The sequence below is a fragment of the Pezoporus occidentalis genome, unplaced genomic scaffold (assembly GCF_034315485.1).
Source record: "Pezoporus occidentalis ecotype Australia unplaced genomic scaffold, CSIRO_AGI_Poc_V1 ctg141, whole genome shotgun sequence".
Taxonomy (NCBI): domain Eukaryota; kingdom Metazoa; phylum Chordata; class Aves; order Psittaciformes; family Psittacidae; genus Pezoporus; species Pezoporus occidentalis.
The window spans coordinates 190,172-261,903 of NW_026913220.1; the positions used below are offsets into that span (position 1 = coordinate 190,172).

The 71,732-nt window shown below is 41.0% G+C and overlaps 2 protein-coding genes and 1 long non-coding RNA gene across 6 annotated transcripts in view; 1 reads left to right on the plus strand and 2 right to left on the minus strand.

Moving 5' to 3' along the window:
* Positions 1-18,335: 18,335 nt before the first annotated feature.
* Positions 18,336-32,415, minus strand: HINT1 (histidine triad nucleotide binding protein 1). Of its 2 annotated transcripts, XM_062609816.1 has the most exons (4): positions 32,254-32,410; positions 29,401-29,505; positions 28,196-28,587; positions 18,336-18,556 (listed from the first exon to the last, which is right to left on the minus strand). In XM_062609816.1, exons 1-3 carry the CDS (start codon positions 32,362-32,364, stop codon positions 28,423-28,425), a joined length of 381 nt encoding a protein of 126 aa, XP_062465800.1. In that variant the 5' UTR covers positions 32,365-32,410; the 3' UTR covers positions 18,336-18,556; positions 28,196-28,422. The 2 variants fall into 2 exon arrangements, with proteins under 2 accessions (XP_062465800.1, XP_062465802.1); XM_062609818.1 differs by lacking the exon at positions 28,196-28,587 and having other exon boundaries at positions 32,254-32,415.
* A 3,408-nt stretch (positions 32,416-35,823) lies between these two features.
* On the plus strand, positions 35,824-49,062 carry LYRM7 (LYR motif containing 7). 3 transcript variants are annotated; one of them, XM_062609815.1, is made up of 5 exons: positions 35,824-35,918; positions 38,861-38,933; positions 39,609-39,679; positions 42,131-42,212; positions 48,888-49,062. In XM_062609815.1, the coding sequence occupies exons 1-5, from the start codon at positions 35,901-35,903 to the stop codon at positions 48,962-48,964; spliced, it is 321 nt and encodes a 106-aa protein (XP_062465799.1). In that variant the 5' UTR covers positions 35,824-35,900; the 3' UTR covers positions 48,965-49,062. The 3 variants fall into 3 exon arrangements, with proteins under 3 accessions (XP_062465799.1, XP_062465798.1, XP_062465797.1); XM_062609814.1 differs by lacking the exon at positions 48,888-49,062 and adding an exon at positions 44,642-47,535; XM_062609813.1 differs by lacking the exons at positions 35,824-35,918; positions 48,888-49,062 and adding exons at positions 35,971-36,076; positions 44,642-47,535.
* Positions 49,063-66,754: 17,692 nt separating this feature from the next.
* Positions 66,755-71,732, minus strand: part of LOC134159156 (uncharacterized) — an 11,364-nt gene continuing 6,386 nt past the window's right edge. Inside the window, exon 3 of the long non-coding RNA XR_009963054.1 lies at positions 66,755-67,211. This is a non-coding gene — a long non-coding RNA (uncharacterized LOC134159156). The remainder of the gene's footprint in view (positions 67,212-71,732) is intronic.

The following is a 71,732-nucleotide window of genomic DNA, read 5'->3' on the forward strand; positions in this document are numbered from 1 at the left end:
ACTGAACATGAGCAGCTTGTGCCCAGGCAGCCAAGAAGGCCAATGGCATCCTGGCCTGTATCAGCAATAGTGTGGGCAGCAGGGCGCGGGCAGTGATCATCACCCTGTACTGGGCACTGATAAGGCTGCACCTCAAATCCTGTGCTCAGTTCTGGGCCCCTCACTACAAGAGAGACATTGAGTCTTATTTTCCTGCTCATATGTCATGGCTTTTTCTACCTTGAAATCGCTGCCTGCTATCAGTTATACATTCACTTATGGAAATCAAATGATTCTCAGAGACACTGCAGGTAAGACATCCAGCATACATGCAAAATATAATCTTCTAGAAGTCCTCTTTAGGGACTTGAAGAATACATAATACATAATACATAATAATGTATTATTATGAAATACATTGAAATACCAGACAAAAGGAACACTCTACTACAGCAACAGGTTAACTTACTGGAGTAGGTGCTGTCTGTTCTGATTACTATACAACAATTAAAGAGTCATACAAATATAGTAACACAACAAGACTGTGACAAGGCAGTGTTCGGTGCTCAAGAAGGAGCAAAGGAGAAAAAACTTTCTTCCTGGAGTCCACCCCGTTTCTAGCTGCCTCAAATGTTGAAAATGCATAAGCAGAAGGGAAGCAACCCTTTTCCCACAGTAAAATGAGGCAGAGAACATGTTGTACTCTTTGTGACATACAGAATTGCTTCCTGTGATCCCCACACAAGAACTCATGTTTGATTTGGAGCTCTTCCTGCTGCAATATCTTACCATTTCCAAGTCTCATATACCTGATAGTGCCTAGAAAACAAAGTAATCTCTTAAGAAACAAGAATCCATGCAGCTCTATAATGTATTAACAACTTGAGAAGATAGGTGGGTTTTGACCAAAACCACACATGAGAACAGCCACAGGATCTGCAGTTCTGATGCAGATCAAAGACACTGCTGACCTCTGCAGAAGCAGGAGAAATTTACCTATTAAAAAAAAAAAAAAAAAAAAAGACAAAACAATAAGAAAGTTGTTGCTGTAGCACAGGATGCATATAAACTTCTGTTACTAAGAAAAAGAACTACTAACTGTTCTTACATTTACACTTCAGCTGCTGAGATTCGTGTATTGATCCAGAGGAACCTCCAAACTTGCAGCCTCATAGTAGGCTTCATAGACAGTAGTAGGTAACTCACTGCCACTCAGAAGTGAGAAGAGCAAATACAAAATCATAGAATCATAGAATGATAGAACAGTTAGGGCTGGAAAGGACCTTAAGATCATTTTAGTTCCAACCCTCCTGCCATGAGCAGGGATACCCCACGCAAGATGATGTCACCGAAGACTCTGTCCAACCTGGCTTTAAATACTGCCAGGGATGGAAAAATAGCAGTTTTAAATAATTTCACATTTTGTTTAATGTTATTTTTAAAGACATTTTGGTTTATTACCTCATTTGGCATTCACCATCAGCAACTGGGGCTTGATTTAATCCATCACTTCTGAGAAACCAATATCAAGGCTTCCCCAATTCAACATAAAACCACTCCCTCATAGAGGTTATCACAAACGATTTAGCTCACTGACATCAAAGTCAATGAAAGTTTTGACATCAAAGTTGTTGGATGCATATATAATTATATGCTAATATCACTGTATTCATTACATAATGGATTCAGGGAGGACTTCCTGCCTTGCAGATGGTAATCCTAAACATTCAGTAGTATATAGACCATAGGAGAGACAGAGTTTAGAGGTAAAACGCAACTGGAAACTGTATTAGAACATATTTCTTATTGGCTACAATGATGTCGAGTATCAATGAGAGCAAATACAGCCTAAAAAAAAGTCTTTCTTCATGTGACATTACATCTACAGAGCAGTGTCAAAATGTAAAGCCATTCAACAGAGTATTATTTTATCCACTATACACACTTTTGCAGCACACTTAGATACCTTAGAAAGGACAACTAGTCTATTTTATAGAGACCACTCAGTGTACTTGAAAGAGTATTGTTCTTTAGTGTTTTGCAATTGTTCTAGTCCCCAGATGCTTTTACAGTGAATCCCAGAGACAGCCACATGTGTCTAAGGCACAAGCATGCTGGCAACTACCTCCTTCCATATGCCCAAACAAAAGAGAATTACTTTTCTGACAGAAAGAAATCCATCTTTGGAAGACCAGATTGCACAGCATTTCCTAAAGCTCTTTAAAAGATTTCTAATCTATAGGAAGGTCAATCCAACAGTAAAGCAAACTCCACAGTTCATGGGTTTCTCATACTGTCATGCTTTAGACCCAGATGGTAACTCAGTATACCACACAGCCGCTTGCTTACCCTCACCTTCCCCACTCCAGGCAGGATGGGGAGAAGAATCAAAAGAAGGTAAACCCCACAGGTTGAGATAAGAACAGTCCAGTAACTAAAGTATAATATAAAACTAATAATAATGATGATATGGGAAATGAGGGGAGAGAATATAAAACTAAAAGAGAAAGGTAAAAAAAACAATAAGCACAAGTGATGCACAATACAATTGCTCACCATCCGCTGACCAATACCTAGACTGAACGGAGCACTGGTCTGGCCCTTCCAGGTGACACCCCCCAGTTTACATACTGGACATGATGTGCTGTGTTACAGAATACCTCTTTGGCTAGTTTGGGTCAGGTGTCCTGTCTCTGCTTCCTCATGGCTTCCCATGCCCCTCCTCACTGACAGAGCATGAGACTGGAAAGTCCTTGATCAGGGTAAGTGTTACTTAGAAACAACTAAAATATCAGTGTGTTATCAGCTTTGTTCTCACACTAAAGCTAAAACCAGCATTGAATCAGGTACTAGTAAGGAGCAAAATTACTGTTACAGCTGAACCAAGTCATTTACATTATACCTAGCTCCTGCAGAAAATGTTGTGATCATTTTCTCCAGTATAAGCACATTTTCTTTTAAGACAAGGGGACTAGGCAAACATGCACCTGTTAAGCACAGTAAAAAATTAGTAAAGCTTTACATAATTGTAGAGTTTTAAAGTATACAGCTGCTTGTTTACAATTAGAATATATTTTAAGATCATTAAAAAGCAAGTCCCTCTGCAGCAGGCCAGTATCTTCTTTCCAGTTGTAAAAAGTAAAAACCACATAAAACAGAGAAAATGAAACCAATCTATAACAACCTATAAATAGATTTATTTCTGTCTGTAAAATTGGTTTTGAGATATTTAGATCCCTGTTTGAAAATTTTAAAATTGTCTTTAAACCTCCACAGATGATTCAGATTCAAATGTGAACACTGCAAAGTTATCAGTTGAAACCCATGTTGTATAAGAACATTAACTCTAGACATTAGAAATGTTGATGCACTTGGGAACTTCCAGGAATCTCTGTGCTACATTTAGTGCTTCCAGGTGTGCAGATCTTCTCATGGCCCTTTTTTAAAGTTTCCACTTCCGTTAAGAATTAAAATTTCTACATCACTGTGAATGTACATGGGGATTTATAAAACACAGGAGAACACAGGCTCCACACCAAAGTCCTAACATTTAACAAAACAAAATTGAACACAGAATTATAGCATCTACTTTCAGTATTATGGGTGCTGGGTCCTACTAAGTAAATTTCATCCACACAGAATAAGAAGAAATTAAATTAGAAAAAACCAGCAGCTTATCTAACTGCTTTTTCTGTTTCCACACTACCCATACAGCAACAGAAAGTATGTCCAACACAGAACTGACCTAAAGCCAATCTCAGTAGCAAATGCAGGACTGGACCACCACCTCTGCAGGAGGGAAGAAAAATTTAGCAGCTTGCATGCACACTGTTCTTGCTTTCTGTAGTAACAGCTTGCATGTATAAAGGTTTGCAGCAGGACGGTCCTTGTTCACTGGCAATTCTTCATTTCTGCAGCAGTAGCTGCAGCACTGGAACATGTTAAAACCTGCAGTGGTTGTGTGTAAATTGGCCTAGCTTCTGCCTAAAGGTGGTGCATCACATTAACCCCTGCTGAAAAGGATTTTGTGCAGCTAAGCATGTTTTACATTTTCTAACCAGTTATGATTATTTTTCAGCTGCAGATTGCTACTTTATAAATTCACAGTTGGAAGGTCTAAAAGCAAATGAGTCAATGGAAAAACTATGACTCATCCCAAGCAGTGAAATGGATGGATAAAGCATACAAAGGTCAAACTAAAAACGAACAACTTTGGGATATAGTTTAGATGCTAGTGGTAATGTGCCCAGGGATAAGATCTGGGAATTTTACAAAATCATTCAATTGAGTATTTAACTTCTTTCAGTTAGGGGAGGAAAATGTGATCTCAAACAAATGCAGCTGGCTTCAGGACCTTTCCTAAAGCTGCTTCAATTTGAATACGGCATTTGAATGTTTGCAAAGCCTTACTTAACTGTTGTTTTAGTCTTCTGCAATTCTTGAATGCAGAAGTCTATGCGATTGCAAGTAGTGCCGTTGAACCTCTACCAAAGTCAAGATACAAAGATATAGGTCTGTTAAGTAGGTGGCAAAATACCTTTAGTAAACAACTAAAAACCCTTTTAAAATCTGACAATGTATAGTTCAAGTTGATGCCCTTGTTGTATTGTGTTGTACTATGTGGAATAGTTAATATTCACCTTTATTATGGTAGCTCATGATTTTACTCACCTCTCTCTTATTCCCTCAGCTTTTTAATTTCTTCTTGTACAGGAGCAAGCCTGTGCCTTTGTTCATCATTGTTGACTCTGTTTTCTTAAACTGTTGTTCAGGTGTTCCTTTTTGACTGAGCTGCACACAGCATTCATTATACAGACTCATGAAATTACACACCAATATAGTGGGTTTTGTGGAGAAGTAATATTCTATTTTATCTATTTTAAATACCACTAAAAAAACCCCTGACATCTCCAATACAGAGCACGAGAGAATATCAATTCAGAAAAAAATCATCACTTGGCAAATAATAGGAAAACAGGGTTGGGGAAATAAATGCCTTGCTTAATATAAGTGGAATTATGAAGATCTACTATATCTCTGAACAGACATTAAATTCTGTAAGCCAAAATGACTTAATTCAAATTTATAAACTGCATTTGTAAGTGGAATTTAGGCATTGTAACACCCAGCTCATAGATGGCTCCTGCCCAGTCTCTTTTATGTTCCTTTTATGTCATAAACGGAGAATTCATAGCTTAAAAAATTAGCTTTATGGGAATCAATACATTGATTCAATCTGCTGCTTAGGTATGTTGGGAGGTAGTGTCAGGAAAGGAATGAGTTTCTAATCCCATTCAGAAAGAAACATCGAAGGTCTAACCATAGACTAAGGAGGAGTAGTATCTTCTGTTTGGATTCACGGCTGCAAACCTATGCATCTGTGACAAGTTGGATGATCCCTCTCTTCTCCAAGTAATTTACTGCTGCAAAATGTTGTGAATAACAAAGGCATATTAAAATTCAAAAAGAAATTGGACAAATACATTGGTAAAAATTGAAAATGTTTAAATAGAGTCAAAAAGCCTCAAACTACACTACTTCTAGACCAGAAAGTCCTTCAGCCTCAGACTGCTTGAAAAGTCTTTTGACTGTGGTGATACTTAAGGAAGTATCACCACAATCCTCCCTGCCTTTCTTAATGTTCTCATGAGCATACACAACCTTCTGGAACAGACTATAAAGACAGCTAAATAACAGCCTATTCCAATATTTGAAACTATGAATGTATATTTAAAGGTTTTACAGTCTTCTAGACTGAAGATGTGGCACTAGAAAAGAAAAATCTCAAGAAGGATGGAAGAAAGATGACCTTACTTACACTGGGCTCCTAAGTTCATTTAGGATACCTAGACAGCTTGTTTAAAAAAGGCTAATTAATGGAGCATCCAAGAAACTTGGGCAAGATGGTCAGACAAAAGACATTCTGAAGTGATGCTGAAATAGTCAAAGAAAATATTTATAGGATTAGGCAACAGAAAATTGTCAATAAGATCACAATATCATCTATTTGAAAATAAAGCAAGAGGCTCAGAGGACTGAGTTGGTTGTATTGTTGGTTTTATTTGTATCTTTTCATACTCATACAAATCTGTACTTGTGAAGCATGAAAAACAGGAACAACAGACACGTATCAGAACAGTTAACTTTTTCTGTCACTGTTCTTTGCTGTTTAATGCCTGCTAGACTTTCTACTTAGATTCAGTCCTCTGCAAGACTTCATTAGTTTTTTATTGAGCATCTGGAATTAACACTTACTTATTGCAACACCTGCAGAAGTTACATCCTATTAGCTACCTAAGAGCATTGAATGTCGTAGCATTGAGCAGTAGCTGAGATGGGTTTGTAAGTGCCATCATGCCAATTAACATCAGAACTTGGTAATGACAGGGTTGTAATCATCCCATGTACTTGTTTTACTACCCAAAATTTCTGAATAGGGAACCTCAGACCAGGGCAAGACTTAAACTTCACTTCTAACTTGAAGTGCATTCCAGGGTGACTTGCTGGATGCTGACCAGTTAGTATGTACACAGGACATCAGCAAGGGGGATGGAGGGCACACCAACCTAAGTTACAAGCCAGCATCACCCTACAGACATGTCCAGAGAAAGAAACCTCAGATCATCTATCCCCCATAAAATCAGCACCCTTTTTTTCTGCCCACAGATGCTTGCCAGTTCCATGAGGGGAGAGAGAAGAGGTAACACACTCCAATTGACTGGAGGATCAAAGACCAGAGGTAGGCTCATTGAACAGATGTTGAAGATTAACACAAAAAGTGATTCCTAAAGTGATTGTGCCATAAGAATTCATTTCTGCCTCTGTGAAAAGGTGCTGGATATTAAAGATGCACCCTGAAATCTCACTGACTAGAACTAGGTTAACATTAAGAAGAATCATCCCTCAACACAATTATCCAACATCCCTTACATTCTTCTGCATAATTATCTTGCTTAAAAGACCCTCATTTAAATTTTGTGTTAACTGGATATCATGCAATTTTTCATTGAACATCAAATTTTCCTAAACTGGAAAAAAGTGGAAGTTTGCAAAAAAGATTCATTTTTTTTTTTTATTCTAAACTCATATTTAGAATTTAGTTTATGCATAAGTACGAGACACATTCAAATCTTAGTAAGATATACTATTATTTACACCCATTTTAGAGTGTTCTATGTTAAAAGGATTTCAAACAATTTGTGTCACCCTGTGTTGGATCACTAAATGGTATTAAAAAATAGTAGCAGCAGCCAAAATCAGAAAATACTTCTGGATTTTCTCTCCTAATGGACAGCAAAAAGATTGCGTTCATATAAGTAGAAGTGTGAAAAACATAATGAAGGTAAAATCATATTTATAAGAACAATGAACTGAAAAGAAGATCTGACAGTTCTGACAGGTGAGTGATGGTAACATTTAGCCCCTTGGCAAGATGCTTATGTAACCCAATTAAACTCAACCTATCCTAACCACTTGTTCCCATTTTACAAATACTCAGTTTAAGGCACAACTAATTATAGAACTCTGTTTAAGGTTATCTCTTGTCTGGAAAAGATGCAAAATTCTCCTTAGAGGAAAGCTAGCAGGGAAGCTGAAATCACCTTCTGCCATTGGAGGCTGTCTCTATTTCTGGTATTGAGATAACGAAACTCAGCCTTACAAATGGACAATAGATCAGAGTGAACAAAACAGCAGTCAAGGCATCAAATATATTTTCCACAATGAACACTTAAATAGCATGATAGAGGGATGAGTTCAGCTTTTGTTGAATTTCAGTCACATCATGGTAGAAGTATAGTTGAAACACTAATAAACAAATGTTAGTTTCATTCCCATAACACTGAAGGTTGTCTAATTACTTTATTTCCACCCTGGCGATTGCACTATGTATAAGCAATCAGAAATCAGCTGTGCTTCCTGTGTATTAATTATTTTTCAGGAAATACCACAAATTTTCATAACAGAACCACACAGTAAACCTTAGCTTTAGTGTTTCGTTCATCACCTTTTCCTAGAACTTTCACTTGTGTCTGTAGAAAAGTACCAGTCATGGTCTGTCATACAGATTATAAGAAAGAGTATTTCTCTAAATTATGAAATTCCTTCATTTCCACCAGCATAATAAGGGGATAAATTCTTCCTCAGATTAGAAAACATACTTCCCATTAGTCTTAATGGAAGAAGCTCACACACAGTCTCTTTCATATCACTCAGCTTCATTTACAGAAACTTGCTATCAGAAAGTTGCTGTCAAAACAAGTGGCAATAACACAGGCAGATACAGAGTGGACTTAGAAACTGAGAAGGATACACTGCAGCTCCTCTATTAAGCACAATGCAGAATGAGCTGCCCCAAAGCAACAAATACCCTAGGAAAAGAAGTTAAAATTACTTGAGAGCATTATGCAACTTTCTGATTCTCTCCTATTCTCCAGGGACTAACAAGGACTTTTCATAAATTAGACAGTCCCTGTTGTTCTCAAAACCACAGCAGCACTCCCAAGCTGTTCTAACTGCAGGTTGTCAAATCAGAGCAGGGCCTGCTTTTGATACACTTTCCCAGCTCCCAACCTCACCTCTAGGTCACACTAAATACCGCTAGACTAGGTCCCCACGTAAACTGCCTTACAAGGGCATCTGACAGCCTGACACAGGCTCTTTCATGCCAGCCCTCTGATCAGCACATTCAAGCTCAGAGGAATTTACTCTTCTTTATGTACTTCTCTAGCAACCACATCCTTGAAAAGAAGGCCAAAAATAGTTCACCTATGTCAAACAGATTAACAAATTTTATCACTGACACTACATTGCCAGTGGTGGCAGACAGATCAAGAAGTGATCATTCATTAACTATTCAGTCTAATGTACAGGTATAACCCCCAATTTTAAAAAGGGAATAAAGGAAGACCTAGGGAACTACAGGCTGATCAGTCTCAATCCCAGGCACAAATACAGGCTGGCCAGAGAAGTGATTCAGAGAAGTCTTGAGGAGGACATGGAGATGTTGGTTGACGAAAAGCTGAACATGAGCCAGATTCAGTGTGCTCTTGCAGCCCAGAAACCAGCTGTGTGCTGGGCTGCACCAAAAGAAGCGTGGCCAGCAGGTTGAAGGAGGCAATTATCCTCCTCTGTTCTTCTCTTGTGGGAACCCACCTGGAGTACTGCATCCAGCTGTGGGGCTCTTAACACAAGAAGGGTGTTGGAGGAAGTCCACAGGAGTGCCATGAAGATGATCAGAGGACTGGAGCACCTCGCCTATAGAGACAGGCTGAGAGAGTTGGGCTTGTTCAGCCTGGAGAAGAGAAGGCTCCAGGGAGATGTTATAGCAGCCTTCCAGTACTTAAAGGGAGCCTACAAGAAAGCTGCAGAGTGACTTTCTAAAAGAGCATGTAGTGACAGGACAAGAGGAAATGGTTTTAAACTGAAAGAGGAGAGATTTGGATTAGGTATTAGGATAAATTTCTTTCCTGTGAGAGTGGTGAGACACTAGCACAGGTTGCCCGGAGAATTGTGGCTGCCCCAATCCTGGAACTGTCCAATGCCAGGCTGGATGAGGCTGAGCAACCTGGTCTCATGGAAGGTGTCCCTGCTTATGGCACGGGGTTGGAACTAGATGAGCTTTAAGGCCCCTTCCAATCCAAACCATTCTATTATTCTATAATTTTATATTGGGAAGCAGTGTAGGGAAGCCTTCTTTACATATAGCTAACCAAAACCTTTCAGTAGACTCAGCATTCTGGCCAGGAACTTTGAAATACCCCAAACTAATTCCAGTTACATAAACAGAAATCAGCAGTGAAGCACCAACTGAATTAAATCACACATATAGCTTGCAGAGTAATACTGTAGATCACTGCCCACATTAAAAAGCAGCATGAAAATATATAGATAATAATCCATAGTTTTCATATGTGTGTAAGAGTCCTATCATCTGCTGTTTTCTGAAAAAAGCAGCAATAGATGTAATATGTGAAATGCTCTTAGCCCTGCTAACAGCCTTTTTATTGCAAATGTTCTAACTTCCACTGAAAAGCAAGACAAAGCTCTTAGGAAGGTAACTTTCTGTCTGCTTTCTGATCTTGAGTGGTGCTCTGCTCATTTCCCTACCAGGATCTGGTCTTAATAGGGGTGCTGGTTATTTGCGTTTATTAGCAGAGCTGTGTTTTGAGTATCTTAGAAAGAATTCTTGTAAGCTCAAACCTGTTCTTACCTACCTGTAAGTGCACATCTTTTGACACTCCTACAAATGTAGCCTCATAAAAGCTGGCAACAGGATACAGAGGAAGAATGAATCCTGTTTTCCCACAGGGGCACTTGGCTGTATCCGACAAAACTTCTGAATCAGCTAATACCTTAGTATCAAAATTACCTCAAGTGAGGATAAGAAAAAGTATTGCATATGTTAAAAGACAAACTGAATGCAAAGACTACACAAAAGCTGCCTAGTGAAAAACTGATTCCTGAATTTCTCAATCAGCAATAAAAGCTCACCAAAAATACCTCCACTATAGAATAATTCTAGTGAGCTCGGCTACTCCAAAATCCATTTCCTGTAAGAGTAAGGCTTGGTACAGTCCAAGTTTCTGTTTAATTCATAGCACACCTAAAAGAACAGCAAGCAGTGGAAACAGTCTGGCCCAGGTCCACATCACTGGGGGAAGAAAAGGGAGTCTAGTGTCTTTAAGTATGTAGATACGAACACTTGAAAGCACTGTAGCACAGTCAGTGATTTTTGAGACAGAAATAAGCAACAATGTGTAAACTCACACCTTCTGGAAAGATGTGAAACACAGCTGTGGCTTTCTGTCTGAATTTTTCATGGCAGAGAAGCCAGAAGTTTGAGCAATCCTTCTTCAGGTCAGCATACAGAGGTACTGCACCACGCAACTCCCCTCTTTCCTGGATTGCCAAGCATCTCAAGGCTGCGCTGTATTTCCCTAGGGCTCCAGTGCCTTCATAATGTATTTAGAAATTCTAGATAAATGAAAAGTGACTGCTCCCAAATTAATTTTCTGCTCTCATCTGTATGTTTTCTCTCTGAAAACATGAAAATAAACTTTGCTGGAGCTGAACACGAATTTTCCCTATTACAGTGGTCAAAATAGTCAAAGCTAAAACAGTCGGGATTTTGTTCTGCAGCTTGCATTTAATCAGTCTAAAGTAGACACCTTAAGAAGAAAATCCAACCATTTTATATTTGCACTTCATTAAACAGCTTATTACAAATTATGTCCTTCAGTCACAGCCACAGAAAGTACTTAAAATACATTCACGTCCTGCTAGAGCTATTACGAAGCTGAGAAAACCTCAGAGTTTACTGTTTCACCTAGGCAATTGGAGCCCAGATGTCCTGAGCAAAATGGTAGGAATATGTCTGTGTTAACATTTTTGCTAATTCTGACTTATGTTCTATTCTGTCATGTTTAGTTTTCAATATATGAATTCAAGGATTAAACTTCACTTCCATAAATGCTCATAGAAGGCAAATCTTTGGTGTATGGGAGAGAGAAAATCAAGTAAGCATCTAACTTAACCCATGAAAAGGTGCACTTGTCTACTTGAAGCCCAGCCATCAGCTTGCAAATTCCAAACAGAAAAAGCAAGCACAATACTGTACCTTTTAGGTCAGCCAGTCACAAGGTACAGGTAGGAAACCAGAGTTGCTCCCACAGACTTGTAGAATGAGTTGCATTAGAAGGGACCTTAAGAGACCATTTAGTTCAATCTCTCTGCCACGGGCAGGGACATTTTTCACTAGATCAGGTTGCTCAAAGCCCCATCCAGCTTGGCCTTGGACACTTCCAGGGATGGGGCAACTCCTCTGGGCAACCTCTTCCAGTTACCTCACCAACTTCATTGAAAAAAATTTCTTACTTATACCCAGTCTAAATCTATTCTCTTTGAGTTTCAGGAAGTCTTTCTCTGTCTTTCTGGTAAGTTGCCTTTATACATTGAAAGGCCAAAATAAGGTCTCCCCAGAGCCTTCTCTTCTCCAGGCTGAACAAGCCCAACTCTCTCAGGCTGTCTTCATAGGAGAGATCCTCCAGCGCTCAGAGCATCTTCATGGCCTCCTCTGGACCTGCTCCACCTTCCACGAGACCAGGTTGCTCAAAGCCTCATCCAGCCTGGCATTGGACAGTTCCAGGATTGGGGCAGCCACAATTCTCCGGGCAACCTGTGCTAGTGTCTCACCACTCTCACAGGAAAGAAATTTATCCTAATACCTAATCCAAATCTCTCCTCTTTCAGTTTAAAACCATTTCCTCTTGTCCTGTCACTACATGCTCTTTTAGAAAGTCACTCTGCAGCTTTCTTGTAGGCTCCCTTTAAGTACTGGAAGGCTGCTATAACATCTCCCTGGAGCCTTCTCTTCTCCAGGCTGAACTACTCTCTCAGCCTGTCTCTATAGGCGAGGTGCTCCAGTCCTCTGATCATCTTCATGGCACTCCTGTGGACTTCCTCCAACACCCTTCTTGTGTTAAGAGCCCCACAGCTGGATGCAGTACTCCAGGTGGGTTCCCACAAGAGAAGAACAGAGGAGGATAATTGCCTCCTTCAACCTGCTGGCCATGTTCTTTTTGGTGCAGCCCAGGATACAATTAACTCCCTGGGGTGCAAGTGCAATCACTAATTTACACTTTTCATCTACCAATATCCACAACTCCTCCTGGGCACAGCTGCTCTCAATCCCTTCATCCCCAGAGTGGGCTGATACTGGGGTTGCCCTCACCCAGCTGCAGGACCTTGCAATTGGCCTTGCTGAACTTCCTGAGGTTCACGTAGGCCCACTCCTCCTTATACACAATGATCATATCCCCCTTGAGCTTTCTCTTCTCTATGATGAACAGACTCAGCTCCCTCAGCCTTTGCTCATAGGAGGGGTGCTCCAGACTCTTAATCATTCCAGTAGCCCTTCACTGGACTTACTCCAGGAGCTAAATGTCTCTCCAGTCTGGGGAGCTCAGAACCGGACACAGTGAGGTCTCACTGGGATGGAGTAAAGAAGGAGTATCACCTACCTCACTGTCAATGTTTTTCCTAATGCAGCCCAAGGTACTATTGGCCTTCTTGGCCACAAAACCACAAAAGTCATTTCTGATTTTGCAAAGCCAAACTGTACCTATTAGGTTTCACTACATTATTTTCTGCCTTTTTTTTTTTTTTTTAATAACATAACCTTTAAAACAATGCACATATTGAATGGGTATTTTGAATTGAACATTAAGATTCTCTACAACAATTTACACCTTGAAAGTATTCTTCCCAAGGAATTTTGAATTGAGTGCTAAGATTCAGAAAATATGCTATTCTCTACTTCATTTTACCTTTTCAGATCACTGGCATCCTAAACCCAAAAATGAAATACACATTGTGTCAGAAGTCTCATCCAGTTTATGAATCCATCAGTAAGTCTTACGTTGTTTGATTCCTGCTTCAGTAAGGTTCCGAGGCAGGCATGGCACCACCCACAGCTTAAATAAAAACACATGTAAGAAGCTAGTGAATCAGATACAAGAAACTCATTTATGGAAGGGGGAAGAGGAGGAAATAAAGAATTAAAGGAGCCAGTGAGATTCACAATAAACTTGGCAACATGTGACATTCAGTCCTTCATTTTACACTTTAAAGCTCGTCCTGATGGAAATGCAACACTCCATCTAAAGAGTGGTTTGAAAAAGCTTGCTCATTGTTAAACTACTGACAGCGCTACTTAGTGGGCGCTTTTATAATATTTCTGAAAGATTATATTGATACATAATTACAGTTCAGCAGAAAACTACAGCTAGGTGGTTGTTAGTCTCCTAATTATTACTCAGAGACTTTTTTTATGACCCTTTTCCTCTGAATGTTCTGAACACAGCCCTCGAAAGGTAATGATACACTGCAATAATCCAGCACTTGTCTAAACAATGAGACAGCAACAGCAAGATTTCTATGGGAAAGTGCTACATAGCCACCTATGTTTCGTGCGACTGCAGTGAAAACATATGCAATGTGAAGGTAAGCTTTTACACATTACACCTTCAAAATATGAAAGTAAGTATAATTCTGGTAGCGCTTGCATTGATAATTCTTGGAAAGGGCCCTCAGGTAGGCACCGAGTTCATATGAACACAAGTGTATGCGACAAATTCTCAAGAACAAGCAGCACATGACGCATAAGGACATCAGCAAGATTTTTTCTGAACTATCACATAGCAGCTCTTAAGATTGTATCAAACTAATTAAAAGCTAAAACTCTGAAAAAGGCTATGTAACCATGCCGAACTGATGCACACTGTTCTGCAAACAAGAAGCATCAGAGAAGAAGCCATTTAAAGAGCTGAATCACTTATTTTTACAACTTTTGACCTTACCTTTCACATTTTGCGACAACCAAGAGAAAATCCATGACACGCAATGCCCCCACTGGAACCAGAGGCTGAATCTAACAACAGTCTTACGCTGCCCTCAAGTGGTCCGGCCTAGGAAGTGCATTGGGGAAAAAAAAATTTATCTGCCGTTTTAGGGACGATTCTTTCTCCAAAAAGACAACAGGCTGGCTTCTGCGGATACATGGGTGTGGCATTTTTCATTGTAGCCGCTTACAGAGTGCACATTATAGAACACGAGAATCAGGATGTCTCTACCACAGGCCAGACAGGACATAAGGAATTTTCAGAAGTGCTCAGGGAGGGCTGAATGTGTTTCCCACTGAAACCAGTGTAAGTTTCAAAGGCAAAAATTTGCTAAGAGCATTTGAAAAATGCTTCAATAAAATATGCAGAAGAATTATACTTACTGCAATACTCCAACATCTGGACAGGATGTCAACATCAGTATGCTGTATTTAATCTCTTCTCTCTCAGTCTCAATTTCCCACCATCCAGATACGTCTTGAAATTCACCTTCTTCCTTTTCATTACACTACATAATTATGTGATTTGTGATTGTCCTAGTCTTTCTTAGTCTATTTTGTTCAGTTATACATCGTTCCATTCACAATGTTTGGGGTTCTTTTTTTAATCTTAAGGTAAAATTTAACTTTGAAACACACCAGGCACAGTTCATTTTGTAAGTTTTAGCAGCTCAAGATAAACAGCTAATAAAATACTTCCTGTGAAAGACTTATTAAAAGTTACTTTGTTTTTTAAATTTATCCCAATGTTTTTCAAAATAGGAACTGCAAGAAAGTTCAGGCTGATCACAGTAAGTTGAAAATATACCCACCAAATTCGGTCATTTTTCAATTCTTTAACCCAGGTAAACTACACGGCCTCCTGGATTGAAGTTTGAAAGACAGAAAAACATGCAGGTGACAGAGAAAATTATTATTTTTCTTGTTTGATGACATCACAGGATCAACTAACCAAATTAACTTTGCAAATTTTTGCAGCACAATTTACAATACTGGCAAGTATATTTACATCACCTGTACACCTTTGTTTCCACTTTTTCCTAAACATAAGCAAAACAGCAGCTAGCTTTTCTAAGTATTCTAGATACCAGAAAAAAAAAAAAGATTAAGATTTAATCTGAAGTTTGGGTGTTGGAGTTTCCAGCCTCCATCTCAGTGGCCTACCCCTAGACTCTCCAGTATACCACAAAAATTATCAGAGGGCTAAAGCGTCTCTTCTATAAGGAAGAGCTGATAGAGCTGGGATTGTTCAGCCCAGAGAAGGCAAGGCTCTAGGGAAACCTCATTGCAGCTTTCAGTTCTTAAAAGGGGCATATAAGAAAGATAGGGAGAGACTTTTCAGCAGGGCCTGTTGCAATAGGATGACGGGTAGTTTTAAACTAAAACAGGGGAGATTCAGGCTGAACATAAGGAAAAGATTCTTTACAAAGAGGGTGGTAAAACACTGTCACATGTTGCCCCAAGAAGTGGTGGATGTACCCACCGAAGACATTCAAGGCCTGGCTGGATGTGGTTCTGGGCAACCTGATCTAGTTGAAGATGTCCCTGATCATTGCAGGGAGGTTGGACTAAATGACTTTTGAAGGTCCTTTCCAACCCAAACTATTCTATGACTGCATCTCCCTTGTACTGGTGAGTACAAAACTGCATAGACCACTCCAGATATCACCTCACAAGTGCTGAGTTCAGAGGATTAATGAATTCCTCAAATTAAGCTGCTGCTAATACTTCCCAGGATGGGCTTAGCCTTCACTGCTGCAAAGATATGCTGCCAATTTTTCTTCCACCTGTCCACCAAAATTCCCGGATCCTGCTTTGCATGGCAGCCTTCTATACAGTCAATCTCCAGTGCACCTGTTGCATGAAGCTGGTTCCTTCCAAGCGTAGGTCCCCATCAGTCCACTTCTCCAACCTATTTAGGTCCCTCTGAATATCAGTCCTGACCTCCATCTTACCAGTCGTTCCCCTCCCCAATTTGGTGTCATTTGTGAGCATCCTAAGAGTGTATTCCATCCCATTTTCTAGCTGATGAAGGCATTAAATGTTAGCATCCCTAATATAAACCCCTGAGGAATGCCATGACTAACCAACAATGCCTACTCTTCCAGCCGGTTTGTCCAGACACTTTTCCACTCACCTGATAATTGGCCAATCCAGGGCACGTTTCGCCACCCTGGATACAAAGAGACTGTGTCAAAAGTTTTGGTCTCCTCATTATGACACTGCTACTCACATCATTGTATAAGGCAATCAGGCTGCTCAGGCACAACCTGCCCAGATAAATCGGTGCTTCCTGTTCCCAAACAAATTCTCTTTGATGTGCCTGGGACCACTTCCAGGACACCAGTTCCATGATCTTCCGGGAACTTTGATTAGGCTGCATAGCCTGAATTTCCCCAAACACACCTTATCTTTCTTCATGTTAGCTGTGACACTTACCTTCTTCCAACTACAATATACTTGAACCAGCCATCATGCCTTTTTGAATACCATAGAGGCTTCACAATGACATTGACTAGTTCCCTCAACAGCACTGGATGCATCCCACTAAGTCCCATGAACTCCTGTGTATGTCTAGATTGCTTAGATGTTCCTAACTCAATCTTCCTTTACCATGGCCCCAACATGGCCTCTAGGCACAGATCAAGGACGTCTGGCAGCAGACCATGCCAGTAAAGAGTGAGCATAAAAAGCTGTTGAGTAACTCAGCCTCATCTAATTCCTTTGTCACTAGGCCCACCATCCCATTCTTCAGCAGATCAGCATGTTCCTTAGTCCACTCTTTGCTGCTTAGGCAACAGAAACAGCCCTTCTCATTGCCCTTCTCATTCACCACAAATTTCAGTTCCAGCTGACTTGGCTCTTGTACTCCATCTGAGCCAATGTTTATTTCTTCCACGTAGCCTATTCTCAAATTGTACACTATGTACAAGTGTCTTTTGCTCTTGAGTTCAGACATTCAACTACATGGACATCCTGCACATCCCCTCTGTCTGTGAACTTCAGAATATGCAGTTCCAATGCCTGAAGGTGATTATTCTTGGTATCAAAAAGCTGTCTTGAGCCCTTCTACTCTCCACAGCTGCCTCTCATGAGACCTCATCTATAAGCTCACTCGAGAAGCTGAAGTCCATTCTTCTGAAGATGAGGGTAATTGTTCTGCTGCACACTTCCTCTTTTCCTGCAATAATACATAGGATGAACTCAGGAAATCATTTTCTTAACATACTGATGAAGAAGTGCAGTCTAAACCACAACCTCTTAGAAGGATAAATGTACCCATGTGTAGGTCTCAGTTTCATAAACACATTTCATTTCTCTGCAATAGACAGTACATTCTTCTGATGTCCAAAAAGCCCAGACAGAACAACACCCTTGCCCAGAAGTGCTTAAATGTGCAAGGAATCCATTAGTTTTACCTGGTTATCTCCAGAAACTTCTGTGTTTACCTGTGTTACGTCAAAGAGGGTGAGTGTGGTAAGCCCAGCATACCTTACACACACATGTACACACACAGACACCACACACACAACCCCACCAAGAAGATCAGGACACACAGAATGCAGTCAGAACTTTGTTTTAATTATTTTAATTAAAACTGTCTGAAGGAAAATTATTATTACCCGTGCATCCTGTATTTTGCACTTAAAGTAGATGGCATATCACATGCCATATGCCTTTACTATGGGACAGAGGACTTGAGTTTAAATCACATGAATGTTATTCTACCCTCCTGCTGTTCCCAGCTTCCTCTGCAAAATGGATACATCAGCCTGACCTTCATGCTGGTACTCAACATCTCTTCTGGGACCAGAATGACAGTGTTTCCCACGATCCTCTAAGTAAGCTTCACTGGCTATAAATAAGTGCCCTAACCACTGGACTACAGTCATAATGCATCTTGTTTGGCTGTGAAGCTGAAATTTCATCTGTTTGAGCAGAAATAACACATGAGGCCTTAGGCTAGCTTATGACTTACTGATAACTGCAGTCTCCAGGGAGACCAAAACACAATCCAGAGAGGTGTCTTAGAGCGAAAAGTGAACCATGCTTCCCACTTACTTCATATCTTTTGATTCAACACGTGAATGTTTGTATGTCACAGCTGGAAAAGCAAACGCATGCTGTTTGCTCTGCTGTGAATAAAAGCGGAAGCAATTTTGTGGACATTGCTGAGCTCTGAAATGGTAAGAGAGACATAAATATTAAAAATCAAATTAATTTTTTCTAACTACAAAAAAGGCAGCAACAAGGTGATTAGTTCCATCAACCATAAAACCATGTGTGCTCTCACTAAGCTGAGATCCAGATGTAATTTATGGGGCAAAGTTTCTGGACTAAAAATTAACTCAAGTTAAATTCTTTTGCAGAAATTATTGCAAAGAATAAAGAACAAACACAATCAATAAGACGCAGTGTAATTTGCAGCTTTATCATTGAATTCATTCCAATCAACAGCTTACAGAAGACCTATGTAAATCCTGTGATTTTAGATTTGTCACCACAGCTCACTGGAACCTCCCCTCTGTGCAAGGGTATAGAACTGTTACAGACAGGTGGATGAGCTCTGATTCAAACCTAGGCACTGAGCCTCCCTTGCCTTGCACCGGTTATTTGACAGAGCCAGACTCCTAGCACAGAAATGAATCAAAGAGGAGCAACAACTCTCTGTAGCTACACAACTTCACCTCCAGATTTCTACACCCATGCACCGAGCAAAGCACCCAGAGAGAACACCACTGCCTCATGAGAAAGCAGAAAAAACCCTTCATGAGAATATCCTCCTTCGTGCCGTAACACAACATAAACAGGCACAAATTCTTACTGCAGCATCACCCCATCCAATCACCACATCCAGTTTACACTGGTGTTTCAACTCACCTCTCCCTTTACTTTCCCCATGGACATTTCCCTCCTGAAATGAAGCTCCTGGAATCGTTATTCCACCCACACCACACTAGTCTAGATCTTACTATACCAATAAAACAGAGGCACAGGGATAAATAGCATTATCTAAACTCTGCAGGGTAAATGACCTTGTAAGAGACTAAAACACTATGGCTCCGATCAGCTGCTTCAGTAAGTGCTAGTTGCTGTGGTCTCAAACACGGATCATAGGTCCTTGTTTATGTAAATCAGCATTTAGAGAGACTTTTGGAGGAGGAAAAAAAAAATCATACCTGCAGCACAGGTGTATATTTTATGAATTAATTGACAGAATTGTTCCTGTTTTCCATTATGATAACTCCAAGGCCCCTGAGAGTTTTAAACAAAATATAAGCCACAAGCATGGCAGAACACCCTCCGCCCCACTATGAGATAGTAGCAGGGCTTTTCCACATGTAGTTTTCACCTTTCAAACAACACACACTATTACATGTTTAATCAAGTTTCTAGAACATTTGCTATCTTCTGCATAGCAACAGAATTTTTACATTCACAAATATGACAGAAGCACAGCTACCACAACAACAAAATAAATATACCTGATTGTTTTGCAGTATAGTTATTCTCAGCTGTGAGTCTTCTCTGGTACTGAAATCTGTTATGAAAGACTGAGTGAGACTTCACCTTCAGCCAAATTAACAGTACAAATCCTGAGGGTGCTAGTAACTGCAGCTCTAGCCCCACTTGTCCATTTACCCTTCACATCCTCAGGGCATTGCCTCCTGTAAGACTGTGTTTTGACCAAGTTTAGCAAGGTCAAGCTAAATAATCTCACATCTACTCAGTAACAGCTTTATAGCTGCTCCTGGGTTTCCAACCCACAGAACAGGCTGACACTTATGTTTTTTTAACCTTAACTTGCAGGACTGGCAGTTCTTTTTTTACTTTTACCACAAGTTGAGAAGAGGTAACCTCTTTCTTCTGGAACCTTTAGATGCTTTTTCTCTCAAGATCCTTCTGTTTCCCAGGGGAAAAAAAAAAAACAAAACAAAACAAACAAACAAAGAAAAAAACAAAAACAAAAACAAAACAAAAAAGAAAACACAACAAAAAAGAAAAAAACACAAACAAAAAGCACCCAACAACAAAACAAAAACCATTTGCCATCTTGAAGCTTCCCCCTCGAAGATATTTCCTAGTTTCCTGTCTCCAAAGAGTCACGTTGCTACCCCAGTCACTAAAGCAGTGACCTCCCCTGTCCTTAGTTCAGCAGTAGCAGTCAGTTTTCTCCTTCTTAGTAGCTGGTGCAGTGCTGTGGTTTTGACTTTCAGCCTGGGAACAACGCTGATAACACCGATGTTTTTAGCTGCTGCTCAGGGATGTTTACTCTGACCAAGGACTTTCTGAGTCTCATGCTCTGCCAGGGAGGACGGGAAGCCAGGAGGAAGCAGAGACAAGACACCTGACCCAAACTAACCAAAAAGGTATTCCATACCACAGCATGCCATGCCCACGATATAAACTGGGGGCAGTTAGCCGGAAGGGTGAGATCACTGCTTGGGTCGTGCTGGGTATCGGTCGGTGGGTGGTGAGGTGTTGTATTCTCTTCCCTTGTTATTTCCCTTATCATTATTATTATTGGTGGTAGCAGTAGTGATCTGTGTTATACCTTAGTTACTGGACTGTTCTTACCTCAACCCGTGGGAGTTACATTCTTTCGATTCTCCTCCCCATCCCTCTGGAAGCAGGGGGAGGAAGGGGGGGTGAGTGAATGAGTGGCTGTATGGTTCTGGGTTGCCAGCTGGATTTAAATCATGACAGTTCTTTATGGCCCCCAATGTGGGGCACGAAGGGTTGAGATAATGACAGATCTGACTGGAGTGTGTCTAATCGTATTTGTGATAAGCATTCATTGTTTCGGATTAAGAGTCACTCATCACAATACTGATTTATTGGCTCTCAAAGTTGTTGCTCTTGATCTCAGAGTTTCAGCATGTCATACCTTACTTACAGCCAGTATTTGCTGTTTTAGAGTTTATTGGCTGGGGGGCCTAGACTAAGTTTCTTGTTCCACTGTACTTCATGGCAATGACTTGTAATACAATAGACTCATTGATCATGAATCTGGGCTGGTATGTGCTCCCAGTGTGGTCATCACCTCTATACTTTGGGAGGTATATAACAGAAGTGTTTAACAATTACACATCTTTTTTTCCCCTCCTTGGGCGGTCAGCCTATGAAGGAGCTGTCTTCTCACGCCCTCTGCTCCACCACCAGACTACTTACAGTGGAACTAGATTCTGGAAGATTTAAAGATCCTGAGTATCCTTTCAATGCCCTTGAAAACCTGCTGCTTCTCTTGCTGGGAACCACCTTGTTGCTGCATATGCTATGTTTTGCTTGCAGCCACACCACCCTGAGAATGCCCGATCTGTTGTGGAAGCTAAGCAGGGTCCAGCTTGAGTCTTCTCTAGGATCACACACACTAGAGGAGCACCAAGATTTTCCCCAAGGCTGGACAGCCATGAGTGGCAGGGTGTGTGGGAGAGTATGAGCAAGTACCTAAGCCAGTGGGCTCCTCCAGTGCTTTGGGAGTGTCAGCGAGGGAAGGAAGCTTTATGGAATCCCTGACAATAAGTCGCAGAATCTGCTCAAGGAGACAGTAAATCAAGTCAGTTTGCCAAGGTGAAAGCCATCCAGCTGGTCTTGGACATTGCTGAATGAGAAAAGTGGCCAGTACTTCATACTGACCCACGCATGGTGGCAAATGCACTGTGGGGGTGGATGCAGCAATGGAAGCAGGGCAAGTGGCAACGCAGAGGTGAATCCATCTAGGCTGCTGCACTGTGGCAAGATATTGCTGCCCAGATGCAGAACCTGGTAGTGAAGGTACGCCATGTATCATAGAATCATAGAATAGTTAGGGTTGGAAAGGACCTTAAAATTATCTAGTTCCACCCCCCCTGCCATGGGCAGGGACACCTCACACTAAATCATCTCACCTAAGAATTCGTCCAACCTGGCCTTGAACACTGCCAGGGATGGAGCATTCACAACCTCCCTGGGCAACCCATTCCAGTGCCTCACCATCCTAACAGGAAAGAATTTCCTCCTTATATCCAATCTAAACTTCCGCTGTTTAAGTTTGAACCCATTACCCCTTGTCCTGTCACTACAGTCCTTAATGAAGAGTCCCTCCCCAGCATCCCTATAGGCCCCCCTTCAGATACTGGAAGGCTGCTATGAGGTCTCCACGCAGCCTTCTCCAGGCTGAACAGCCCCAACTTTCTCAGCCTGTCTTCATACGGGAGGTGCTCCAGTGTCCTGATCCTCCTTGTGGCCCTCCTCTGGACACGTTCCAACAATTCCATGTCCTTTTTATGTTGAGGACACCAGAACTGCACACAATACTCCAGGTGAGATCTCACGAGAGCAGAGTAGAGGGGCAGGATCACCTCCTTCGACCTGCTGGTCACTCATTTTGATGCAGCCCAGGATACGGTTGGCTTTCTGGACTGCGAGTGCACACTGAAACCAGCTCATGCTCATTTTCTCATCAAGCAGCATCCCTAAGTCCTTTTCTGCAGGGCTGCTCTGAATCTCTTCTCTGCCCAACCTGTAGCTGTGCCTGGGATTGCTCCGACCCAGGTGTAGGACCTTGCACTTGGCATGGTTAAACTACATGCGGTTGGCATCAGCCCACCTCACAAGCATGTCGAGGTCCCTCTGGATGGCATTCCTTCCCTCCAGCGTATCAACCGAACCACACAGCTTGGTGTCATCAGCAAACTTGCTGAGAGCGCACTCAATCCCACTGTCCATGTCAGTGACGAAGATGTTAAACATGTAGATGCCCATGTACTCAAGAGTCGGGCCACTGAGGAGCACCAGAACAACAACTAGATAAAGCTGCTAAGACTGAAGTGGCTCAGATGGACGTAGATTGGCAATATAAGGGTGAATTATTTTTGGCCTGGTGGGCCCATGACACTTCAAGCCATCAGACCACAGATCCAACATATAGATGGGCTCGTGATTGAGGGGTGGACTTAACAATGAACTCAATTGTATGCTGTTGCCTTCTATATAGCACTTTTACAGCCCACTAACTAGATGTCTTCAGGTCACTAGCAACTGGCCCAGACTTCCCTCCAACCATCATCCCAACAAAGAATGACCACTGATGAAACCAGACAAGTTCTGTGGTATCATCAGCACGCAACAACCCAACACTGCACACAGCCTCTCCTGCTCTGAAAGACTGTACCAAGAGATGGAGCCCAACATCATGGACTGGATGAACTCAGCAGCTTTATAGCGACTGGTCCATGCACTACGGAATGATCTCTCTGTGTGTCTGTGTGGATGTATACCTATATGAGTGATGGTATATTGAGAGATGTGAGATCTGAGCATGATGTGAATGCTATGGAATAAGGGGTAGATACTGTCCTAGGTTCAGCAGCAGCAGTCAGTTTTCTCCTTCTTAGTAGCTGGTGCAGTGCTGTGGTTTTGACTTTCAGCCTGGGAACAGAAATGGTAACACCGACGTTTTTAGCTGCTGCTCAGTAATGTTTACTCTGACCAAGGACTTTCTGAGTCGCATACTCTGCCAGGAAGGAGGGGAAGCCGGGAGGAAGCAGAGCCAAGACACCTGACCCAAACTAACCAAAAAGGTATTCCATACCACAGCATGTCATGCCCACTATATAAACTGGGGGCAGTTACCTAGAAGAGATCACTGCTTGGGTTGGGCTGGGTATCTGTCAGCGGTTGGTGAGCAGCAGTATTCTGTTCCCTTGTTATTTCCCTTATTATTATTGTTATTGGTGGTAGCGGTAGTGGTTTGTGTTATACCTTAGTTACTAAACTGATCTTACTTCAGCCCGTGGGAGTTACACTCTTTTGATTCTCCTCCCCATCCCTCCAGGAGAGGGGGAAGGGTGGGGAGCAAGCGAGCGGCTGCATGGTTCTGGGTTGCCAGCTGGGCTTAAACCACAGCATCCCCTTAAAGCATCCCCTCCCCTCCCTGTTCTATGCAGAAGATGCATAGGTCCGTGGTTTTTTTCTACCTGGCATCCTTGTAACTAGACCAAGCGTAGCATGTACGCACGTTAAGAGTGAAATAAAGCCCATACCTCCTTTTCAACTCCTTAATGACTGGTACAGTGCATCAACCTCGCTGTCTCCCCTGATGGACAGCTCTGTAGAACGATATTAGCCTAGGTTTTGATTTTTCCCAGTTTCTTCACAATCAGTTATTAATTGGCTGGAGTACACTATTACAGTTTGACAAAAGGACAGAAATTTGTAACTGGAAATAACAATAAACCAAGATTGCATCCTGCTAAGTTTAATAGAGACATTCCCTTCTGTCTGTTAAAAACTAATGGAAACTGTTGCCATGGTTGCTCTTCTTCTCCAATCAACAGAAACGAAATAGAATGAAGAGAGAACTCTGTGTTTAAATCCATAGCAAATACAGCCATAATCAGAAAAAAGATTAACCCAGCTCTTGAGAGAAATTCAAGCTGGTCCATAGAAATGAGTTTCAACACAAAAGGCGAAAAAAAAAAAACCAAACCAAACAAAAAAAACAACAGAAAGTAAGACAGCTGTAGCCTAAGTCAGGATGGACTGTCCAAATCTGCAAGACTTATTGTCAGAAGGTTTTCAAGAACTACATGGGTACACATGGTCAGCTTGACTCAGAAAGTACGGACAGATCAATGCCTGAAAGGATACGTAATTTCATACCCATGAGAACTTCAGCTGAAACTCAATGACTGACATTACAAAAACTGACAGTAATGTCACGTGTCGCTTAGTTCTCTCCCGGACACTTACCAGAGGGTTAGTCAGGTCTGTGTGTAACTTTAAGCCCCAGAACCAGAACAGTCTAAGTACAGTCACAGATTTTACAGAAAAGGGAACTCTCTTGTAGCTTCACTGCAACCCAGAGGTAGTCAACCCTTCAAAGTCTTTCATGGCTCTTTTAAACGCATCCCTGTCATTTATTCCTGAAGCCAGCAACCTTTTTGCTTAGTTTTAATTCTTAAGTAACATGTGCCAGATAATAAACAAAAGCCCAACGCACAGAGGGTTTTAACAAATCCAAGCCCATTAGTGTAACCATTACGTCAAGCTGGACAAAAATAATAAACTTGACATTTCACCCTCTTGAATGCTCAGGTATTCTGTGTTGCTCTGTAAGCTGGAGACACATCCTTTAAAGTGGTCAGTGCACTCTGCATTTTTCAACTGTCCTGAAGGCAATAAAATATTTTCAAAGCTCACCTTCTCTGTGCAATCCCCTCATAAAACTCGAATCCCTCTTCTCACTTCATGATCATCTGAGTTCCATTCCTCTGTGTGTCAGTAGGCTCTGCCTGTTTTTCATACCTCTATCACCATCCCCATGGATGTCCCCTTTACTAGAAATATTACATTAGCATGCAGAACAAATCAGGAAGAGTCAATCTGTAAAGAAAGCTAATGTGAGAATCTAACACCCATACTACATACATTTCAGCATTTTCATTTTTGGCGTTTTGTCTAGCTCTTCTTTGGACACACAGACCAAATGTCTATTTCCAGTTCTGATCCAAACTAAAATACTGCAGCATACATCCGTCTTGATTACTGGGGGTTTTACCCTTAAAATGCAATAAATAAATGTGATCCGTAAGCCTTGTCTACCAGTAATTTTCCATACCAAGCTTTTTCAGTGGATTATTGCTTAATACCCATTTGTTGTCTCTGATTTGGAACATAACAGTGGTATTATCTGAAAAACGAGACACAAATTCCACCAGAGAACACTAAAACTTCATAATCCAGCCTTCCTGAATATGCAAGGCCTACAGTTTCTTCAAAATTTCCCATAATGCTCCACAACACACTCCCCACTTCTTCCCTGCCTCTGAAAAGCAGGAACACCTTCCAGATACTTCAGGGAGCTTACAGAGACGTAACAATAGATGTTGTCTATCTCAATCGTTCAGTTAAGTGGACACCAGCACTACAGCAATTCAATTTCAGACCATACATCAGCTTCTATCTACTTCAGGTAAAGCATTTTCACCTTCTGCCTATGAAGATTAGCTAAAGGTGAAGTCCTTGGGTTTCTTACAGGCTTGTCATCTAACTACATTACTTGAGGAAATAGAAGAGACCAAGATATCTTCCAGTGGGTGTCTCAAAATCACCAGTAATGACTTTCTCATGTCCACTTCCCCGAGCCGAGTTTTTTTATCTACGATGACATTTGCTGCCTCCCTCCTAACATACCTCACTTTCTAACTGACCTTACAGGACAGAGCAGCTGTACCACAGCCAATGACCTTGCCACAGAAGTAAGAGACTGCAACTCAAGCAGAATGAAACTGGTGACAGGGAGGACAAAGTCTGCCTTTTAGCAGAAAATCTGACAGATGCTTTTGCAAGCCGGAAGAGGACAACTAATACCCAATTCTCCGATTTCCACATTTGGTTTACCATTGCCTGACAGCTGTCTTAAGCTCAGTACTACTCACCACTGGAGTATGTCTTTGATTTTCAAGGTACTGCAGAATATACCCAGGTGAAATCAAAGCACACGAAACTAGTTACCAAGCTTGCCTCAGGCCTATTCTTGGAACAGTTCCATGGTTCTGCCCTCACCTGAAAGCCTTTTTACATTCCTGAAACATGTACCTCTGCCAAATTCCAAATAAAGCAACAAAAGCTTTACTGGGTTACCTTCATACAGGGTTCAGCTGTGATGCAATTACCTTCACCAGTCATGTTTTAACTCAGAAATGCCGATTTTGATATAAAGCATCTGCTGTTGATACCTCATTCTTGTGATACACATTCTGTCTGCTCAGGAGTGATGAACCTCTGGGGGCTGGGTGGTTTTCTTCTTCACATCTGTGCAGGATACCCAGGAGAACAGCTGACAGGCTACCACTAGAGGACCACTTCTATATTCCTAAGCCAACTATAGAACAGTCACCTTCAGAAGCGCTAGCCAATTTTCCAGTTCAAGTCCTGTCTTAGAGAAAAAAATCTGAAGGTTTAGAACCTTCAGATGTAATCACAGTACTTCCGAACATTCCAGCTGAATGAATTCAAATGCCTTTACCAATTTTTTATCTGAATAGAAATTGAAACATTTCTTTCTCTAGCAAATATGGTACTCACAAATACCCCATTTTTCGTAAGGCATCTGCCTAAAGGCTTCCAAGTATCTTCCGTTATGAAAACTGGGACTGCTCAGTTTTAACAGAAAGAAGAGTTATATTTTATGTCTACACTGGCAGACACATATGTAAACCCAACTTCAGGAAATTCACTGGAGATGTGATGACAGTGTTGCATGAACAACTGTATGCAGCAACATTCACTGAAGGACAAATAACAATAAAATTTATTCCAATAAAATGTGGAATCTAAAATGTATACATAGTACATCATGCTTATGTGCCAAGATGAAATGCCTTTAGCATCTTACAAGGCTCAACACCACAGTTCAATATTTTCAGGTCCTCAGTTCCATCAAAATAATGATGTAGAAGTAAACACCACTGTGCTACAGAACCATCGCAGCTGCCATTAACACTATGGTTTTACCCCTTCTCATCACAAAGACCACTGACAGAGTGCTCCAATAGCAGCTGTGTGTTTCCAGCACATTGCACCGTACTGACACAGCCCTTTTTTTTTTTTTCCCCAAAAAAAGTTTTAGCAGCAGCCTACACTGGCTTTAGGAATATTTACATACCACATTCAAAAAGCTTAGGAATTTTCTTCCCAAAAGACATGAGGCTGCTAAGCAGCTGCAACCTAAGGTTTCAAATGCCTTAAAAACTCACTATCTACAGGAAACTGTAAACAGCTGACTGAAGCACGCCACATACTTAAACTTCGGTGAACACCATTTTAACTTACAGAATTGTTTCTGTCAGTAAGGAACACCACACAGAGATGATTCTCCCATGCTTAATCTTTATTGTGCGAATTCTTGTTATTTGAATGTTTATTCAGAGCATTTATTACCCTTGGACGACATACACTGAAAAAAAAAAATACATTAACAGTGGCTAAATTGATGAGCAACATTGTTAAATCTATTTGGTGGTAATCTGCAGCATGCAGTTAACTCTTGTGATGTAATCTTAGCCAGGAGGCCAGCCCAACTGACGACCACCCAGAATATGGAGATGTACATGATAGACAGACTGCCCACCCTCAGGCCCTTCATTCACAACCATCCGGAATCCATTGGTCAGGCCCAGGTTAGCAGCACACTTCTTGCCAACAATCATTAAATGCCCAAGAAGCTGGAGGAGATAAAAAAAAAAAAAAAAGAGAAAAAAAAAAAAAAAAGGAGGGCAAAAAAAAAAAAGAAACAAAACAGAAAACACACAAAAAGGGGAAAGGGCGGGAAGGGAAGGAGAGAACCATTCAGATAAGCCAGTAAGCTAACTCCCAGAAATTCAGCCACTGCTTTTCCAATCGTTGTCTGCCTGCAACTGACACTTTCCAAGAAAAGCTGTAAAGCCTGACTGTGCATAATAGAGGGGTGTAAAAAGATTTTTTTTCAAGCTAGACAGTAACAGACTACAAAAGTGTCACAGAAGCTAAATTTATCTCATGGTTAAAGCCCCCATTAATTCTCCAGGCAGTCACTATATATACCATTACAATATACCATTTTGGTGGAAAAGAACCTTTATCTTATCAGGTAAAGGATTATAAAAATCTTTGAACTTTATGTTTATAGTTACAAATTAAATATTCAGCACCTCTCAGCTAATTTTACCATTCTTCTTCTCTGACCTGCCAAAAACCCCAAGCCCCTATTAGAATATGCAGTACTGCCAATAAGCCATGAAAATAGATATCAAGGCTGTACTCCAAAATAACAATGTGTTTTGCACTGCAAACACGTACCCAGGGATACATTTTTCTGTGTATCACTACTTTTACTGGAAAACCTTATTGCATTCCCATTCTAAGCTAGAGGAAAAGGATTATACTATCAGAAAACTCCACCCCCTTTAAAATGTCAAGAGCAAAAGGGGAATAGTCTGGTAAATTATGAAGTAATTACAGGTACCATTTGGCGTACAGAAAGCTTCAAGAGTACTCACAGATTCATCAGAATCTTCTGCTTCAGATAACCTGACAATAGGCTTCTTAGGAATCACTAGGAAATGTGTTGGAGCTTGGGGTGAAATATCATGGAACGCAAGGCACTGGAGGAAGAACAAACAGTTAAAACATATTTTAATCCAGAGAAAGCCAAGAGTTTAAGTAAATCAATATACCCCACTAAAGGAATAGTTCAGCAGATTATCGGATACCCCAAACATAAAGCAGAGATATTGATTTTTCTTGGGTGGTACATTATTCAAAGTCCTCAAACTTCTAAACACAAATCATCTACTTACCAAAACCTATGGGTATGAAAAGAATTATCATTCTGTATTAAGTATTATTTATTATTTTCACATGAGTAAAAACAGAGCTGGTGCATGCATGCCTATAAAAAGTACATTTATGCTTATTTCATCTTTATTAACACCCTATTTAATAAAACAAATGGCAAATACCTGCTAATCATCTTCCAGTTATCTCTGAATATTGCCTTGGTCAAAGATAACAAAACAATTTCAAAGAACCTGAAAGTATGTGATTTCAGGTCAGATACATTTCTGTTCACAACACCATCAAGTATTTCAGAAAAGCAATCACAGTATGAGCAAGGTTTGAGTTGGACAGGACCTTAAAGATCATCCAGTACCAACCCCCCTGCCACAGGCAGGGACACATTACCACTAGACCAGGTTGCTCAAAGCCCCATCCAGCCTGGCCTTGAATACTGCGCCAGGAATGGGGCAGCCACAGACTCTCTGGGCAACTCATGCCAGTGTCTCACCACCATCACAGTAAAGAATTTCTTACTGATTTCTAACCTACATCTACCCTTTTTCAGTTTAAAGCCCCCTGCCCTATCATTACATGCCCCTGAAAAAAGTCCCTCTCCAGATTCCTTGTAGCCCCTTCTTAGATACTGGAAGGCTGCTCTAAGGCCTCCCCAGGGCATACCTCACATTCTTCACAATATCCATTTCCTAGATGCTTTCAGTTAGTTGTGAATCAATAATTTTCTATGCTATTATACCGTTTTTTAGTCCTACTGAGAAGAGCTGTCACCTCTGCCAAGAGTAAAGGCGATGTACAGGCCAAACTTTACTTACATTAACGATGCCTTACCTTGTTTAACTCCCATCTGTCCTATTTTAAGCTATCTTTAAGAAGATAATTCAAAAAGTTTAAAATCTCTGATAAACTTGCTTGTTTCTCCCATACAGCAAAGGGTGGCTAGCAAAGAATGAATGAATAAAACTAACTTGCAACTAATTAAATCTTACTTTCAGCTGACTGTTTTGTAAGCAGCTTTTCTATTCTATGTGGTCCACATAATGTGTCAGAATGCAAATGGCTAAACTGAGTTGAAGAATTTAATGAGCAGAAGACTGGTAGCAAATAATTTTCCTTCATGGGACAAACAGCATGATTAGTACTGAACAAAAGCACAATCACAGAAACTCTGTGAGTGCACAGTGAATCAACCTTTGTTTCAGAAAGTTTAGTTTCAATTAAAACAATAGTGATATGGCATACTTCCACAGAGACTTTGTACTTTTTAATATCTCCTTTTCTCTGCATGTCAATTAATGATTAAAAGTCTTTCTTATATTTCTCCTTGTAACACTTCCAGCCATCTCCAAGTAGATTTTCATAAAGCCAACAAGACAAATCAAAGATCAGACATTATTAAAAGAAGTTCCACATTTCTGTGTAGTTTAAGGTAAAAAGCAATTGAGATACTGCAGATAATTACTCTTTCAAGAAATATTCTGCACTAATGGCAGTGAAGAGCAGGTTATATGCTCTCAAATCAATCAATGGCCTGATTCTCAATCAAGCACAGCACTCAGGTTACACTGCTATACCCATTAGAGCTGAGAATAATCCTCATGCAGTTTTGACCCATAACAAGCATGACAGAAAATCAGTGAAATTTTCCAATATTCTTGAAAGTAGACTGTAGCTGCAACTTTTCTGTATCTATTAAGAAAGCGCTGTTCCAAGCTAAGCATAATTTTTCAGCACACAAATCACAAACAGCACCTTTAGTCTGTACTCCAGACTGCAGATAATCCTTTATTTAAAAAAAGCCCATCTAATGTTCAGTATTTTAAGGGGGGGGGGGGGGGGGGGGGGGGCTACACTGGATACTACAGTAGTTTGTCTTGCAGATAACAGCTACACTTTTTCATAAACTAGTAAGATTACTTCACTTAACACGCTGAATCACTCCAGCATCACTGAATGAATGTTACCAGTCCCACCTCACCACAAAGATCCATTTTTTGCAGCCTGTAGGATGACCATTCCCAAGCTTTTGTGAACAGCAAAAAAGCCGTAACTGTCTCTAATTCTTTCCCTTAATAACCCCTCTTGGGTACTCATAACCAAAGCGTGGCAGGCAGAGATGTATGATCTCCACACCGCTATTGAAAGGTGCACATCAAGACCTGTGCCTCTGACTTGCGAAAGCGACTGGCTACAGCGCACTGCTTGGAGACAGGCCCAGAATCCACATAGAGATTGCCGGCGGGTGGTTAATCCAGGGTCGCACCACTACCTTCCCACACCGTGTGAGAGAAGCCCGGTCCCTTGGCAATGAAGCCTGCGCGGCCGGCAATGCCGTAAAGCTGCGGGCGAGAACCTGCGGCCAGCTCTCCGCACAGAGGCCGCTGACACAGCGGGCTGGGGCCTGCAGCACGCCCGGCCGAGCCGCGCATCGAAAGAGCCCGATGCTTCGGGGCACTGCGAAAAGGGCGCCGAAAGGTCCCGTCCGTCCCGCCCGCCCGCGCCGCTGCCTTCCTCCTCATCGGCACCCGGTGTGCCTGGCGGCCGCACCCCACCCGCACCTGCTCGTCCTCATAGATGATATTGGCGGGGATCTCCTTGCGGATGATCTTCCCGAAGATGGTATCACCACCGGGCCGAGCAACCTGCGCCTTGCTGATCTCGTCAGCCATGGCGGCCGCCCCCACACACCTCCCACCACGCCGCGCCGTACTTCCTTCGGTGGCAACGCCCCCCGAAGCGCTCATTGGGTAGACAACCCGGCGCCGGCAGGCCCTGCCCACCGTGATTGGTAGCTTCACCTGCCTTTGCCGCCCTCGCTGGCCTGGAGTGGTAGGGCTCGGGAGGCGCGGAGGGATTCGGGGACGTCTGAGAGTGAGTCTGCGGAGGGATCAAAGCGGGAGGGGTGCCGACAAGTCGGTGCGCGGAAGCGTTTTCACGCAGTGGGGTTCCAGGGGAGGCTATGGCAGCCGGAAATGTTGTTTATTGCCACATCAAATCCAGCCAAATACCGGAGTGAGTTATCGGACTGTGTCCTGCAGCCAAGTGACTGTTGCTGTCAGGGATGCCCTAAATTTTCCATGGAAGTTTGAAGGACAAACAGAAGCTGCTCTGAATCTAGTGAATCCTGGCGACCCTGATGCCTTGACAGCTGAGAGCTGTATGATTCTGGAAAAGAGGAGAAGGTGAACAAATCACATTAGTGTCTCATGGCTGCTCATGGCCTGGATAGGTGGAGTCTTCACCGGGTTGGAGACTGGCTGGATAGCAGAGCCCGAAGAGTGGTGGTAAATGGTGTCACAATTTACCAATGTCAGTGTCAAGAGTTGGTGGGAGGAGATCAGTAAATTTGGAGATGACACCAAGTTGGGTGGGAGTGTTGATCTGCTGGAGGATGCAGAGGCTCTGCAGAGGGATCTGTACAGACTGCATTGATGGGCTGTGGCCAATGGTATGAGGTTCAACAAGGCAAACTGCCAGGTCCTGCACTTGGGCCACAACCACCCCATGCAAAGCTGCAGCCTGGGGAAGAGTGGCTGGAAAGCTGCTTGGCAGAAAAGGACCTGGGGGTGCTGATTAATGGCTGAACATGAGCCAGCGTGTGAGCATGCAGCCAACAAGTCCAATGGCATCCTGGCCTGTATCAGAAATAGCGTGGCAGCAGGGCAAGGGCAGTGATCATCCCCCTGTACTCAGCACTAGTGAGGCTGCACCTTGAATCCTGTGCTCAGTTCTGGGCTCCTCACTACAAGAAACTAAAAGCTGCTGAAGCAGGTCTAGAGAAGGGCAACGAAGCTGGTGAAGGGCCTGGAGCACAAGTTTTATGAGAAACGACTGAGGGAACTGGGGTTGTTTAGTCTGGAGAAGGCTCGGGGGGGATGGACCCTTCCGCTATCTACAATTACCTGAAAGAGGTTGTAGTGAGGTGGGCGTCAGTTTCTTTTCCCAGGTAACAAGTGACAGGACAAGAGGCAATGGCCTCCAGCTGCACCAGGGAAGGTTTAGACTGGATCTTAAAAAAAAAAATCCGCACAGAGAGGGTGATCAGGCATTGGAACAGGCTGCCCAGGGCAGTGGTGGAATCCTGGAAGTGTTCAAAAATGTGTAGATGAGGCCCCCAGTGACATGGTTTAGTGATGAACTTGGCACTCCTGGGGTAACAGATGGACTTGATGATCTTAGAGGTCTTTTCCAACCTAATTGAGTCTGTGATTCAAGGCCTTTCAGAGCTGGAGGGGCCCATCAAGATCGGGGATGGGCTGAGCTAGGTGTTATGCGCTGCTAGTATCAGAATGGCTCTTGCAGAGGGGAGATCATGGGCAGTTTGATGAGTCATCCCTTCTACACATGAGCCATTTCCTCACTATAAAACAAACCAGTTAATATGACCAGGCTTAATCCACTGAGGACAACACATCATGACATGTATTCGTAAATATTTTTTTTATATATATACGCAAAATGAAATATTATATATAGATCAAAATGAAAAAGCGGGGGGGGGGAGAACTAACATTGTAACAATAAAGTAACAAGTAATAGTGAAGTAACAATGAAGCTTCATTTTCTGAACTTTATAGTTAAAATAGATTCAATCTGATTTCCCCTCAAGCTTTGTCACAAAGTAAACATATATGAACGCCTGCATTAAAATCTTTAGACAAAACTTGCTCTCACTCCAAGTTGTTGAATGTTGCTACATGACTGACTACTGCTATTACCAGCTGCTGATAGTGATGTGTAATAGCTTGAGATACATATATATTTGCATTATTAATCATAGGTACTACTGGTGATTTTTCTGGTAGCACAGTTGCTAGCAGTGATTATTTTGTGGTAAACTGTAATAGAGAAATTTAGATGAAGAAACCCTCACATCCTTGTGTTTTACAGACTCCTGCAAACCCATGGTTGTGACCTCTGTGCACCCATGGGCCAGGTCACCCTTCAGGCAGTGGCAGGGCTGGAGATCAGCCCTGCTGCAGTATTGCAGGCCCTGGGAGGCTTACGTGGCGCCCTGGGCCACAGGTTGGGCAGACCGCTAAGGCACTAAGTGCCTTAAGTGAGGAGCCAGTGAGTCTGGGTGGACCCTAGCACCTACCATCAAAGGCAATTCTAGTGTCAAAACCTGCAACTCCTCTTTAGGTCACCTGAAGAAGCATGTCTGATTTTACCCGAAGTTTATGCTGGATTCCTATCTACCAACTTCAGTAGGCATAAAAACAGGGTAATGGTTTTGATATGCGGATAGACTCCACAGCTCGTTAAAGTTGTGAAGTAGGTATGCTCTATTCAGTGCTGAGGCGCATGGGGGATTGCTCCTCCAAAGGCATGCACATCCCAGCATTGTTCTCCTCTATGTTTATCCTCTAAAATACTCCATATGCATTAGGTTACACAATATATCTATACATATTCATGTCCTATCCCTGCTTTGTATTATAATGAGCTGAAAGGTCCTTTGTGCTTGCGCAGTGCCTCCTGGTGGTCATGGGCAAGGGTCTCAAGATGAAGTAAACGAGTCTTTCTCAGGCCTGAACTTTTCACCTGTAGTCGTTGTGTATGCTCCCTGGTTGGTTGGTCACCGTCCAAACTGCAAAGCTGGTTTCAGCCGGTTTAGGGGTCCAGAAAGCAGGAACCAACTTAAGGTTCCTTCCTCTTTATCAATAGCCTTGCATCCTCCCATACTGCTTTGGCAAGCACAATAAATGTTAAGCAAGCAGCTGCAGCCCCTAATAAATCATTCCTTAACCCTAACTTCCTTGCATCGGTTAACCCTTCACATCAGTATCACCATTAGAGAAAAAAGAGGTGGGAGGTACAGGAGGGCAGATGGGAATTAAGAGTTTAAATGCAACCAAGAGCTTCTAGGAAATACCATGAAGTGTTAAACCACGTGCTGGCCACACACTGACACCTTTCTGGTTTGAAACTGAGATGCTTCCTCGGAAAAAGCAGGTGTAATACCTTGTGCCGGCAGCCCATGCCGGAAAAGGCGCCTGCGGGCAGGCTGCCTGCTGCCTGGGGACCCCTCCGGAGATCAGCAGCAGTGCTCCGGCAGCCGGGGCTGGCGCGGGCTGCATCAGCGGCCCGGAATATGGCGACGACGACCACCACTCGCAACGCGCGGACGCGCCACTTGTTTGGTCGTCACTTCCGCTCCCACCTCTCCCCTGCTCGTCCGGACCGGAACAGGACGGCGGTCGCCATGGCTAGCAGGCGGCAGGTGAGCGCGGCGCGCATGCGCGGCCAGGGGCTTCGTCCGGGGGTGGCCGTTCACTGCCGGTGCTGCCCCGTCCTGCCCGCGGCTCCCGGTGCTCGGGGATCGCCACGGAGGAAGTGGAGCCGGGGCCAATGGGAAAAGGACGAGGAGGGCCTGCTCCGGTGTGGTGGTACAGGCTGCTCGCTCCCTCCCTCCCACTTCTCTCCTTCTCCTCCGTTGCCTCCTTAAAGCGCTCGCGGTGCCGACTTTGTTCTTGCCCGTTTGTCCGGCGCCCTGCGTGAGGCCGGGGTCACTCGTGCCCTGAAGAGTCGCTGGTCTTGCCCTCGACAGCCGGCTCCATCGCGGGGGTTTGTCCTTCGTGCGGTGCCTGGAGCTGGTGGTAGTGCCGCTGCTCCAGGGAGGCGTGCGGTGTTCCCCGCAAATCTGCGGCCTTCGGCTGTAAATAGTGACTATGCACAGGTTACGTATATAGAGAGTATGTCATCGGAGGGTAGGAATACTTTCCCCCTGGCATTTATAGCCTCAGAAAGCAGAGGCTTTCCGGGCAAGAAAGCCATAGGATTAGGTAATAGAAAGAAGGGGTTTGTATGCAAAAGATGATGTAGAAAAAGGAAACAAGTTGAGAGATGACAATCAAGTAGAGGTTAAAATATGTCAGGAGAATGAAATTCTGAAGGGAAAATGAAGAAAAGCAGACCAGAATTCTTTGAACCTTTCAACCTTAGAGTACCTCTGGGGGCACTTGAGCCCCTGTTTCAGACGTGTTCTGAAGCCTAGTATTGGGAGGACTAATACACTGAGGTATTATGGAAGTTCTGTGTTTCATTAGGTGACTGTAGACCTCAAAGTATTAGTACATTAGTACATACTGCTTCAAAGTCATCTTATGTATGTATCTCTGTGGTTGGTATGGTGAAGAACTTTATATGAGGGGTTTGCAGAAACAGGCAAGTAGCAGAGGAAGATGCCTGAAAATAGTTGATCAGGGTTTAGAATAACCATAAACCACTTCTTCACGTTTCACCATGCACTCAAAACCATTTGTGATAATAACTTTACAGTTCACAAAGACGGCAAAAATATTCTGGGTTAGAAATCCTGTCCAAATAATTTAGTCAAATCTCTTAAAATATATATACAGAATAAGAAAATTGTTTGCTGACTTTTAATTCTGTTGTCTTACTACAGATTCAGCCACTTAGGAAATGCTGTAGTAGGAGGTAGCACGATTCTCTTCAGTTGCTAATTATCAAGGACACAAGCTGAAAAGGAGGTAGCAGATTCTGTGTTCTCTTCCATATGTCTCTCCTCAGCTTCATTTAACTGCTTGTCAAGTTACATACTAATTCTTCTAGAAGTGGCAAAAGTTTTTCACTTGAACATTCATGAGACCCTTAACTCAATTGAGAATGCACTGAAAGATCTGTAATGCAGTAGCATATACTGAACACAATGCTAAATCATAAATTGTAGTAGATATTATGACATGGTCTAATCTATGTGGTGAAGCAAGGTTGGAGTTTGTTCATGTTTGTAAGTTGTCCCTTACTGAGACTAAAGCTGTGGTAGCATTATGTTAAAGAAGCAGTACTGAACTGGAAAGTTTCCTATTCTCGTGCCTTCATCTTCTTCCTAAAAACTCACTTTCTGTGCGTGTACACTTCTGGATGAATTATTTCAAGGTGTGGCCAAGTGACCAGCTGAGCAGAGGGTGAGAACTTAGCTTGAAAACCTAAAATATGTGCTTACATCTGTTGGGAGAAATAGCTTTCAGGGAAGCTTGCCGTTTCTGTCATTGCTAGATTTAAAGCAGAGGCAGCACTTTTCACGGCCCTGCCAGGATGTTACTGGCCTTTTAGAGGACAGTCTTGTTTGTATTTCCAGCTGACAGCATGCTGACAAAGAAGGTGGCATTTCTCAGTTACAGCTGTATGTTTCCTCTGCATGCTTCTAAGAAATTTTTGGCATATTAATTGTGAGAAAACAATGTAAGGTTATCATGAATTGTGCTTTCTAGATATGCCAAAACACACTTCAAAAGGTACCTTGTTATCAGTAATTTTTTATTTTTTATGGTGCTTGTTAGGGATTCTTGTCAGTCTCTGGCAAACTCCAAAAATAATCTGTTAAGGACTTGAGGATTTCTGTAATTCATTACAGTCTAATGAATAAACATCCAAAACCACGAGCTGTGATTCTTGGGGCTTTTGCTTTATGTAAATAGTGATGCGTGTCAGTTTTACATTGTAAATCCTAGTTTTTTTTTTTTTTAATGTTTGCTTTTACGGAAATTTTTATTTGCTTATCTGGCAGTTTACATTTAGGGACTTTGCTTTGTTTTGTTTTTGCCACATTACCTGTGGAAGATTATGCCCAGGTGTTATAGAGAGACATAAAAAGTCTCTATAAAGACGGTTTTAGATCCTTTTGAAATGTACTTCTCTCATGTTGGCTTGTAAATGTGAAAATAGTTCAGGCATTTGTGCTTTTATATTTTGTAATTGGGTTATTTGACATTTACAGTTACTCCGATTTCTGTTGGGTTTATTTGATATTGGCGCAATAAATATGTTTGCGTCAATGTGTTTGCAGGATTATATTTGTGTAATGGCAAATGATTATTTAGGAGTGTGGTGCTAATACTCTATCATCTTAGCTTAATTTGAAACATCTAGAACTGTCTAGGGTATTTCCTCATGTCTGCTTTGAATACAAGTAATCAGAGATTGAGGAGTAGTATCTTGGATACCAATTCCATATCTAATTCTGTACTAAATGGAAAGAACATGAAAGATTGGTTGGAACTAGATGATCTTTAAGGATTCTTCCAGCCCAAACCATTCTGTGACTCTGTGGTCAACCAGACCACCTTAATTGCAACATGTTCATTTTAACTAAGAATCCTGCTAGGAAACAAGCTAATTCTATTGATGTTGTATTGACAGGTGTTGAAACTTTTTAAATCATTACACAGAACCCGGCAAGAAGTTTTTAAAAATGATACGAGAGCCCTTGAAGGTGAGTAACTTTTTCATGTGGTGCACACTTACCTATCGTTCCATGGAACTTTCTTCTCTGAATTCACAGGAAAAGAATTCTTAACATAATCTTTCTTTAAGTTATACCTTTCATATTTTATAATTAATCGTGGGGAAAACTTGTATGCCCATACCTAGATACCCTTTAATTTTAAACAAAAAAACAGTTGTTGGATTCAGGCACTGATGCCACATTTCATAAGGAAACCATCTCTTTTTTGGAGCCTTGGTGATCTTTCTGGGCTTTTTATTTTACCTGGGTTTTTTTTGTTTGTCTTTTTTTTTCACATTCCTCTCTTGAGTCCAGCCAAAGCATGTTTAACTGTACTAAGCATTTGAGTTGATTCTCTTTCTGTATGGTTGCTCCTCAGGGGATAAATACTGCTTTTTTAATAAACCAGCTTTTAGTAGTGTCTCCTGTTTTTAAAGCTCAGAATGCTAGGTAGGCAATCGTATTTTATTCCAATACCAGTCAACTTAAAGCATAACATCACCTGAATTCTGTGGAAAACTTATTTTAAAATATTCAGGCAGCGTGCACCCAGAAAGTGCTATAAAGGATTTAGGATTGTGAGTTTTGAGGTAGTGACTAAGACAAGATACAGTTTTTGTTCACTCTTTTTTGTTTGTTTGTTTGTTTGTTTACTTTATTTAGCTGCAAGACAAAAGATTAATGAAGAATTCAAAAATCACCAAGATGAGACATCTGAAGAGAAGATAAATGAGGTACTTCTTGGTTTCGTTGATTTTTTCCACTTTGCTTAAGAATACTTACATGATCCCTAAACCAGTGTAAGTACTTCTTGAGACATTGTGAGAGCCAGGTGAGTTCAGAAAAGGCTTTTACGTGGTTCTTTGTTTAGAAATTTATTGATACCTCCATTTATATTAATAGTATGTTGCAGAGTTTTGTACATATAAAAGCACAGCATGAGAAAGTGTCTTCTGGTATTTCAGTATGCTTATAATTAAGGAAAAAAAAAGTTTTATGTATTTTCACATGACTATTTTGTATGCTTTGCTCATAATATCTGTCTGAGCCAGTAAAGGTCACTTAAGTTTACCTAGTCTTTGTTGTATAGGGAATCACAGGAAGATAGAGAGAAATTTAATAATCTGCTCAGTTACTGGCAGGCATGAGAAATTATTTTGACTCCTGATCACAAATGAGGCGGCATCTTTCATGGGAGGCAAAAAACCAACCAAGTGATTGTGACTATTGTAATAGAGAGGTATTGGGCTTTTTTGTTGCTTTTTCCTCATGGTACATTAGAAGGAGTAGAATGTTCTGTTAACTCACTAGGTAAGTTCTCTTTGCACCATTATGATCTTAGCACTTTTTGTTGAGTCATTTTTCTGAAACTTACTGACACCTGAATTGAAATTTGTCTTTTAGATAATTTTAGTTCTTAACATCCATTCACAGTTATTAATTTAGTCCGTGACATTCAGCCTTTTAATAGACTGTATTTACATTGTCATTGGGCACTAGTTGGAAGAAAGTGCCTCCATCTGTCCTTTGCAGAAGTAAATCTAAATGTTTGCCTCATACGAGCCACTGGGCAGTAACATAAATAGTTCTGAGCATTTAGTTGGCTCTTTTAGTGTTTCTGCTTCTCATCAGGCCCCTATAGTGATACTTTTGTGTTTGGGTTCCCAGTGTCTGATCTGTTAAATTGTATGTTCTTTTTGTTACAAGTCTACAGGAAAAGTGCTTGCTGTAGTTTTTAGATCTATATTTGTTAGGAATGGCAACCAACAAAATACACATTTGTAACTTTTTAATATGAGTTAACTGGTATCTTGATTAAATGTGCAAGTGGAAGAACTTCTGGACTTCCATCACAGCTACAGAATTCTAGAACATCATAGAAGCTTTATATAATACATAGACTCTGATGCAGAAGAACAAAATTGAATAATAGACTAGACTTGTGAGAATTTCGGTGCTTGCTTGCATAAAAACAGGGATGTTAGTATTCTGCTTTGGACAGCAGCTAAAAAATGGATGTTGACCAACCAAATATGCATTCGTTTGCCAGAACAGAAAGCTGCACTGTCTAATATGACATCAAATAGGTATGTAGACCTAAGGAGGTAGGAGTAACTGGTCTGCGGTATTGTTGAAATGTGAGGTGTAGCAGCTGATCCGACTACAGCAGTTTAATTCAGATCAGGAGTGCGCCTCTGAAGTTAATTCCTGGCATTTGGCTTGTGTTGTGAAGCAGTCTTAGAGGAAATGGCAGAATTCCTCTAAGGTGAATCTGAAGTGAAATCAGGAAAATCAAGAGCATACAGCCTAACTACTGATGGATATTCAGTAGGGGCAACTGGAGGCTAGCTAGTCCAAATTCTTAAAAGGGGTAGGTGGAGTGAAGAAACTCAGTTTAGGTGTCCAGTCGTGAGCTCTAACCTTTGCAAAGATCCATTTCTGTTGATACATGCCACTTCCTAGTGTAACTGTGTCTCCCAGAATGTCTCACTCGTGCAATTTCAGTTTTTACTGATGCAGGTATCACGCAAACAAATATTAGACTTCTCTTAATCATTCAAAAATAAACTCGCTAGGGTGCTACTGCTTATCTTCTTAATGAGGGAAAGAACTTTAGGTCTTTTGCCAAATAGAATCATAGAATAGTTAGGGTTGGAAATGCCACTGCTAATCTTTAGGTAATGTCTTGTTCCCATGCTACTTCTCTGCAAAACCCAGTATTCTTAATTCCTGTCATGTTTTGCCCTAATTTGCCCTTATTTCAATAGCTGGAATGTTAATAGAAGTAGGTTGCACTTTCACTAGGGTTGGTCAGGTATTACAGAGGCATTCACTGATGTCTTTGATCCCTGGAAACTAGTTACTTTCTTTGGTACTTGCATTCTACCTTATTCATTTGCAGTTTTAATTTGGTAAATAGAATTTACACTGCTGTATGTTACAGAGCAGAAGCGTTCTTCCTCTCTCGTGCTGTATGTCAGGGTAGCTTATATATCAACTTACAAGTTATTCTAGGATCCCCAAAGTAAAAGCTGTGTATAGGTAGTGCATAACTAACTGAATAATATAATTGACTGGCTTTGTTGTATGAATAGCTGTCTAGTATGGAAAACATTTTCAGAAATAATTACATATCAGTTAAATTACTCTGTATTGTTTGTTGTTTTGTTTTTCCCTTTTACTAGCTTCTGAAAATAGCTTCAGATGTTGAAGTGATTCTTCGAACTTCTGTTATTCAGGCTGTTCACACGGATTCCAACAGAATAGGTGAGTAAAGCTGTGTGCTAAAAAGTTGTTTGAAAACATTGTAGTTCAGCAAATAAATAGAGAACTTGAAAACTAAGTGAAGGGATAGGGAGGGCAAAAGCCTGTCTGTCTGTCATTTCTCTGCCCAAACCATTAATTTAAGCCTGTTGACTAATGTCTCTACCTGGTGGAGGTTTCAAAGGCACAGTTTCTACACAAATATTTTGATACAGAGGCTGCTAGGAAAGAGGCAGTGACTACGTTTAGTGCCCTCATTGAGAGAAAGAAGTTCTAACTTGGCACCTTAACTATTAAGAGTGACAGCAGTTATGTAGCTGGTCAGCATGCATGTACTGGCTAGTCAGTCAGTGTATATCTAGATGTAGTGCCCACAGTATCTGTAGGTGCTTGCTTTATCAAACAGGTAGAAGCTCTTTGAGGAAAATCAGCCAGTGCAGTATGTACACTGTCCATAGAACAGCATGGAGGGTTTTTTGAGGGTTGAATGTTCTTTTCCAAAACCTTGTTCTGACAATTCAAATTCTGAAATTACAATTCCTGGTTTAGAAGTTATTTTATCTTGTCGAACATAAGAGAAGCAGTAAGTTCAGCGTACAACTGTGTGGTAGAGGATAGAAGAAATCTTCATCTGTGTACATTGTTTTCATGTCACTTCTGTTCAGTGGTGTCTGTAAAGCTCTGTGACTGTTTCAGTTTTAGATTTGATAAAGCACTTAACTTTAGAACAGCCGTTATGATCGAGACTAAAGATTCATCTAGCTAGACCAGTGTTGAGTCTTCCACAGTGATCCTAGGCAGATGACAGCAGAAGAGAGGAACAGAGCAAGTGAAACTTTACATCTTTCAGCTGTTTACACATGGAAGCACTTCATGCATCAGGAATGGTTTCTGTTCTAGTTGTCCTTAGTGGGTTTCTCTCATGAACTTTCTTCTGTCAACCTGTGCAAATTTCTTGCATCCAAGAACCTTTCACAAAGAATTTACACTTTTTTTTATGAAGTCACTTGCTGTAGTTTTGAATTTGACCCTACTCTTTAATTGCTATCCGTTTTCAGCAAGCATGAGTTTTTAAGCCCCTTATTGCCCCCTTTTTGTTTTTTTTACCCCCCCCCATGGAACAGCGTCTCTGGAACAAGTGAATGCTTGTGGTCATTCTGTTGCTGTTCTCTGCACCCTTTTCAATTCTGCTGTACCTCCCTTAAGATGATTAGGAGCTTGCTCTCTCAATCAGAGCTGAGCACCGTCATCAAGCTCTGGGCAAACCAGGCATTTATATACACACTTATGGCACAGTGATGTTTTCTGTTTCATTCTCCACTGGTTTCCTAGTCATTCCTAATTCTAAATTTCATTTTTGGCTGCTGTGCATACATACATTTATTTATTTTTACAAAATTAATCCTGTATTCGCTAAACTCATCTGAATGGTTATAGTTAATTTTTGAATTTGTCACTTTCTTTGTAAAATTAGGTTTGTTGGTTTGTTGGTGATTTTTTTTTTTTTTTTTCACTTGTATGCATTACATGTCTCTACATGTAATTTTGTCTGTCATTTTATGGGTTATGTTGTTAAGTCTAACTCTTATCCTGCAGTTCTTCACAGTAAGCCATTTTGTTAAAGAACTTACTCAGGATAGTATCATTAGAAAACATCCTTTTCCAGGTTACTTACAAATACCTTGAACAGCACAGATGACAAAAAGTACCTGTAGAACTCCACTTTTGACATCCCTCCGTTGGGAGACCTGTTCATTTATTGTTCACCTCCTCCAGTTTAAACAGTGACTTGCAAGACTTTCTGTGACAGTAAGGCTGTTGCTTTCTTAGAAACATGCCCGGAGGGACTTGGGGAATCCAAGCATGTTGGGCAGCTCCTGGGCAGCCCCTCAAGAGCTGTTCAAATAACACCATCAAGAACTGTGAGGCATAACTTCCTTGGCAAAAGTCACATGAATTTGTGTTCAAATATTAATTTATCTTTTTGTCAGTGTGTAGGGATGGGGTTAGGAGCCCAGCCAGAGCCCACCTAGAGCTGATCTGGGCAAGGAAGGTGAATGACAGCAAGAACAACTTCTATAGGTATGTCGGCATCAGAAGGGAGAGGAGGGAAAATGTGAGCCCACAGCTGAATAGGTCAGGGAAACTGGTAATGAGGGACACAGAAGAGTCTGAGGTGCTCCTACTTTCACCTCAGCCTTTACTGCAAAGGTTTGCCTTCACAAATCATGGGCCTGAGACCACTGGAGCAAGAATGACTTACTTTTGGTAGATGAGGAAAAGGCAAGGAATATTTGAACACAGAGGGCATAGACAAATTCATGGGACCTGACGTGACACAGTGCAAGGCCACTCTCAAGCCATCTTTGAAATGTCATGGTGATTAGGGGAGTTGCCTGAGGTCTGGAAGAAAGCAAATGTCTCTCTTCAAGAAAGTCGAGAGGGAGGATCTAGGAAACTGGTCAGCCTCACCTCGATCTCTGGAAAGGTCCTTAAGAAATACCTGGAAGCTGCTTCCAAATGTTCTAAGAACAGAATGGGAATGGGGAGTAGAATAGCAAGGATTTACAAAGGTGAGATCTTCTCTGACCAGCCTGATACCCTTTTACAGTGAAATTACTTGACTCAGCAGACAAAGGCGCAGAGTATTGCTGATTGTCTGTTTTGACAGTAACAGAGTTTTAATGTTGTCTCCTTTTAAATACCCATAAACAAAAAAGGATAGAATTGCCCCTGCCTAATTTTACAGACTTCTGGCAAAGAGGTTTTTGGGGAAGAAGGAGTTCATTCAGAGTGCAGTACTGGCCAGGAAAATGTCCTGCAGCAAAAAATCTGGAGCGCATCTATACAAGGGTGCATTTGACCTACTTACGAATGCAGAGGATGTCATTATGCAGTGTTTTGCCCATCCTTTTTTTTTTTCTGTGTCCATTTTGAATAAGTCTTAGCTTTGCTTCTCACTCTGCAATTGATCTTACTGCAGCAAGAGCATAACAATGCTCTGGAAACAGCCATCACAATTTGAGAGATGTCTGGTTTGTGTATGTTTGGAATTTATATTGAAGTGAGAAATACTTAGTCTTGATAATATAGTGAATCACCAATTAAAGGGTCAGGAATCCTTAGAAAAATAAATCCAGAGCATCATGGTAGAAGTTCATAGAATAAGAGTGAACAGTATAAAAAATGGATAGAATGGATTCTTACTTGTCCTGTTATTATTAAAATGCAAAGAGCGTTCAATGAAGTTGAAATTTACATGCAAAGCTAATGCAAGAAAAAAAAGTCATTTTTTATTTACACAATAAATAATTCTTAAAGGTCACAGCAATGAGAAATCTTAGTGGCCAGGAGCAAGGTACTAAAAATACAAAAAAAAGCAGAAAATCAAATTTGATGCTTAGCTTGATACTGTAGTAAAAGAGTAAAAGAGAATCTCCTTACAGAAGGAATATACAGACCTTTCCACCATGGTAAATTGATTAGTAACATAACATTATTCTGAAGTGTTACTCTTTGAGCAGCCTCCTATAGTTTTTGCATCTTTCCTAAGAATTCAGCTTTGATTAGACAGCACTAAGAACTAAGCAATTCTGGTATAGCTCTTATTAATGTCGCTGGTAGCACAGAGTATGCCATTAGAAAATTCCAGAAATTCAGAATTTTAGGGAGTTGAGGTAGTTGTCACTATATTTTAATAGCAGTTTATAGTTAATAGCATGGTCAGTTTACTGTGTGAAATTGTACCTAAAAAATAAATAATATTCTGTATATGTAACTAAATTAATATATTACGTATATGTATCTAAAAAATAAAAAATAAATAGGTGTGCTTTCCACTGCTACTCCATTTTGCTGAATATCTTGCCTTACTGTTTTTCATCCTTTCTTGTTTGTAAAGAAAAGTTGTTTTTAAGATTAAAAAGAGGAAAAAAGTTGGAAGTGGGATTTCAACTTCCAGTTGAATCTATGGCTGAATGTTTTCATGGGTTAATCCCAGCTGGCAGCTAAGCCCTGCACAGCCAGAACTGGAGAGCGAATTGGGAGACTAAAAGTGAGAAAACTCATGGGCTAAAATGAAAACAGTTTAACAGGTAAAGCAAAAGCCACACAGGAAAGCAGAGCAAAACAAGGAATTCACTCACTTCTTTCCATGGGCGGGCATTGTTCAGCCATCTCCAGGAACGCAGAGCTCCATCATGTGTAACGGTGACTGACTTGGGAAGAAAAATGCCATCACTGCAAATGTCTCCCCATCTTTCTTATACCAGTTTATATTGCTGAGCAAGATGTCAAATGGTGTGGAATATCCCTTCAGTCAGCTGCAGTCAGCTGTCCTGGCTGTGTCCCTTCCACATGTCTGTGCATTTATATAATGAAAATAATCAAGTGGATCCTCTCATTTTCCTTTACTTTTTAGCACCTAGGAGCCAGTTTCTGTTGGGAATTTTGTTGTAGGAAATGCATGTGTAGGTATATGAGTCTGCTTAGGTATTCAATTTCAGTACAGCTTTGATTAAGGAAGTTTTAGCAGAACAAAAATCAACCTTCTTGATCCTTAATACTCTGTGGTAACTTTTAAAGTGCCAGTAGTTACAGTTAGCTCCATCACTGCTTTTATGGTATCATCTTTTATGGTATCATTGCTTTTATGGTATCATCACCATATGAAAGGCTTGGGACAGATTTATTTAAAAAAAAAAGTAGAAGTACAACCCTAAGGTGGCTGCTTGAGTTGCTGCTTGTTGGCAAATAAAAATAAGCAACCTCAGTTGAACGTTTACTTGTTATTATTCTTCATCTCAGGTGCTATGTGTTTGTTTTGGAAACTTTGTAAGTGAAGGTTTACTTTGCTGTAGTAGAAAATCTAGTGGCCTATTTTGAAAAAAGTGTAAGATACTTACATTTGGGCTGTATTTAAATTAGTGTAATGTCCTTGCTTCAGGCTTCTTTTAGGTTTGGGAGGACAATGGTTTGGGATGAATCAGTTGCTATGTTGTATGAAGGAGCAGGGGAAAAAGAAACTAGGTAAAGTGCTTCAGAAAGCTGTTGCGACTCACTCCTTAAGTGAGTTACTGTCGATCTTTTGGCTCTAAATTTTTTATTATAGCTGACAATATACAATTTAGCTACCACTGTTTTTTTCTTTTTTTTCAATCGTGCATCTCCAAAATAACTAATAACCAGAAATAAAAAGCCAAGGACTTGTCTTAGAGCAAATACTAGTAAGGCAAACATTTTTCCTAATTAAATGAAATTATTCTGTGGTGTCATAGAAGCAGTGCACAAGCCAATGATATTCTTTAAAAAGAATATGAGACATAATAGTGTAGGCCTTTGACAAAGAAAATCAGCTGAAGTTTTCTTACTAAAGAGAAGACAATTTCAATTAGGAGCTTGTTAGTCAAATAATTACTTTTGTTTTTTTAAAGGTTTCAGTGTGAGTTACTTGGTAGTATAGAAGTACCTCTGTTCTATGAATTTCATTTTCATTTTGGATTAGGGTGATGCAAGAAGAGATTTCAATTTAGTAATATACCACACATGCAGTATGTCCTGGTGATTTTGATTTGGTGTGTTGCCAGTGTATGTTTGAAACTTAGCTTTGAAAAGGAAAGTTAAAAATTCTTATTTCAGTCTTTCTTTGGACTTCTGTCTTCCAGTATTTTATATCCAGTTCTGTTTTTCTTTGGCATTTATGTTTTGAGTACCTATTCTAGTTGTGTAGGTTGACGTTTTGTTATAAATTTACTCAGATGTAAAAGAAATGCAATTGAAATTTTACTTAAAGCTCTTAGAAACTTATCAAATGCATCAGTATTAGTACACAGATGCGCAAGGAGCATGCCTTTAAAGAAATCAGTTTTCTTTCTTAGAAGGTGTGGGATATCAGTGCACTTTGATCAGAATGTTACTCGTTGCACACACATCCGCACAAACACACAGAGTTTTACAGGTTTACTGTACCTTTCACAGCCATCTGACACAGTCAAATTACAACATTAGGATTTCAGGTGTTCGTGTTTTAATTTTTGCTGCTGGAGCAAATCAGACATGACACACCTCCTCCCCTTCCTGAGGAAGGAAAGCTGATTTCTGAAGAGCTAGAAGGCAAGAACTTAAGATTCAGGAAGAGGTTAGAATGGCATATAATTAGGCAAACCTTAACACACCACACCTGTGTGACGACACAGTGGCCGTAATTTTCATTTGGTACTTTCTTTTGTTGTTGTTCTCTAAAACAGGTAGGGCAAGGTGAATATTACAGATCAGATTCCAGGACTTTGGGGGAGAGGGCTAAGTCAAATTTAGTATTCATTTCTGGAACTGTTGGAGCACACATATTCTGACTTGGGCATGATAAAACTGCCATTACCTCTCTCACTAAAAGCTACTGCAACACTGTATCATTTTTTATGTTTTCTTAACGGTATTAAAATATTTTCAGTGCTCTAAAAAGAAAAAGGGGAAGGCAATATTCTGACCAACAGAAGGTAGAAATTTCAATATAATTTTGTCTTGGGTAGATCCCATGATGCTGCTCGGTATACATTTCCAGAAGTTCAGATTCTTATTGTAGTAACCTGATTTTTGTTTGTAAATGTAAAAACAACTTTCAAATTTTAAATAGTATTTTCCATAAGATTATATTCTTAGAGGGATTTTTTTCTGTTACAGTGCTCGTACCCAGGAAAGATCTGCTACAAGACAACACTCCTTACTTTGATAAACCAACAAAAAAGCATGAATCCTGAGGAAAACATATCCCTCTCCCCAGAAGGTTAATATCCTGTGATGAGATCTCTGAAAACCAATAGTGGATACCTGTATTAAAGCTAAATTTAAAAAATCATTTAATATTGTTACCAGGAAAACAGGAACTGAAACCAAGTCGCTGTTTTTATTGTGTTCTGTGGTATCATCACAAACGTCTGTGGAAGATACTAATACTTCCACAGAAGTGGATACTAAGACTTCAAGATGCACAGTTATGATGAAAATACACTGCTGAATTGTGTTACTTCAGCCAGTAATGTTTTTAATTATGACAGTTGTCAAAGATTGTTTCTTAGCAGTCCAAAGGGGTTTGGGTGTTTTTATTTTTTTTTCAAAACTATATACAAGTTAAATGCAGTTCTTAATCCTGATAGTATTTATTTCTGAGTTTATTGTCAATCATACACTGTTTTGAAGTGATGAAAGACCATCTTGTGGCACTTGCCACTAATATATTGTGGTGCCTGAGAGAGTTCTTAAGGTTTATCTGAATAAATTATTTAGGTTTTACGGCTGTGAGAGCATGTATAGTGTTTTTCTTCTCCCCTACACCTTTGAATGAGCAGGAGTGGTAGAATTTTGAGTTCTTAGATGACAGCAGAACAAACGAACCCAGCCACAGCTGTGATTATAGACTGACTTCCTGAGGTATTTTTCCAAAGAGGAGAGGCTTGTTCATAAGTCGCAAGTGATCTGACTTGCCAAAAGTAAGTTTATTTACTACGCCCTTATCATTCCAATTTTTTTAATGAAGACTTACTTGCTACTTGTGGAATTTCTTGCAATAATCACTTTAATTTTAATCAGAACCAGATAGAACCACAGTGATCCATACAATCTTCTCTGTGAAATCAGTAACAGGCACCATACTAGGATCTAAATACCTCACACAGGAGTGAGGTAGCGCAGTGATATCTCTCAGCTCTGTGTCAGGTTCCAGCGATTCTGTTTCTTTTTAATAAGCCTCCAAGATGTCTATATTGCATATCTCTGGGGGTTGTGACATGGCTTCATTGACTGAGTAAACGAGAAATTTAAATGCCTGTATCCTGTCTCTTTTTCCCAGTCAGCATGTCAGTGTCATCAGAACTCCTTTCTTTAAAACAATTGCCTGTGGCTGCTGTGGGCAGGGCCATATGCAAGGACAGCAGCAAATGCATTGTCAGTAACCCTCTTCCAGTTGCACTGATACTCTGTGTGTTGTAGCTAGAAGGCAGCAAGCAAATGATAGGAGATACAATGCAATGAGTGCAGTTCTTGCAGTTTCTTGCAGTTTTAGCGTCTCCACTAAAACCCAAATGCCTTGGTATGCAGGGGATGTGCTGTTCTAGGCTTCTTGTGTTTACTTTCCAAAGAACAAGGTGTATTCTGTAGCTGATTGTCCTCTGCAGCCTGCTTACATTGAATTTTTTCTTCCCTATAAGGAGCATAAGAGAGAGGAAGTACATGGCAGTTGCAGCTGTAAAGAGAAAAGAACATTACCTCCAGCAGTGTCACAGAATCACAGAATGGCTTGGGTTGGAAGGGACCTTGAACCTCATTCAGTTCCAAACCCCCTGCCATAGGCAGGGACACCTCCCACTAAGTTGCTCCAAGTTCTGTCCAGCCTGGCCTTGAACACTGCCAGGGGCAGCCACAGCTTCTCTGGGCAACCTGTGCCAGCACCTCACCCACCCTCACAGGGAAGAATCACCTCCCTCCATTTTATGCACCCCAGCATACAGTTGGCTTTCTGGGTTGCAAGTGCACACTGTTGAGCTTTTTGCTAGTCACCACCCCAAGTCCTTCTCCTCAGGGCTGCTGTCAATCCAGACTCTGCCCAGCCTAAAAGTGACTAATTTTTAAGCTGAAATAATGAAATGGGTCTGGCAAGAATTAAGAAATTATACAACCATTAAGGTATACACTCCATGGCACGCTGATAACTGGTCAAAACTCATCTCTTGTAGACCTGCTGCTTTAGGCTATGGGAATAGGATATTAGTGATTTTATCTTTCAGGTTGATTTCATAGAAATCACTGACAGCTGGTAGATACTCATTCATTTGGTAGTGATGTAAAGGAGTATTGCCTGTTACCGAGCAAAGCATGTACTGACAGACTTAGTGATGCCAACAGTAGATGGCGACCTTCAATATGTTTGAGGAAACTGCAAGTGCAGGAGCTATTTCATGTGACTGTTGCTTCTGTATTGTTCTGCTGTCATGTGTTCTAGGTTTTCATTTTTAACAAGAATTAGTATTAGTAGAAAGATAGTGCAGAAAGGTCAGTTTACACGGTCAGGCTTGGGATTTGACAAACACCTGTTTCATCTTGCCTACATTTTGAATACGTATTTGTAATTAAAAGAGAATGGGTCACTGGAGTAACAGACACCACTGCTGAAAGCAGACATGAAAGAAAAAAAGTTGATAGAATTGAATGGCTTGCAGAAAAATTCTCCTTATACTCCTATGCAGCATATTTATGGTCTGTGCATTAACATTCCATGTCCCTGTGCCTATCCAGGCAGCAAAGACAAACTGAATTTTGCAGTGCTTAGATGAGAAAAATCGAGGCAAAAGACTACTAATGTAAGAGAAGAACAAACCTATTTGTTGCTCTTGTTTCAATGTGATCTTAAATAGGAATCCAGAGGATATCCAGAACAGGATAAATAGGAATCCAAATAAGGAATTGTGCCGAAAAGTATCTCAGAGTTGCTTATTGTCTGGGCCCAGCAGGTGTTCTGTTTCTGCAAATTTGATATTCTAACCTTGAAAGAATCTTACAAACCTGCTTAATGAGCAGCTGATAATTAAAGGCTTCTCTGTTCTAACTGCTCAGAGTGTCTGTTCCTCTTCCCCTTGCTTACTTTTTGGTTCACATTCCAGTACCCAGTCACGTTCCAGTACCCAGTCATCTCCACAGCTTCTATTTCCTCTTCATTGTGAGGGTGGTGAGACACTGGCACAGGCTGCCCAGAGAAGTTGTGCATGTCCCATCCCTGGCAGTGTTCAAGTCCAGACTGGACCAGGCTTTGAGTAACCTAGTCTAGAAGAAGGTGTCGCTGCGTATGGCACAGGTTTGGAACTAGATGGTCTGTAAGGCCCCTTCCAACCCAAACCATTCTATGATTCCATGGATGTGAACCTCTTTTTGATACTGCTGGCTTTGTGTTCATATATATCTTTATTTTCCTTAATTACTATCAATATTGAATAAAGTATTTTTGCATTCTATTTTCAAAGTTTTAAGTATTAGCTGAAACTTTCAAACATTACAGAAGCTTTCACTTAATGACTTGGGAGGGGAAAAGGTTGATTCTTTACAACAGAAACTGCAATTTAATAGGCTCACAGTAGCGTGATTCAATCCCATTAAACTTTTTCAGGTTCATTTCAGGAACCACAGAATTTTAGAACAGACATATGCACCTTTCTCCCAAAGTAATGCAACATCATCAGCCTTAAAAGATAAGCCTTAAAGTTAATAGCTCTTTAAACTGTAGTTTAACTATGAAGGAATTTCTGTTGGAAAGGGCGCACTGCTTGCTCAGATCTGCTACAGTTCAGCTGTGAGAGCTACAGGGATAGTGTGGTTTCACCATAGGCATTGCTTTCCAGGAGTGCCTTCGTGGCCTGTACAGGTATGCTAGCAGTGCTGCAGGACCTCCTGTTCTGAAGGTGATTTTGGCAGAACAGATGCCACCTCAGTGATTATACACAAGAAAATTCTAAGCGCTTCAGCTTTTGACATCATCTCCAGAGATGTGTCTGTCAGAGCAGTCTGTGATTGTATTGTTCATGAAATGATGACTTCATGTGCACCGTAGCTTTAATTAAAGCATTAAATACAGCCAAGGAATATTTGCTGTTCAAATATTAAGTTTTGGTTTTGTTCTAACCACTTTTCCCTCTCCTTTATGTAACAGTTTTAAAATACAAGGTTTCTTCAGGTTTTTGTTTGGAAGCAGTAGCTCAGGATGGGGATCAAGCATGGTATTAGTACATTTGCTGTAGCCTGGTGTTCATAAAACACAGGAACTAGATTTAATCTACGACTTAATTTTGTTTGCATGGATAGGATTTATGTTGAAGTCTTTATGGTCTTCATGTGAAACAAGGTGACTTTTCTAATATAACAGGGCCAAATTAATGTCCTTTGTTCCTCTGCACTTGGGTAAAGGAAGAGTCTAGTTGCTGTTCTTACAGTGGTGCTGCTGTACACCACAAACTGACTCCACAAAGTTGTTCTGGAAGTAGCACTAAAAGTCTAATCTGGAAAAGTAGCTTGTGTCTTCTCCAAGGTGCTGGGTTCTCAGGCAGTTTATTAGGTAATATGAAAACTTGTGGCAACTCCAGTGACTAACCCTAGCATTAGTATTTATTCTCAGAGATCATGCCAGCTGAAAGAGCTGAACTAGACTGTTGCATAGCATCAATCCTCTATGTATCATACTGCACTTGTAAATAAAGTAATTTAGCTTCCAGTACTGGCAGTTCTCTACACTTCCTTTACAAAAAGGAAAAAAAAATATTGGCAATTGAAAACTAAAAGGCTGACCAGCTTACAGGAAGAGCTGAGTCCTAGTACTTCCCTGCCTAGATATCTCTTTCCAAACTATTTGCAACAATTTAATCCTAAACTCTGGAGTTCAGTGGGCTGTCAGATCATTGAACTTTAGCTTTATGGTATGTCAATTACTTAACACAAAGCACAAAACACAACATGAATTCTGTGTTAAGGCTGGTATTTTACTGCTACAAATGCTTGATGTTTTGATAGCTCCAGTAGAAATCCAGTCATTTAAGGGTAAAGTGTATGTTGTTTGTGTGGGGTGTATCTCGGGTGTACACATTCAGATCTCTCTAATTCTGTTGAAAGACTTCATTAGTGGAGCTTTTTTGATGCCTTTATTCAGCTTTTTTTAAGTTTAGCTTTCCTGAGACTTTTTTTTTTTGTGCTAGCAAGAATAAATCTGGCAAGAGGAGAAGAAAGGAAGGGCACATCTTTATACTTTGATGAATAGCAATAATGTTAAATAATTTACTGGTTTTATAAGCAGATATTTCCATTTACTTAGCACTTCAATAATCTGGTTTGTGTCAGACAGAGGAGTAAAAGCATCTAGTTTTCAAATTATGCTTTCCTTGTTCTTGCAGTATGTGCTTCAGCTTCCCATCTCATCTGCCCAAAAGGGTATGGTTCAGGATTAGTCAGGATTAAATAAACAGCTAGTGAAACTATGGTCTGTAGAATAGGGAAGGGAGGATGGCATTCTCTGCATTAGGCCATAAAAATGGGAACAGTTGTACTGTTTCACCTGCTGCTGTAGTAGTAGCCCTGTTCTCTGAGGTCAGTGGCTATGTGCAAGGGTTGATTCAGACAACCCCGAACTGCCATTTCCAGCTGAAAGCCGTCTCCATAGCTGAGCATGGGAATTTTGTCATTCTGCTCTTTGTGTAGTAGAACTGTGGTAGTGAAAACAAGCAGGCAGTGACCCATACAGTGCTCTGCACTTTTCCCAGTCAGTTTGTAAAGGAAAAAATGAGAAGGTCATTGCAACGCTTCCTTCCCTTTTAAGTGTGTGCATAAGATAAAAATCTTTGGTTCATGGCTGTCCACCTGCAGATGAGCCAGCACTCATGTTTCGGTGTAGATCTTGATCAGCACATTCATACATTTGCTGTCTGGGAGGGCTGCTATCCTCTGCTTCCTCCTGATACTTGCAGAGGTAGATAGAGCCTGCAGTCAGTCTCTTAGTCAGGAAATTCTGAAAGGATTTTTGGAGACTCAGCACAACTCTGCCCATGATAAGCAAGTGCTTTTAAGAAGGAACAAACCTGCACTTTTCACAGTTAGCTGTGTCTGGCTATGACGTAACACAAAGAATATGGCTTTCGGGCTGTAATTCCTTTGGTTGTGATTTCAAAGGCTGTGTAAACTTTACGTAGCAGTTTGGCCAACATGTTATACTATATCAGCAATGAAGAGATCTCCTATATAACAACTTAGTACTGAGAAAGAGCAAAGAAGGAAATCTGACTTAGCTGAAACTAGTCCCTGAAAGAATTTCCCTTAATGTTAAGAACATGCCAGATTTTTTTGGCCACTAATATTTACTTACGTATGCGGTTTCCACAGTAAATTTCCTCTGAACATGCTTTGTGAAAATACAAGAAGACAAGTGGTCCCACTGGACCCTGCAGTGTTGTCCAACAGCAGCTGAGGTGAGTGTGGCTTCTGTGAAACCAGTAAATGAAATGTGACATGAGTGAGCATATGAATGAGAATGAAAGAGCATTAAAGTTCATAGAATGAAGAGCAAATGGAATAAAGGAATATTAAAGACAACTTTTTGCACTAGTAAAACAAAAATGTCAAGCAGCCATGGAGGAAGGCCTCAGACAGGCAGAACTGTGGTGGTTTGCTCCTCAGCACTGCTTTAGCTACTGTGTGGAAGATAAAACCTAGGGGATTTATGACTCTGTGGACAGAAGATCAGGCAGAGTTCAAAGGGAGCATTACCTGCCTTTGTTAGATGGGAAATTATGGTTTATGACGCACCAGTTACATCAAACGATGAATCACACTTCACAGCATGCTGTTTTACATACTTCCCATTACCCTACAACAGACTGGTTGTTTGAAGTTCTGCTATAAGATGCATGTTGGGATTTCTTTCAGTACTTTTTCAAACAGTTTTCAATGAATGCTTGAAACTGCAAATACATTATAATGGACAAAAAGCATGGAAATGCCAGCACATGCATTCTGTCACCATTTCAGGGCAGAAGACCCTAAATACACAAAAGGAATGCAAACCCCCACCCCAAAACCACGGAACAAATTACACAACATTGTTTCTGCGATCAAGGCATCCAGTAAAGTTTGCTGCAGATTGTGTCAACTTGTTCTCTTACAGTTCCATTTATTTAAAACTTAATTTTCTAGCAGATGGAGTAGTTACTTATGTAATTTATTCAAATATACAGTAACTTAAACCACAGAAGTTAAGTTGGGTGATCTCTCAGGGATTTATCCTAAGTGGCATTTCCTCTACTCTATGTCAAAGAAAGAAAACAAATAGAGAAAACTGGAATTGTAAAGAAACGAAACACAAAAGCATCTGAACTGAACTGCGTGTAACATCTGGTGTGGTTTTGAAACTAAAATCCCATTGAATCCTAGAAAAACAACCTCAGTGGAAGTAATGCGACTCTGTAAGTTTTAGCAAGGAGAAATATTAAGAGTTTTGTTATTTTATTAATTATTTAGGACTGTTCCACATTTGGAAATCACTAATGGTTACTAAACAGAGGTGCAAAAAGCTACCGTATTTTTTAAAACAGATCAAGAAAGAATGTGTTAGATCAATTCCAATGTGAAGTTAGGAATAAACAAAGATTAGCTCCAGGGTAGTATCCATATACATGAGGAAATGAAGAGGAATGAGCTGTAGTTCTGGCTGGTGTAAAATAGATTTTTGCAATACAACTAGCCTTCCAGTGTATGCCCTCAGAAGGTAAGGTGAGTCTGGGATGGTTTAACAGCCTTTAACTGGGCATAGGAGGAAAATATAGGCTGAATATCAAGAAAAGCATGAAGTGCAGCTCTCACTGGTGTCACTTGGACTCTGCTCAGTATCTTCTCTTAGCAAAGTATTGCCTGCAGGAATGTGGACACTCTGTTAGGATGTTTGAAGTCTCACCTCCCACAATACTAAAGCATGTGCCGTAGACACATTAGAATGAGTAGGAATGAGGACTCAGCAGAGTGCTGGGAAAATAATGGGTTGTACCAGCTGCATTATAGGTATGTTAATTTAGAAGCAATGTGCTAAATCACATCGAAGGCAGCAGAAGCTGAAAGGGAAGGATATTCTTAATGCCTCCACCATTGCTTACAGAAAATTAAGAGACAAGGAGAGAGGTAGTACGAAATATGTTGTACTGCACTTGGTCTGGTGGGAGCGCGCCCCTCTGTAACACGCCTCTGTGGCTCAGAGTCTTTACAGCAAGAAGTATTCCTTCCAGGTGACTTAAGATGGAAAGTGTGTGAGCTGCTAGTCTTCTTTTTGTCTTAATAGTTTACATCTGAACATTGCACATTTACTTCCCCTACACATGTGGTGGGTTGACCTGGCTGGACACCAGCTGCCCACTAAAGGTCCTCTATCACTTTCTTCCTCAGCTGGACAGGGGAGAGAAAATACAACCAAAGGCTCGTGGGTCAAGACAAGGACAGGGAGAGATGTCTTACTGATTACTGTCACACGCTAAACAGGCTTGACTTGGGGAAATCAGCTTGATTTCTTGCCAACAGAATCAGAGTAGGATAATGAGAAATAAACTAAATCTTAAAAATAGCTTCCTGCCAAACCTCCCTTCTTCCTGGCTTAACTTCACATTTCTTCTATCTCTACCTCCCACAGCACTGCAGGGGGAACAGGAATGGGGGCTGAGATCAGTCCATTGCAAGTTGTCTCTGCCACTCCTCCTTCCTCCAGGGCAGGACTCCTGACTGTTTCCCTGATCCAATACTGGAGTCCCTTCCATGGGAGACAGTCCTTCATGAACTTTTCCAATGCAAGTCCTTCCCACGGGCTGCAGTTCTTCATGGACTGCTCCAGCGTGGGTCCCATCAGTGGGGTGCAGTTCTTCAGGAACAGACTGCTCCAGCATGGGTCCCTTCCATGGGGTGCTGAACAGACTGCTCCGGCATGGGTCCCTTTCATGAGTGCATCCTTCAGGAACAGAGTGCTCCAGCATGGGTCACCACTCCTGCAGCAAACCTGCTCCAGCATGGGCTCCTCTCTCCATGGGGCCACAGGTCTTGCCAGCTCTAGGGCAGGCTTCCCGTCCAGTCACAGCCTCCTTCAGGTATCCCCCTGCTCCAGCATGGGGTCTTTCATGGGCTGCAAGTGGAATCTGCACCACCATGGACCTCCATGGGCTGCAGGGACACAGCATGGTATTCTTCATGGGCTGCAGGGGAATCTCTGCACTAGCACATGGAGCACTTCCTTCCCTCCTTCTGCACTGACCTTGGTGTCTGCAGAGTTGTTTCACATATTCTCATTCCTCTTTTCTGGCTACTGTTCCCAGCAGTTTTTAATTCTCCCTCTTACCTATGTTATCTCTGAGGTGCTACCACCATCACTGATAGGCTTGGCCTTGGCCAGCGGCAAGTCTGTCTTGGAGCTGGTATTGTCTCTGTTTTAGCATTGTCTCTGCTTTTAGCAGCTTCTCACATTCTCAGAGAAGCTACTCCTATAACCCCTCTGCTACCAAAACCTCACCATTCACACCCAATACACCATGCCCTTCAGGAACCCTGTGCAGAGCCATTTTCACAGATGTTGTCAAGTACTAACTTAGCATGGGTTATTTAATCCTTACCCAGCAGATGGATTCTGAATACTCTGCCCCTGAAAATATTCAGCAAAAATCATTTGCACTCTGCTGATATTTAAGTTAAAAGTGAGGAAACTCAATGCCACTTGAATTAGAGGAAGCATTCTGCATGTGTCAGGTTCATTTAACAGCTACTGCAGGATTGTGAGAGGGTTTCTTGTGGATCTGAAGTTCTTCTGTTACTTACGTAGTATTGGTCCACAGCAAGCTCTGATTCGGATATGATCAGAGCGGTCTTACCCTAGGTACAGAAAAATATCTTTTTTTTCCATCTTCCTTTTTGTTGGCCACTTGTCTGTCTTGGTTATCTTCCCTCAAGACTTCTGTTATTCTCTTGCTGTCTGAGAACCAAACTGCTCTTTTTTTTTGTCAATATAGGGGCCTGATACCTGTGCCAAATATCTCAGATGATTCTTTTTGAGAGGTTGATGCTTTATCCTGTCCCTGCTGAACTGCAGTTCTTGCTGAACTGCAAGAAGAGTTGACAGCAGCCTGTTCTGTGCCAGATAGCTGTATAAATGCAACATGTAAATCATTGTGGATATCCTGAGTCCATTAAAACCAGAAAGGCCAGCGCTTCTTGCTGCCTTATCTTTAACCATCAATCTCACAACAAGGAAGTAGAAAGGTGCTGTATGGAAATACAGGTTTAAAACCCCTGGGTGTGTAGCCCTCACCCACACCTTTACTGCTGCAACAATGGGAGAGGACTTTCAGTAAGGAGTGTCCTACCTCCTTAAAGTTTGACTTCATATGAAAATTCCAGCTATGGCATAGAATTTAATCTGGTCAGCATTTGAGCAAATAGTTGTTCCTGCTTATGTAAACAGCTCAATTAAATGCAGTGCTTAAATGCTTGCAGAACTGGCAGCATGTTTTATTATGGCAGTTTGCCAAGGAAGTAAGGAATTTGGGATTAAATCTTTCCTGTCTCATCCACAAAAGCAATTTCAGTGAATTCTCTTCTATGTGTAAAGCAAGCAGGTGCCTTTGGATAAGTAGTAGCCTAAAAGCAATACAATAACCACTCATTTAATTTCTGGAGCCATTTTAAGTTTTTACATTGGAGAATAGATATATATAGAATATAGATCTTCACCATGGAGACTGATTTCAAAGAAAGTAGCATCGTGGCTCTTATCTTGCATGTTCTATCTCTACTGACAATGTTGCTATTATCTAAGAAGTGTATCTGGTACAGTTAAAAATATATATATACACACATATAGGATGGTAAAAGTCACAGAATCAACTGCAGAGAACACCAACAAAGCCTTCTTCGGACCTTCTGACCTGTGCTTGCACATGACATGTTGCTATGGAGCAAGGAAATTGTCAAAGAAACACAACAAAGCTTCACACCACTGAAAGCTTGCACAGCTGTGCACCTATAAGCATGCTGCTTCAAAAGCCAAGCTATGCGCTGCTTCAAGTGTTTTACTTTCCTTGGTTCATAATGCTCATCTTTATGCCTTTACGTAAGGTACATTAATGCTTTAACAGGTATTACCCGAGTGAAGGAATAATGTGAACAATGTGTTTGAATTTTTGAACAGTACATTTGACATCATATTCTAGTTTTCCATCTATCTGCGCACCTGAACATCTTCAGATAAGCTTAGATGAACACAAATACATCAATGTACACCAATACACAGGTGTTTTATGGCTTTTGTCTGTGCTCAAGGCTTATTTATTGTATGTAATGATGTGTCCTTGCAGGAAACAGGAAAAATGAAGATGTGCATGGAGAATTTCTCCTTGGAATTCTAATTAAAAACACGATTGCATAGTTCAAAATTGCTTTCTCAGAGCTCCGAATGGCAGACAATATTCTGGCCAATTACTGGCGGACGTGAAGAACCCTGATTTCCTATACCATGGGTAAAAGCGGGTGAGGATGAGTCCTGTGAAGAAGGCAGTCCCTGGGGCACTGCTTGGAGAAGTGCATGAGCTGGGAGTGGTGAAGGCCAGTTGTACCTGCACTCAGCATATAGCTGCTAGTTACAGGCATTAGGAGTCTGTTGTGCAGGAATTGGCAGTGCTGCGCTTTTTAGTGTCCTAACCTCCTTGCAGAGTCATCCTCAGCCTCACAGGAGTCACAGTTTCAATATCCCAAATATTGCTGCTGCCTCCCCCATAATGTAACAGGCAGGATGGGATCCTCCCAAGTATCATCTAGCACTTAGGTCATGAGAGCAGGGTAGAGGTAAGGGTAGACTGGTCCCTAGCCATGTTAAATGGGGGATGGTTAGCAATGACCAGCCCTGGGCATGGCAGTTCTCAGTGCCTGAGCACGAGCAGAGAGAGAGAGGTACTAGGGAAGGCATGGGAGGTAACAGGGGGTTGAGGGGAACAGACATGGCCCACAGATGAAGAGCTGGGTAATGCAAAATTGCAAAGCATTTCTGAAAAGACCAAAATGCTTCTTACCAGCTCCCTCTGGACACCTGGAAATCCAGCAGCTTTGTAATTCCCCTCAGTGGCACCAGAGCTTCCTGCTTGCATTTTCTTTGCCAGTAAGCCAGGTGAGTACAGCAGCCTGAGGATCAGTTAGGAAAAGAGAATTATGTGATGATACTGACCACAGAAACTCTTCCTTGTTTCTTTTCTCCTTTAGCCAAGGAACTCTGAATGACCCAACAGCTTCTGGCCTCATTCATCCCCCTCTCATTGCACAGTCTATCAGCAGAAGGTGCTGCTTGTAGCTGGACTTTTTGCAAACCACATGGCAGCTCAGGAAGCCCAGATTTCTTCCTGCTGCTGGATGATTTCTTCATTATTCCTCCCTGATAGGGGCAGTACTCCAGGTCAGAAACTATTTTAGGGAAGGGGACGTGGCTCTTTTCTTCCCCCCCCAGGATTTTTGTGCTAGAGGTATGCTACCAAAGGGGTTGACTGCATTGTACTTTGAATGTCAATGCTAATAAATTAAGCAAAAGAAAGTGTGTGTCTGTTAGCCTTCACACATGTCTCAGTTGCATAGCTAGTTAAATTGGGTACCTCCAAGGAGGATTTTTATCCTAGTCTCAGTTTGGTAGGCCAGGTGTTGAGGGTAGAGCTATAGTTTTCAGTTGGACAAATAAAGTAGCAAGAAACTGTGTATAAGGTCTCAAAAGTGGTAGTCTGTTGAATTTCATTACTCAGTGATATTTGACTGCTTCTTCATAGTCTCCAAAAAGATTTAGTTGTTCAGACTGAACTTTGCATAAGCAAAAGCTCCTGTATAAATTAATAATGATTACCATTATTTATGATTTCTAATAGTAGTAAAAGCAAATGCCAGGGGGAGGAGGCCTTACAGTGCAAAGAAGATAATATAAAATAGTTGAAAACAATGCACCAAAGGGAGAAATGGAGCTGGGTACAACAAAAACTTGACCTAGCTGCTCAGCGTAACACCAGAAAGTTTTATTTTAGGACATGTATATATCGTGTTAACAGACACACATAAACTGAGCTTGAGGTACGAAATAGAAATGGAGACTAAGGAGAGACTTTCATGAAGAAAAAACCCAGAGACTGTCAGAAAGAGACTGAGGGCAGCTGCAGGAAGAGAAAACTGATGTGAGAGGAGCAGCTCAGCAGCACAGAGTGTGAAATGGAGCCAGTGAATTCCTGCAGGGAAGCTGGCTTGCACTTGACTGGGAGATCAGAACACCAGTCTTGAGCTAAATGTAATGAAGAGGTCAACAAAGTCAGGTTTATAGCCAAGAAGAACTGTTTTAAGGTCTGCTTTATAGGTTAAACGGCAGTAAGGGGCCAAAGGGAAAGAAGTTTCAGTAATCATGGTAGTAGACTGTGGTAATTTATACTCTCAGTTTGGTTACCAGAACAGCAGAAAGAGACCAGGTCTTAAAATCTTTTATAGAAAAAATATTTTGTGTGTTGTTATTGTTCTGTATTCTGCTTATAGCAATGGGTATATATTTAAGATAAAATCTCTCTGGCCATGCTAGGGTAGAAATACTACAGTAGTTGTGACATAGGACTGCTTTGAATAGAAAACAGGAAATTAATCTCTGATTGAGATCTGTTTCTTATCACTCTTGTCTTACTTTGAAGTTCTTATTCAAAAGTATTTTCCCTGCAAGCACAAAATTGTTTTTATAGTAATATTTCTTCTCCCTCACTTCTTGAAATTCACAGTTGATTCTTTTGCATGTGCTGTTTGAAGAAAACATCTGGCACTGAGGCAGGACTGAGATATCCACATCAGAATCTTGAAGGTCCATCTGCGTGGCAGCATGGGAACATGGGGCAGTGTGAGGAAACCTGCCCATGCTGCCTGGCCCAGAACAGAGAGGTCAGATGCCACTGAGCTGCCAGATACCTGGCTAAGTGTGGGGATGAATGTTATCTGTGTGCCCTCAGCATGTTAATGGCCCATGCATTAATGGCAGCTGCCAGTAAAAAAATTGATGCTGTTAGTAGAAAGGTCTAGAGCAGGTTACAGTTCCCAAAGGCAGAGGAAGCAGGATTGCTAGCCAAAGAGCCACAGTCAGGTTGTGCTGTCCAGGTGGCACCACAGCTGCATGCATTTCAGAGTGACTGCGTTTCTCTTTATTGCATTTAGCTGCAGGAATGGGACCATTATAAAACTTAGCTGTGATGGGAGTGCATTTGCATCCACAGCACATTTGCAGCAGCGTGATGGGTGTGCACTTAATACAGTGGGTGTACTGAATAACAGATTGCTCTATTGTTTACCAGAGTACCCTGCACAATGTCACGACAGAGGCGTGGGGTGGTAGTAGGTCCATGGAAGTAGTGAGCATGAGTGATCATCAGCTATGCTCTTAACCACAACACACAATAGGACACTTCCTGAACTGGAACGGAACATGCAATGTGAGTAGCCAAAGCAGCAGAATCACAGCTGCTCACAGCTGGCCACAGATAGACCTGTGAAAGTGGACTAGGAGAAAGAAAATGGTGGTATTACTGAGTTTCCTTCGGAGAAAGCATATCCTCATGAGAGGAATCAAGGGCTAGGCCCTCAGGGGAACAGGGGTATGTGCTGCAGGACCTGCTTGTGCACCTGGGTGTCCTGCATTGCACAGCTAAGGTGGAGACATTATCAGCAGAGGCAGTTCTCATCTCTCATCTTTAAATGAATTTGCCCACAAAGAGGAGGAGGCTGCATGAAACTACATGTTTTTTCCACTAGTTTGGTGAGAAGAAAACAGCTGCTTTTGCCTCTTTGCCTGGCCTTCCCCTGAGACATCAGCGGAACTAAGACCTGGATGAAAGGTCTGGAGAAAAGGCAAAGGTCTGGGACTTGGGGTAATGCTGTGGAGGTCAAGTGCTTTCTCACAGTGTGTGTCTGTAAGGGAGAAATGTCCTAGTCATACTTCTTATTAGGCTTCAATGCTTGAGGTCATGTGCCTGTTACTTTTGTCCATTTTTGTATAAAGAATGTACCTTGTCTTATTCCTCTTGTAATCCCCAGTTTTGGTACCCTCCTCCCTTATATGAGGATACTGATACCTAAGTATGTGATGTGCATGTATATATATGCACTCACAAACACATCTTGCACAAAAAGTCTTCTTAACAGCAGTATTTCCATCTTGTCATATATTAGGCTTGATAAGGTTTCTTTCAAGGAGGTTTTATAGCAAAGCAGTAGTATTTTTAGGGCTTTATATTTGGAACAGCAAATCTGGGACCTGAGGTATACATCTATGGGGAGCCCGTATTGCTCTGGTTTTCCTGCTTCTCACTGCAGGAATTTTTGTGAGAAATTGCTCATTAAAGTTGATTCAGTGAGATATGGTACAGTACTGTAATTCTCTGGTGAATTACACACATCCTCACTGTGATACAAAATAAATATTTCACATGGGAAATACTTTCTGAGCAATAACCATTCATCATGCAGACATGCACTACCCAGAATAAAGTTGGGGAGAATTTACTGGTGCCCACAACAGGATAGCAATGATTATATGAGAATTTTCATGCTGCAAGTTTATAAATCACGTTAATAGTTGTCAGGTGTGCTGTCTGATGTTGTACATTTCTACAACATAGGCAGTAAGAAAAAACACAACATGTTTGTGAGTACCTTTTCCTGGAAGAAAGTCTGAAAGCTATGGTTATGTTGGTAATAAAATGCCTGATTATGGTACATACTCTGTGTGTGCTTAATGTTCATATGTAGCTAATTCTTGAATGTCTTGGGCCATCAGGTGAGAGAGGAGCTGATCACAAAATAATAACTTGAGAAGCTCTGACACTATGCAGCTGCACATTAGAGTGTGAAGCACAACTCAGGGTCTGAACTGTGTCTCCATGGGCTTCTTGCTCCAAAGCATAAGCTAGCCCCTACCTCACCTGTGTAGAGTCAGTGCTCTTGCTGGGGTGTAAGAACAGAGCCAAAGGTTCCTGCTGCTACATGCAGGTTTCTCATGTATGTGTAATGGTAGTGTTCAAAGTTGGCTTAACCAGATGCTGACAACATCAGGCTGTGTTTGACAAAAATATGTTTCAGCAAATGTAATGCTAATGGGAGTTACACAAGGGAACACTGAAGACATGAAAACAGAGGAGGGTAGTACAAGGGAGGAGAGAGGAGGAGAGGAAACCAGAGGGACAGGAGATCGGCAGAGTAACAAGTACCTCTTCTCATCATCAGCCTTCATTTTTAATCCTAAACTTTCCCCAACCCCTCCATATGTTTCTTAACTCCAGAAAATTGTTAAATCAAGATTTAAATATATATCTTTAAAAAAATGTTCATTTTCAAGATGCACCACAAAAATGAGCGTAAGACAGTTTTAAGAGATTCAATCCCTGGGGGGAAAAAAATGCTTTTATTTTTTACCTTGGAGTTTTAAACTATTCCAGATCTACAAACCTACGAATCAAGTTTTGCAGTAAGTGACTGAAGACCTCCACTAGTCTCAGTATTCAAAGCAGTCATGGCCAGCCAACTGCACAATCCCCCAGGTCAGACCAAGGCTGTGTCCATCCCTTGTACTGTATTGAGTTCACCGAGGCCTAAGCGCTAACACCTGGCTTTCGTGAGACATCCTGTCCTTGTGAGTTGCAAAGGTACGTTTTAAAATGTTAATGAGTGAGCTTGGGAAGTGTTGCCATTCTCATTTTACAGGTGGAGAAATGATGCAGAGAGGTTAAGTGGTTTGTCGAAGGTCTTAGAGAAAGTAAAAGGCAGAGCCAAGGGTGTAGTTCAAGAAGACTAGATGTCATGACTTTGATCTAAGTGACACTTTCCCTGGAAGGCATCTTATTCATGTCTGCTTTTTTGTATAATAGAGATGCTTAATTCTAATTACAGGAAAGGAGAATTCTAAGAAACGGTCAATTATGAGAATAAGGCTAAAATCACTAATAAAGTAGAGGAGGATGTTTACTGCTGAGAGAAGTACAATGCTGAGTAAGTAGGGAGCCTGAACACTATTAGTTCTAACTTCTACAAAGAGATTTTGTTGAACTGGCAATTGGCACAAGGAATTCTCTGCTGCATTTCCAGATATGGGCTTAGTTTCCCCAAGGCTGTTTTCCATGCATTCATGTTTTAAACCGTATAAACTATGACTTCCTGAAAATAAAAATAGCTTTGTTAAACTTAGACTTATAATAAACTACGTCAGATTGCATGAGGCAGGAAAAGTATTTCTTGCATATCAAAAGTTTCTGGGTAGTAACAAGACATTTTTAGCCTTAAAACATGTAACATCCTGAGCCTCTTCTCATGTTCAGCAGTTTAATTCTGAATGGAATGAATGTTACTTTTCTCCACAGTCAACTTCCTTCTCCACTGATGCTTTTAACAACAATAAAATCCTAAACCCCATATCTGAAGTCTTCTCTCAGACAGAGAAGTGAAACAATGCACAGCAGTATCTGCATTTCATGTTTTCTTCTCTGTGCACAGCAGGACTTCGGTCTACATGGAACTTTGTGAACAGTCTCACTGAAGGCAATCTGACTGTTGCCATATGAGGGGATAAAGAAAAATTTCTTTTTTTTGTTGCAAGGGAGATTGTCATTCTGGAGATATCCACAGGTCACATGTTTGGTGAAACTGCAGCTCTGGAGGTTGACTGCCAAGTCATGTAGGCAGGGTTTAACTGCTGGGCTACAGAACAGGCGTGAGGACAAGCAGCAGAAGGTAGAGCAATGTGACAGCCAGTGTCAGATATGAGTAGCTTTGAATTTACAAACATGCTAAATGAATAAGACAATTTGTCTGTGTGAAGTTTGACACTTGAGAGTGTGAGGGCCTAAAGCCTTAATAATGTATTAGATTTATGGCAATTATATTTTCAGGTGAAAAAAAAAAAAAAGAAAAAGAAAAAAAATGGGAAAAAAAAAAAAGAGGAAAGCTAAAGCCCACAGAAGTCTCCTGAGATCCCAATGGAAGCAACATGCTATACCATCTTGCCGAGTTTATTTGTAGGCCTGAATGCTTGGCGTTCATTTTGCCTGTCCACCACAACATGTGTTTTAAACAAGGTAGAGAATGTAGGTTTTGTTCCCTTTTTATGGCTAAAAAGGACCCCTTGCATCATCAAAGAATGGACGTTCGTTCAGTTCAGACCAGTCAAAAGCATAACCTAAGGAGATTTTTTCCTTGCTGGAAGAGGATGCTGAAGAAGAGTTCCCTTCTCCCACGGGTACTTTTATTCATCTCTGTCAGTAGCAACCTTCCTTTCACTTCTGCATTGCTTCAGGAGGTCTGTAACTGCTTATGATTTCAAATCCTCTTCATTAACAGCAGAGTGAAGAGGCAACTGGGAAAGATGTGTAGAGAAGCAGTAGCTAAGAACACAGCTTTCTGAAGCACCTTGCTGCTAGCCTGAGGAGAAATTATAGAGCTAAGTACAACATTTTCTGCAATAGTTGTTTTCTCTGGGGTAATGGAAGCATGAAATGAGAGAATGTCAGCTTGTGGAATTAGCAGCTTTGCAGTATTAGCATCTTGCAGCCATATAAAGACTCTGGAGTTGCTTCAGTTGTTTCTCTACAGATAGCACCATTGGCAATGACTCAAGAATACAAAATGAATTACAGCAGAACCACTGATACAAAAGGGAATAAAGAAAATCAACTGGGATGTTTTTTAATGAATTATTTACCCTGTTACAGGTAGTTTTCAAAAGTTATTTTTACAATTAGTTTATATTTGTACACTGTTGTTTGCAAATCTGCTCTTGCTAGTGTGCACCAGTGACTCTGTAAGGTACTTCTCCATTTTTATGCCCTCACAGGAGTTTACAATTACTGGAGCCCCAGATTCTTTGTAGAGAATACAAGTACAGCAATCAGACAGTCCTTGAATGGCCAGGGTCAGACAGTCTAATTTTTTAACAATATGGGAGTGAAAACATTCTGTGCCTGGCTGTTCAATTTACATCTTTTGCTGTGCATCAGTGAATTCAAACGGCCTAAGCTAATTTTAGGGCACTTCTACATTTTGAGATCCCTGCGTCACAGTAGGTTCTTCTGACTCTTAAACAAGTATATATGAATGCAGTTTTCTTTTCTGTATTGCCAAATGAGGATCCAGCAGTTATCTTTGTGAAACAAGTAAACCAGGAAATAAATAAATACCGTATGTGCAGGTGAGATTGTATAATGTCCCAGGTACAGGTAAGCCTGAATTCTAAAACAGAAGTCACTTTCAAACTTTGATGACAAAGTTACATACATAATCCACACTTAGGCATTATAATAGGGTACACAGCATGTCAGGGCTGCTTAGAAGAGACAGAAAGGCTAACACACTCTGAACAAGTTTTGTCCATGGGTTGCTACAGTCTGCTGCATGATGTGCTTACTCTAAATATGAAATAGTTCAGAAAGACAGCAAGTAGCATGGTGCAATAGCAGCAGTGCAGTAGAACAAAGCTCACAGTGCAGAGGACTCAGTGTCTACACATTTTGGAGGTTTTGGAAGACAAATGCATGTGTGAACTAACTGGAAATTTGTGAATTCTCAGTACTTTAAGGGAAAAATTATTATAAGCAAAAGAGACAATTTGAAAAAGAAAATGCTGGAAAATATGCATATGGCCAATTTCTTATTTTCCCCTTGGATTATAGTTCTTCATGAACTAAGCACCAACAAAGGCACTTTTTCAGTATCAAATGGGGTTGAAACAGACCATCTTAATAAAAACCTGGATCTTTGCATGGGTAGCCTGGAACTGTCAAGAGTGGTACCAAGGCCACCCAGCTGGTCATTTAACCATCCTCACTTTCTCCTTCATGATTGTTTCTTAATTTTACTTGCTCCATCTTGTTCCTTATCTTGACTGTGAGCTCCTCAAGGCAGGATCTATTTCTAAATATGTGAGAATTTTCCTGGTTTGGTTTTAAATATGACATAGTGGGGCTTTTGGGTACTGGCCTAAGGCAAACAGGAAACAACAGCAAAACTAACAGTAATCATACTTAATAAACCTGAGTTTCCATTGCATTCTCAGCCTGTTTTCCTGCTCCCTGTTTTCAAAGCAGTTGACCACCTTGGGAACTGAATGAAACTTAGCTGTTCCCTGCTTCCGTACATTCTGTTCATGGTTCTTGTAAAAACCGTATATGCAGTAGTCATATATATGGATGTACTCCAAACGGACAGAAAAGCCACAGAAATTGGTATCTAATTCAGGCATATACACATCACTAGTTGTAAAATTTTAACTGAAATTTGACAGTTTCGAGATTTTCTAACATTAATATGGGACAAATAGGCTGTGTCTTCACTGTGGGGTAAGCGTGCTTTGTGACACCAACATGCTGAATATAGGACCTGCTGAAGCACCCTACAAGTACCCAGTGGGCTGCTAATCCCAGTTAGCTCTGTATAACAAGCAAGGTATAGCCAGGAACAAGAAGCAGGTATAGTGGCTGTATTCCAGGTCTATCCTGGCATACGTGTGCACTCCTAGATTGAGATACTGGAAAGAAAGTCATGACCCATTTAATATACAGTGAAATACATGTAATTGATGGTGGCAAGTAAACATGAAATTCTTAGCAAAGCTGAGGCACTTTCTGAAAAAGCATATCGCCTGTTGGGTTATAAATTTGAGTGTGTGAAGGACTGTTTGATACAGAGGGAGTTTTGGGAAGGGACAGAGAGAGAGAGGCACGGAAGAAAGGATGGATTTTTAGCTTTGAGAACAGGGTGATGGTTTTGGTTTGTGTATGTGTTCTTTTTAAGTTTCATTTGAGAGAAGTAGTGGTAGGAAATTTGTAAAGGAGGACCAGAGCAATTGTTCTGTTCCCACAGATTGCCTGGGCATAATGAATGGAACATGAGCCCCATGTTTCTAATTTGATACTTTGAAAGTCACTCTCTTTTTGCCCAAGGCAGACATCTATCCTCCTGTTAAAGTTCCTCTGAAATTAACTTTAATCCAGCTTCCACTGAAGTCTGTGGGAATTTTTAAATTGATTTCACTGGGAATAGAAAAAGGCCTCTAGGATACAACCTTGCATTACTTTTTGGTTTTGGGGTTGTTTTTGGGGTGTTGGTGGGGTTTTTCTTGTTTGTTTGGTTTTGGTTTTTTTTTTGGTGGGGGGAGGGGGTTGGTTTTTTTTTGACGGATTATGTCATCATAAGTACCTCTTCATTCTTGAGGAAGTACTTGAGAAATGCCACATTCTTGAGGAAGTGGATGGGAGATAGGTAAAGAGTTTCACTTTCCAGGAAATCTCTCATCTTTTTCCAAATCTAGAATGGCTTGGAGAAAAAAACTGGAAGGCCAGTCTGTCCTATGGCTAAAATGAGTTAGTACATTTTTTGTTCAAACCCCCATTGACATATGCTACACATTGAATCCAGCCTGCCACTACAAATATCTTGTAAAGTATCCTACAAAACCAATATACAAATGTTTGTAGGAGGCTACCGAAAGTTTTTTTATTCCTGAGTGGTGGGAATTTGCTGGTGCAATATTACAGGAAAAGCTCTGACAGCTATGTGGAACAGGTTAGAGCTACATTGGTTGCCAGCAGCATATCTTCACTGTTGTTCACACTTGTTCTCAACATCACTGATGTTGCACTAGCTTTGTCAATGCACAGGTTAAAAAATACCTTTAAAGAATAGCTGGAGCAGATTTAAATGCTTTTTAAACATGATCCCACATTGCAGTGGTAAATTGTGATAGCTATTTTTCGGCAAGATTTTGGGTTAAGCCCAGATCTTGCTGTCAATGCTTGAAGTGCCTTAGGGACAGGGTCTCAAAATAGAACTACTATATATAACCAGATGGTGACAAAACTGTAAACATTTGGGGGAGTTGTGAAGCAGAATATTGTTCCCAGTCCTCCTCACACTGAAGCAATTCACTTGGTTTTGGTGTACTATAGACCTTCTTCTACCAAATAAAACTACCAAAATAAAGTCCACAACAACAGACTGTGTGGTACACTTACATTACTCCCCGTTTTGAATTCCTTAGGACAATGCAGTGTGTTAACAACCATGTCATCTCAGCTGGCTTTGGTTTTGTCACAGGGTAGGCTGCACATGGCCTCAGTGAAACAAGTGGTGATTAACCTGCTTCCAAATTTGTATTTGGACCAACAGGACTAAAAATACAGAAACCAAAAGGGAAGCAATCACGTGGTGGACACAAAGCAGCAAAGTACATACTGACTTTATAAAATTATACATCCTTATAGCCTCCAGGGCACAGCCCTATTTAGGCATCTTTGCCATGTACAGCTTGGCTGTGGGTTGTTTGAGGAAAAGACCATTTACAGTTTCAGTGAAGTATTTAGCATAGAAATCCTTGGAATGTTTTCTTAAATATATAAATGGGCAGGACATTTTATATAGTTGTTCCCTGCTGCTATCCTCCACATTTTCACTACAACTTTTTTTACTTTTAATGTATGCACACTGTAATCAGTCTCTTTGTCAGGGATTTTTGAAGTGGAAAAAAATTCATCAACATCTTGAGTGGACAATTTTTTGGATATTAGAAAGTAACAATTATATTATTTAGCAACGGGTAGGTAGCTTGCCAAAATCCTGTACTTGTTAGCATACTTGTTTTGCTTATGCATAGTATCTACACTAGTGTGCTTTGTTTACAGAATGAACTGTTCTGGAATGAATAGTTAAAATCTACTCAGGTGCAGTGAAAGCCCTATTGCTTTTTAATAAGAGATGTGCTGAAGTTGTTGTAAATTTCAATAGGAGTTCAATATCTGGAGCACCTCCAAGATCTGGCTCCTAATTTGGAACCTGAATTACATTTAGTATTCATTTAAAACCCATCTCATTTTTAAGTGTGTCTACTCAGTTTTATTATGCAGTGCCTGTTTTTTCTTTGCAATTACTCAGAATTGATGAAACTCTACT

Coding starts and splice junctions, on each gene's coding strand:
- HINT1 (XM_062609816.1), bottom strand. CDS start 32,364: ATGGCTGACGAGATCAGCAAGGCGCAGGTTGCTCGGCCCGGTGGTGAT. Junction 29,506..32,253: donor TCATCTATGAGGACGAGCAG/GTGCGGGTGGGG, acceptor TTCTTCCTCCAG/TGCCTTGCGTTCCATGATAT. Junction 28,588..29,400: donor CAGAAGATTCTGATGAATCT/GTGAGTACTCTT, acceptor TATCTCCTCCAG/CTTCTTGGGCATTTAATGAT.
- LYRM7 (XM_062609813.1), top strand. CDS start 36,047: ATGGGAAAAGGACGAGGAGGGCCTGCTCCG. Junction 38,934..39,608: donor TGATACGAGAGCCCTTGAAG/GTGAGTAACTTT, acceptor TACTTTATTTAG/CTGCAAGACAAAAGATTAAT. Junction 42,213..44,641: donor CACGGATTCCAACAGAATAG/GTGAGTAAAGCT, acceptor TCTCTCTTCAAG/AAAGTCGAGAGGGAGGATCT.